The sequence below is a fragment of the Pinus tabuliformis genome, chromosome 4_1, assembly GCF_031772625.1.
Source record: "Pinus tabuliformis cultivar Carrire ecotype Pingquan chromosome 4_1, CPIR1, whole genome shotgun sequence".
NCBI classification, from domain to species: Eukaryota; Viridiplantae; Streptophyta; class Pinopsida; order Pinales; family Pinaceae; genus Pinus; species Pinus tabuliformis.
Genome location: NC_142303.1, coordinates 790,118,940 through 790,191,028, shown reverse-complemented (window position 1 = coordinate 790,191,028; position 72,089 = coordinate 790,118,940). Strand labels below are relative to the sequence as shown.

Here is a 72,089-nt window from a genome sequence, read left to right as displayed (position 1 = left end):
CTAGCTAGGCAAGTTTACTATAATATTGTAGAGTTTTCTATAAAACAATGCAAAGTTATTCTTTTAACATATTTCTCCACAGTAATTAGCATTTGTTATACAATACCATTAATTGCATCAGGAAATTATGTACAACAAAAGGGAAACTATGATTTGGGTAGTCTTCATTTAAATTATTTTGTGGGTGTTTAAGATTTCCATATATTTTGAATTTTTTTTCTCAATTTAGATCAAGAGCATTTAATTTTACCTACAACAAATTCTTCAAGTTTATTTAGATATAAAGGTTAAAGTATACTTTTTTTTCAAGAATTGGTTAGTTTCCCCTTCTTAGACTCTTAGGGCGGTGGAATAAATTCACTGAAGAATTTTCTAGCTCAACCTTCTAGCAGACCAGTTAATCCTTCCAAAATTGATATATCCATGATTGATTAGACATATCAAGTCTTCACTTGGCTCTTTTCATGAATTTTTAGTCAATTCATAATGACCTATACTCCTAGGTATGTTCGATATATTATACACTACTTTATACAAATGAATATGGATTTTAACTAGGAATAGATCTTTTCAAGTGATGTTTCCTACCAATTCGCAATTTTATGTCAATGCAGTTATACTACAGAGCCTATCATACTTGCAAAGATAAAGGTAACATGAACTAGGTATCAGCCAACTAGGAAAGTATAAATACAAGAAAGGCTCATCAAGAATTTGGAAGCATGAATTGAAGATTTATGGTGTAGAAGGAAGTAGCTCTAAGAAAAGACATAGGCAGTCAATTGAGGACACAATGAGAGGTGATGCTCCACTAAGTACTTCAGAGAAGAGGATAAGAAGTTGTGAGAAATTGTCCTGTGTTGCAATTAAGAGATATTGTCAACAAAAAAGGAAAGAAAAAAGATTGTTGCAAGATGAATTTAAGAAGGAAAAACCTCCTAAATTTTATGGAGAGGTGACTCAATGTTGACGAAGTGGAATTATGGTTACTACGAATGAATAAATATTTGAGGGTTCCTAATTACTCTAAAATATGAAGGCAAGGGTAGCCACTTTTGGTTTTAGGAAAGGTTCAAGTTCATATAACTATAGAAATAAAAATGCCAAAAATGTTAAAGAGGAGTTTTCCTAGAGGATATTTGAGATATATGCTTGGAAAAAGTACATATATGAAAGGTACGCTAATAACAAGGGGAATAATTTTATGAGAACAATATTATAACTTAATAATATTAACTTGATAAATTAATACTTAATTTTTTTTATAAATTAATAATATTAACTTGATAATATAATATTTATAATAATATAATCGTAGTCAACCATAATCAACATAGTCAACTATGTTCAACCTTAGTCAACATAGTCAATCATATACATCTATTGCTACATGTTGACAATCATGATCGAACTAGTTGAATGATTGCCAAACTAGCTTTGCAATGGTCAACCATGTTCAAACTAGCTCTTCAATTTTCATACGAGCTCAACAATGTTCAACTATGGTCAACCATATTAATCTATAGGTAATATTGATAATGATCATGGTCAACCATATTCCTCTAGAGTTAAACATTGAAAATCATTGTTAGCCATGTTCACCCATTGTCACCCATGGTTGATCATAGTTAATTGTGGTCATTGAAGCTCAACCATTGTCATGGTCATACAAGCATTGATAATCATGGTAAAAAGTTTCACCCATAATCATCCACATTTGACCATAAACAAACATGTCCAAACAAGGTCAACCATGTTCAAAAAGTAAGTCACAAAGTGCAAACAAAAAGAAATAACAAAAAGCAATAGTACAATTTCATGAGCATATATCAATATCTCAATATATTGAACAAAATTCAACATCGTAATGTGATAAAAAAATCATTATCAAAATGTGATGAATGAAAGTTGACTTGCAATGTGATAAAGAAATAATAATGATAAAATATGGAAAATAAAATTTTACATTACAATGTGGAAATAAAATATCAGTGTTGCAATGTGTTGAATAAAAATTAGCATCACATCTGATGAACTAAAATCAGCAAAACAATGTGATGAACAAAAATCAATTTCATAATGTGTCAAGCAAAAGATGACATCACAATGTGAGAAAAAAAATGGATGTAACATGTGATGAAAAAAATTTCCATCACAATGTCATAAATATATATTGTGACAATTGTTTTGTTATCCCTCTTGTAAATCTTTCTACGGATTGTAATTCATGCAAATAATGTGGAAAAGTAATCATTGACTTGTTGACAGAAGCGAACATTGATTCAAAGGTCTAGGGAGAAGGAGTTGGTTGTAAACCCAAGCCATTGCATTTATTTCACCGCCTGTATTCCTGATAAAGATAGTTACCAATTTAATGAGAACTATATCAAATTCTCTTTTTTTAGAATTCACATCAAATCATGATTTTCATGCTAGTTTTGAAAAGTGTTGATGTAACATCAACATTTTTATGGAGAAACATATTTTTGAAACTTTAAACTTTCTTATGTATTAAGTATGGATATTTTACGGGCCACTCCAAGCGCCTTGTTGGCATCCCTTTGGCACATGTCGAGCGAGAGGTCAATTCTGAGAATTGACAGTCACCTGCCACTCTTGCTGCCCTGCCAGGGACCCTTTGGCATTGACCCCTCCTGCAAAAAGAAATATTTCATATTTTAAATAAATAATAATAATGTTTTCTAAACATATTTTTCATATATTTTTAATGTTATTTAATTTTTTTTATCTTTTTAAATAAATATTTTGTATTTATTTATTTTTTTTTTTTCTAATTTGATTTTTTTTAATTATTTAATTTTTTTAATTACTTCTTTTTTATTTTTATTTGTTATAGCTTTGATTTTTATTTCTTTTATATTTATTTTTTTCTTTTTTACTTTCTATTAAAATATTTTTATTTATTTATTTAGTTATTTTAATTTGTTTAATAATTTGATTTTAGTGAGATAGTTTTTAAAGAAATTGTTTTTTTTTTTTTTTTCATTTATGTTTTCCCCGATGGGGTGGTAATAAATAGTTATTAGGTTTATTGGAGGCTTTTAGTTCCTCCTCCATGCAACATTAGTATGTTGAGACATATCAAGGCTGACTTCACTAGTGATTGGGAGTTGAAAGTTTTACAGAGCTTCGTGAGTATATTTGTGTTTGTTTGACTGCAAGTTCATCTTGTTGGTTTCATGGGATGGGCGGTTAAGGTTTTTGTTATGAAACCAGCTTAAGAAAAGATAGAAAAGATAGATCAACGCCTTAGAATTCAGCCTCTTCGAGGGGGCAACCTCCTTTACATTACATAAATGAACAATTCTTGGATGATTCAAATGACAAAACCTCCTTTCTATATATAGGAGTCTAAGGAGTCACAATATAATCCAGCCGACCTAACAATAATAATATAAAGCCACAAAAATAACAATAGAGGGATTCTATGGGGCACAGTAATAACAATATGGGGGAATAGGGGCACAACAATATTAATAAGGGGTATAACTACAATAGTAATGGGGTAATCACTAGTATTATAGGGACCCAACATGCCCCTCTCCTTCAAAAAAGTGTTGTCCTCAACGCTTGAGTAGTTCTGGATACTTCTGCATAAAATTCTCATCCTCCCATGTGGAATCTTCAGCGGATAAGTTCTTCCACTTGATAAGATACTCTGAAATTGATCGATTTCGTAGCTGTCGAGTTCTTGTTTCTGTGACTGCTTCCGGTTCCAATATAATTTTTCCTTCCTCGTCAAGTTCTGGCAATATTGTTTGAACTGGGAGCTTGTCGCCTATAACCTTCTTTAAACATGAAACATGGAAAACTGGGTGCAATCGAGAAGCTGCAGGAAGCTCCAATTTGTATGCCATAGTACCAATCTTTTGCAACACCTTGTACGGACCATAATACTTTGGTGATAATTTATTATCCTTCTTAGCTTGCTTGAGGGACATTTGCTTATATGGTTGTAGCCGTAGGAATACCCAATCACCTACATCAAAACTTCTTTCACTGCGATGTTGATCTGCCTGTTGTTTCATTCTATTCTGTGCCAACACGAGGTTATCCTTTAAGAGTTGGAGGACTTGTTGTTGATGTTCGATGTGATGTTCCACTGCTGAACCTTAGAATTTTCTCTTAAATATGATGTGATGGATGGTGGTTGATACCCATAAAGTGCCATAAATGGGGTCATTTTTGTTGCTGTATGGAAGGAAGTGTTATACCACCATTCAGCCAGAGGCAACCATTTGACCCATTGTGTCTGTTTATCAGATACAAAGCAACGAAGATATCCTTCCAAACATTTGTTTACTATCTCAGTTTTCCCATCAGATTGAGGATGATAAGATGAGCTATGAGCTAACTGAGTACCAAGACAAGAAAATAATTCTGTCCAAAAATTTCCAGTGAAAATGGGATCTCTGTCACTTACAATAATCTTTGGGTTTCCATGTAGCTTTTGAATTGTTTCCATAAATGCAGTAGAAACTGTACTGGCTTTAAATGGATGTGATAATGCACAAAAGTGTGCATACTTGGTAAGTCTGTCAACTACCACCATGATGACACTCTTTCCCTCAGACTTGGGTAAACTTGTGATAAAATCCATTGAAACCTCCTCCCAACGTTGGCTTGGAATGGATAAAGGTTGTAATAGACCCGGTGTCTTAATTGTTTCAACTTTATTTTTTGGCAAACCAAACATTCCGCCACAAACTTTTGAATGTCTGATTTAAGGCCATCCAAAAAAAATCCTTCTTAACCCTGTGGTAAGTTTTTAAAAATCCTGAGTGCCCTCCTAAGGGAGAAGTGTGCAATTCCATAAGAATCTTTTGTTTTAGCTGGGAATTCTTACAGAGGTATAAGCGATCTTTGTACCATAACGAATCATTTTGCCAGCTAAATGTATCAGACGTACTGGAATCTTGTTGTAGCTTTCGAATAAGTGCCCACACTTCTTCGTCATTCTTCCATTCCTCCCTTGCTTCGTTTATCCAATCTGGTTGGATAATAGAAATGGCGCACAACAATGCTTCCACATCCTCATCCTTTCTTGAGAGTGCATCTGCCACCACATTTTGCTTCCCTTTTTTGTAGATGATTTCAAAGTCATAACCCAACATCTTTGTGACCCACTTTTGTTGCTCTTCAGAGGATAATCTTTGTTCTAAAAAGTATTTAAGGCTATCATGATCCGTTTTTACCTTGAAGTGTCTTCCCATTAGGTAGGGTCGCCATTTCTTAAGTGCATGGAGTATTGCCAACATTTCCTTCTCATAAATAGCTTTGCTTAAAAACTTTCCCTTGATTGGACGACTTTCAAAAGCAATGGGTCTTTCATCTTGCATTAGAACACACCAATTCCATTTCCTGAAGCATCACATTCCACAATAAAGGTTTTTGTGAAGTCCGGTGTAGCTAAGACCGGTGCTTGGCACATTGCCTCTTTAAGATGTTCAAAGGCCTTTGTTGCTTCCGGAGTCCATGAAAATGCATCTTTCTTCAATAATGTTGTTAGAGGTGCTGCTATTCTCCCATAATTCTTAACAAACTTGCGATAATACCCTGTCAACCCGAGAAATCCTCGCAGATGCTTTATGGATGTGGGGATTTTCCATTCCTTAATGGCTTTAATTTTGCTAGGGTCTACCTTAACTCCTTCATGAGATACAATATGACCCAAATATTCCACCTCCTGGACTCCAAAGAAACATTTGGATCTTTTTGCATATAATTGTTTCTCCTCCAATAGTTGTAGCACCCTGTCAACATGTTCAACATGATCCTTCCAAGACTTGCTGTAGATTAGTATATCATCAAAAAATACTAACACAAATTTTCTAAGGAATGGTTTGAAAATTGAATTCATCAAACCTTGAAATGTTGAAGGTGCATTGGTAAGGCCAAAAGGCATGACCAAAAATTCATAATGACCCTCATGAGTTCTAAATTTTGTTTTCGGAATGTCTTCAATCTTCATTCTGATTTGATGATATCCTAAACGAAGATCCAACTTGGTGAAGTAAATTGATCCATGCAATTCATCCAGTAATTCATCAATGACAGGAATGGGGAACTTATCTTTAATAGTGAGCTTGTTGAGCTCCCTATAATTCGGACACATGCGCCATGATCCATCCTTCTTGTGCACCAATACTACTGGAGCAGAGAAAGAACTTTGACTCGGTTGAATTATACCAGCCTCTAGCATTTCTGCAACCATACGTTCAATTTCACTCTTTTGGACATAGGGATATCTGTACGGCCTGATGTTTGGAGGAACACTTCCTGGAATCAGATGAATAGCATGATCATGATCACGCATAGGTGGGAGACCTTTGGGAGTCTCAAATACCTTGGAATGATTGTCCAAGACTTTTTGGAGATCTGGAGAAATAGATGATTCCGATGTGGAAACATCTAGCGAACATAATTGTGCAATTACACCTCTTTGCTCCTTTTTTAGAAGCTTTGTCATACCATTAGAGCTGATTATCTTTCCTGGTTTCCCTGCAATACCCCTTAATTCAACTTCCTTTCCTTCCGTAGAAAATTTCATGAAAAGTTCTTGAAAATTAAAAGCTATTGTACCCAAGGATTGTAGCCATTGGACTCCTAGTACAACATCAGCACCTCCCATTGGAATGGAAAGCATTGGGCTAGTCAATACATATTCTCCCATGGATAGCTTGATATTATGGCACTTTCCAGAGCAATTTATTGTTCCTCCATTTGCAATCATCACTTGACACTCTGGTGCTGGATATAGGAAGCAATTCAATTCTTTTGCTACCCTACAATGAATAAAATTGTGGGTGCTTCCTGAATCAATCAACACTATTACCTTTTTCTTCTTGATTTGTCCTTCTATCTTGATGGTTTGAGGAGTGGTAATTCCCGCCAATGCATTACAAGATATGGTCGGATTTATTTGTTCTTCATCTAGGCTTTGTTCCTGGAGTATATCCTCTTCTTTTGACCTTTCTTGCTCCTTTTCTTCTTCCTCTTCACAATCTATGTAGAATAATTTCTTCTCAGCACACTTATGACCTTTAGTGTATTTGCTATCACAACTGTAACAAAGCCCTTTTGCTCTTTTTTCTTCCAATTGTTGTGGTGTCAACCTTATAGGTTGTGGAAGACTAGGGGCAACAACACTTCCGTCTTTATAGTTGTGAGTGGTATGCTTCCTGGTTGCCATAATTTTGCTTTCCATTTTTCTTGCTAACCTGAATGCCTTCTCTAATGAATCAGGTTCCCAAAGGCGAACATCATGTTGGATATTATCCTTTAAAGACCCTATGAACACATCAATCCTATGCTCCTCTGGAATATCTTTTACCCTTATGTTCAATTTTTGGAACTCCTCAATGTGCTCCATTATTGAACCCTTTTGTTTGAGACTTATCAATTGGCTAAAAAAAGTGTTGCTTTTTGTATCCTCATAATGTGCTATCAATTCTTCCGTAAAAATTGCCCAAGTGATAAATTGTTTACGAGAGAAAAGCCATTGATACCATACAAACTGATTTGGTTCCAAATATAAAGTTTCCATATGTACCTTTTGTGTGTTTTTCACATTATTGAGATCGAAGAATTGCTCCATCTGTAATATCCATGTGGGAGGATCCTTGCCATCAAACTTCCTCATATCGATTTTTGGAATATGGTGAGTCTTTGATCCAAAATTAGCGTCTATGGAATCATGATTAACATTTCTTTTATTTCATCATGAGTTTCCTTTAGTACCCTTTCACCCTTAGTGCCCATTTCTTGTAGCAACTTATTCATATTTATCTTCAATTCTTCCATGTCTGTCTTCAAATCTATCTTCAAATCATCCATCTTAGCTTCCACGTCAATCATCTTAGCTTCTACGCCTTTCTTTAAACAGTCCATCTTAGCTTCTACACCTTTCTTTAAACCATCCATCATAGCTTCTACATCTTTCTTTAAACCATCCATCTTAGATTCTGTTCCTTTTTGTGTAAGGGACAATTGTTGCACTTGGTCTTGTAATTTTGATATATCATGTTGCATTTCTTCCTCTTCTTCATGAGTCATGCTAGAGCTTTCAGGTTCCTTACTAGGTGTTTGCATTTTCTTTCCTCGGGGCATCAGTTACCGATAATAATGCTCTACTATTCCCTTTGAATTCCTTCAAAATAAATTTTCAAACCAAGCTTAAGCAAAAATTTAAGAAAATCTACACACCTTTTTTCATTTTGTAGGAGCTCGATATTGCCTCTAATGTATCTCTGTACTTTCCGATCATCTAGTTTTGAATTTGTGACCTGTAGTATCCCTCTGTTCCTCTTTCCAATGCCACAAGTCTGACCCAAATTTGATTCTCCAAGGAAGAGTTATGCGAAATCTCCCACAGTGACTTGATTATAGACTAGTTCAGTAGAGCGAACTTGTATGACGTGCCACGAGTCACTATTTCGACCTTTGGATCTAAAAAATCCATACAAGAAACTACAGTCCGTCCTATTTCTGTACCTTCTTACGAAATTTCAATCTGATCCCCAGAGAGAAAGTTATGACGATTTTCCCTGGGTCACCTATTTGAAATGTAATTCAGGAGTCTGCAAAAATACCAACTTCTTTAGATCATATCTCCGTAAATATAGCGCGAAAAGCTCTAAATTTGGACCCAAGGTTCAGCGTGATTTATTCTCAAATGGGTTTTTTTTGCGACTTCTGAAACGTCACAGAAAAAAAGTTATAGCGAAAATGCCACGATGACCTGTTTGGAGCAGCGAAACCCTAGAATCCAAAGCTCTGATACCAAATGTTATGAAACCAGCTCAAGAAAAGATAGAAAGATAGATCAACGCCTTAGAATTCAGCCTCTTCGAGGGGAAAACCTCTTTTACATTACATAAATGAACAATTCTTGGATGATTCAAATGACAAAACCTCCTTTCTATATATAGGAGTCTAAGGAGTCACAATATAATCCAGCCGACCTAACAATAATAATATAAAGCCACAAAAATAACAATAGAGGGATTCTATGGGGCACAGTAATAACAATATAGGGGCAATAGGGGCACAACAATATTGATAAGGGGTATAACTACAATAGTAATGGGGTAATCACTAGTATTATAGGGACCCAACAGTTTTTGTGGGTAATTCATCATCAAGTGTGCAGGTGGCTCTCTATCTTGACCATCCTTTTCCTATTTATCAACAAATTCCAAATAATTCATTGATTCCAATGGGTGTGGTGTTTCTTCCTTGTTGGTAGTGGAACTAGGAATAATTGTTTGTCACACGGGTTTAGAGCAACTTCTCTAAGCAAAGTCCAAGCTCCAGGGGTTTGGGTGTGTTGGACTCCAAGCAAGGCGGGTTATGTGCACGTTGGCTCTCATGTTCTCTCATAGCTCCATCTGACGGGTAAAAAATTTCATCCTGGTTGTTTTTGTTGTTCGAAAGCTTTTTTCTTGATGGGCTAGTAGTGTTTTTCTTGAGAAACTTGTTAGCTTCCTGGGGTTATTTGGAGGGGCCTATAGAGGTGGCGATAACCTCTAAGTGGCATGTTGTACTCTTGTCTTTGTCAATTCATCTCAAGTGTCTCAACGGAGAGGCAGCTTTGTGGCCTTAAGAAGGCTCTTTCAGGTGGAGGAGTCAGGGGGTATCCTGTCATTTACAGTCGCCTAGTGGGGGGTGCGTATTTGGCTGTGGGAGTCTAGTGTGGGCCATTGTGATTATTGCACTATATAAAGGTCAAAAAGTGGTCAATTTTGTCTTATTGATGTTTCCTTTGACTCACTTTTCATTCACTATATTGGCATTCTTTCTGGGGAGTTTTCGTGGGCTGCTCCCATTTGTCAGCATTATTGGTGTGTGTCTTTACTGAAATTATGTGGGAAATTTAGCTAGGGGTTGATGCAATGTCAACAAGGACATGCCCATTGGGGAAATATTCCTTGGGGATAGGGCGTGTTCCACTAAGTGGAATTTAGGGATATTAGTGAGGATATAGACCAACAACCCACCAATTCATCAAGGAGAGTTGATTTACCCCCCCATTCGATTTGCTAGAATCTCATATTTGGAAGGTTACACTATTGGTCGAGAAATTAGCTCGAGATATGCACGATGACTACAATGAGGTTTTAGTGTTCATGAATGAGCTTCATCATAACTAGTGGCACATGCTAGACAGGCCAGTATCTCTTCGTTGTGGCCAAAAACAAATCAAGTAAAGGTAGGACCGACTGAAAGGTAGATTGCCTCATATGGAAGCTCATGTTCATGAGGCCTTACATCCTCCTTAGACCCCTAGTGATGGACCATATGCTCCACATCTAGGTAATGTAGTTGCTCAATGATGAAAATGGGTTGTATTTTGATTCTTTGTCTTTTTTTGTTAGTATGGGCTATTTGTATGAGGTCTCTCAGTTTTCTTTTTTTGTTGTCAATGTCTTTTTGCACTATCTTTTGGCCAACAAGTCCAACAGGAATGAGGCTGGAAGTGTTATGAGAGCAATCTCCTCACAATGTAATTTTGAGATGAATTAATAGAAATTATCGACTCAATATATATATATATATATATATATATATATATATATATATTCTCTTTTATTGCTTATTTTTGTCCTTTTTCATGCTTGAATTTCTAGTTTTTGTTTCTTTATAATTTTTGTATATTTGATTTTTTTTGCCATTTTTATTTTTTTTAGATTTTATTTATGTTTTGATATTCTTTTTTTTATTTTTTACCTGTTATTATTTTTTGTAACTTTTATTTTTTTTCTTTTGATTTTAATTTTAATTTTTTTTATTTATTTACTATTTTTTTATTGGAGGGTTGTGTCAATGTTCGACTAAAACCTGATCACACTATGCTTCAATTTAATAGCTGATCTTTAAGTGTTTATTACAATGGATCAAGTTCGCTCTTAGTGTTTTCCAATTTGATGGTTGATTTTTAATTTTTCATTGCAATGTGTCAAGTTGTCTTAGACTAAGATTTTAAATGAGCTATACTTTTAGCATTTAAAAAATAAATACTCTTGCTATAATGACTCTTTGATTTAGGTATTATTTTTTAAGGTTTTTTAGTCATGATATTTGGTCTATATGGTCATGACTAAGATATGTTGGAAATTTAAAGTTTTCTATATTCATGATATTTGGTTTTAATTTCATAGTTGAAAAAATATCGAATTTTTAAAGTTTTTCAGAGTCGTGATATTTTATATTTAACTTCATGGTTGAAAAAGGTCAAAATTTTAAGATTTTTTGAGGTCATGATATTTATCTTTAACACCATGGTTAAAAATTGTTGGATTTTTTGGGTTTTTTGGAGTCATTTTATTTTATCTTTAATGCTATCATAAACAACTATTGGAATTTTAAGGATGTTCGGAGTCATGATATTTTATTTTATGGCATTGCTAAAAAAAGTTGGAATTTTAACATAAACAACAAAAAAAGTCGATGCAACAACAACACTTTTTTATTTTGAGGTGTTTTTACATGTTTATTAAAAAATACAAGTTTTTAATGCTGGTGTTAAAACAAATTGGAATTTTAACACAAAAAAGGCGTTGACACATAAATTCAAGAGCACAAGGAGGCTTCATAGTGGTATCGAGCAAGAGATAACTCACAAACATAAGGCAATAGAACACATAGTATGGCATTAGTAGTGGGCGTCGATCCACCAGGGAGAAATAACTTTTATCTAGAATTTGTTTCATGTTTAGGATAACATTCCTTGTGTTTTTTAAAGGCCAATGTGTGTGCCTATGAATAAATTGTCAAAGGAGAGCTCAATGGAGTTGAAAAGCTCATTGCTAGTCATGGGGTTGATTGGGATGCTAACTAGGGTTGATAAACCACTTAACAAGTTAAGACTTCAAAGTACTAGTTTAAAGGACTGATAAACCACTAAATGTTAGCCTTAGGGTTGATAAACCACTTATGTACTTTCTTAGTGAGCTAATAAGGCACCTAGATAGTGTTACAAATATGTTGGAATTGATGTCAAAGGAAGTGTCATGAAGTGGCATTGATCAAATGGTTGCAGGCAGGTCAATGAACAAGTGAAATTGTTGTCTAAAGAGGCGTATCTTCAAATCATTTTTTTCCTTATATATTCATATCAAAAGATTTTTGAGCCTACTTAGATGGATATAGGTCAAAAAATCCTTTCCAAAAAACATATGGAATTCAAAAATTACCTCACGAATCAAAAGTTATGAGACAAAAACAAGTTTACAGGCTAACGGTGGAATATGGCATTCTTTTTGCAATCTATTTGACTAGAATTCTGGTTAACTGGTATTTTGTTAGACATGAATTCAGTTACATAGGAAGTCAGTTAGAAAGGAAGTGGGTTTGACATGAAGTCGATTAAACTAGAAGTTGCTTACACTAAAATTTGGTTAGACTGAAGTCTATTATACATAAATCTATTAGACTGAAGGCTATTATATAGAAGTTGATTATACTAAAGTCTATTAGACAAAAATTTATTAGACATAAGTATATTAGACTGAAGTCTATTAGATAATGAAGACTATATGAACACATCAAGATGACTTGGAAGAAGTGGAATTTAAGTGAAAAATATGAATTCATGCAACTTAAAAAGTTGAACTTAACTAAAGTTCTCAACTAAAATTATCACCTCTAATTCTTTATAAGCATAATTTAATCAGCAAGAAGGTTGTTGATGTTGAGATTGTTGTTGTTGTTGTTGTAGTTGGTGAATCGATCGGTGGAATTAGAGACCAGAAAAGGATATTATATGGTGATTTTATGAGTAGAGGTTGAATTATTTTTGTTAAAGAGAGTGGTCTTGATGATTTTAGTTTGAAAGTGGAATGAAAGATGGATCAAGGAGGTCAAATAAGTGGCATATTGGATTTTATGGGTTGTATATCCTTCCAGTAGTGATTGGTAAATAATTAGGGGTTGAAGCTCCTTTCAGTAGCAGCTGATAAACTCAGGGGTACTATCTCCTTTCAGTGGTAGTTGTTAAACTAGGGAGTTGTAGGTTCCTTCTAGTTGGATCTATATAACTTCTTAAAATAAAGTTTAAGCTTACCTTTATGAAAGAATCTGTGTTTAATATGTGCTTCTTGTGTTGATTCATGTGATGCTTATATGTAGTGTTGCTAAAGTGTCTATTGGTGTTTTAGTATTCATTACTTTGTATTGTCCTATATTCTAAAAATTCGTATCAGAGCCACAGTCACTTTAGGATTAGTTTAATAGTTGTAAGAAATATTAGGGATATTGGTAAACGAGGAAGGAGGATACACCAACATGGCACCTATGTTTAATGGAATGAACTATGTGTTATGGAAAGTAGGGATGAGTACCTATATTCAATCTCTTGGTGTTAATGTGTGGGATGCAATGGAAGAAGAATATCAAAATCCTCAAGCCCTCATTACTGAAGATCAAAATATGGAATTTACATGCAATGCAAAAGCTATGAATGGTCTACTTGTTTGCTTACCTAAATCAGAACTAGTCAAGGTCATCGATTGCACTGCCACAAAAGCAATATATGACAAGATGGGTAGTTTCTATGAAGGTGATAACAAGGTAAAGCAAAGCAAAGTTCAAGTTTTAAGAATGCATTTTTAGTCCTTCAAGATGCATGATGATGAAGTTACTGCTAAATTCTTTCTTAGAGTTGAACAAATTATGAATAAAATAAGAGGTCTGAATGAAGAGCTAAAACAGCTAGTAGTGGTTCAAAAGGTGCTAAGGTCCCTCCTTGAGAGATTTAATACTAAAGTTTCATCCATTAAGGAGATGATAGATCTCAAATATCTCATTTTGGATCGAATACTCGACACTCTTACTTCCTATGAGATGAGGATTTCTAATGGCAAGTCTAAAACAAAGGAATCAACTTTCAATGTAGATAAGAAGCCCAGGGAAGAACATAATTACTCATGTTGTGAATTAGATGAAGAGGAAGCTAATTTTTTTAGAAAGCTCAAAAGAGGATTAGAAAAGTACAAATGTAAGCTACATTTTAAGTGCTTTAATTGTGCTAAAGTAGGTCATTATGTTTATAAACATCTAGAAAAGAAGAAGAATGAATATGAATGTTTAAAAAAGTGAAAAAGGACAAAACGATGGCTAAAAAGAAAATATTCTACACCCAATATTTCAGCTCCTGTGAGGACGAAGACTATTAATCCTTAGATGAGGATAAAGCCTATGAAATCTCAAAATAATTTATGCTCATGTCCATAGAAAGTTTGGAAATATAAGTTGTTGACCCTGATGAGGAAGAGGTTGAAGTTGAATTAGAAGGTGAGATGATAAGTGATCTTGAGGAAATTCAAAGGTTGAGAAAGAAAAATAAAGCACAAGAGTAATTGTTGGCCAAGGAAAAAGATGAAACTATTGAACCTCTGCTCCTGCAAATTAAAGAAGGTAAAAAAATCTAGGAAACTTTGAATGAGCACCTCAAAGAGAAAAATTAGCTATGTGAAAGACTTGAAGCAAAAAAAATTTCTCTGAGAAAATATCTTGAAAAGGATAAGACCCCGTTGACTTTTAATAAGTGTTAGACTTGGGGCTGATAAACCATTTATGTACTTGCTTATTAAGCTCATAAACCAAATGGATAATGGGCTCTTGACTCCTGCAATGCAAGCTTAGAGAATTCAACTAATAAACCTCCCAAATAGTGTATTCATTCTCCTAGAATTGAGCTGTAACTCGCTGAGCCTTGGATGAACTCCTATGGTTTATTTTCAACTAGGCAAGAGAGTCACGGTCATGTTATTGCTAGAGGAAATTGATAAACCAACTCAAAAGTGGAATTATCTTCTTACCATATGTTTCACTCTTTATTGCTAAGAATATTCTTGAGTAATTAACTCCTTAGACTCTAAATTTAGCTAAGGGGTTTTCAATTGCAAGAAAGGTTACAATGTAATTGGCATATAGTTGGGTGGAGATTTCAATTCCCTCCCTCACTTTCTAGTCATTCACTTAATAAGATAAGTTTCTTACTTGTATTCCCTATGTATACGTATTGCACTTGATTTATAAATAATTTTGTTATATGACAATGAGTAGATGAACAATGTTAATGAGGGAATATGTATTCCTATGTGATTTAAATGAGATGCTTTGTATGATTATTCTCATGGTGTGAGTGACTTGTATATCCATGTACATGTTGACATGTTTATTGAATTGCATAGATATTTACATGTTTATGTATGGTATGTGAAATTCCATGGCTTGTGTGCTAACTGTTAAGGAGTCTCTATTGTTTAAGGATTTATGAAGTTCTTTTGTTAAGGAGTTGTATACAACATGCCAAAACAATTGCATATATTTCTATTGTTGATGACTAATTTTATGTTTTCTTTATTTGTGGACTAATAATGAAAGAATGCATAATACACCAAGGGATTTGATAGTGATGGATAAAACCCATTCTATAGAATAATTTGGTGATGTTATAGTTGAAATCATAGAGAGTTGTTGGCCATGGATTGGTTTATTATAATTCGTGTTAAGAGTTGGATTCACATCTCTGTGACGTTATTATGTCTATGGTTAGCATTTGAGATGGGTCATTCTTGATATAAGGATGTATTCCTGTGAGTGAGGATGTTCTAGGTGAAGCCAGGTTTCCAAGAAAACCTTAGATAACTTCTTAAAACACTAGAAGAATAAAATTAAATAATTTTGGATTAAATAAGGTAGGAATTAGCCATAGCATCCAGGTCAACTTCAATTGGTACATACGTATCTGGGAATCTAGATTTCCGAAAGAAACTATAATGTCAAGTTGTTAGAGTGAACCAAATATGGATGGGCCAAATATATTTGTGAAAGGGATGAGTTAGATATATAGGGTGGGGCCCAATTTTGGTAAACCACGTGAGGTTGGATGAGTAGCCAAGCCAAATATCCAAGGAGGTGGCATATATGGTTTAGCACTGGAGGAACTCGAATGCATTTGCAAAATTTAAGTTAAGGTAATCGAGGGTGCGGAAAAATTGGAGTAAACTTGAAGAGGCTCAGATAAGTGGGCCCAACTCTAGATATCTAGGACGATGTAGATCATGATCATTTTTTGGGTGAAAATTTTTGGGAACACCCACATTTCCTTAAGAAGTAGATTTAATGTAAACAAAGAATAATAAACATAAGCTAGACATGGTGGGGATCATGGGTTTTTCGATGTGGCAAGGGTTACATGGAAATAACCATGTCCATGTTGGCATGAAGGCTAACATCAAACCACCTAGGTGAGGTGGGGTTGCCACATGGGTGCCACGTGGTAACTCCTTACCCATGTGGTAGAAATTAAATGACTAAAATTTAAATGGGAATGACTTCTGATTCAAGCATTGAATTGAATTAAAATTTACATCGCCATAAATATATTGACAAGCTAGATACATTAGTGTTATCTAAGGTTAATTTTTCTAACATTGGGAAATAAAGAAATTTATAGTCCTATATTCATAATGAGGCCATGTAGGTTGGGTTATTTGAAAGTAATACCTCCCAATCAACTTAGAAGACTCCAACAGGGTGGGAGGGAGTATTACATATATTACCATTATAATATAACAAACAAAAAGTAATGGCATAATGTCGTGAATATAAATCAATGTCACAAGGTGTAGCATGTTATGGACAAAATTTAGTGTCACAATTTGATGAATATAAATCAACATTACAATGTGAAAAACAAAATCAACATCAGAATCTAATGAACTGAAATCAACATGGGAATGTTATGAACAAATAACAATGTCACAATGTGACCAACAAATACCGATATCACAATGTGACAAACAAAATATAACATCAAATATGGTGAACATATTTTACTAGGTTTGATCATGGTTGACCATGATGTCTATAGATGAATATGCTTGACAAGAGATGGCCATGGTTGATCATGGTTTACCGTGTAGGCCATGGTTAATCATGGTTTACCAAAATTGATCATGATTGACTAAGTTTGATCCTATATAACTATAATCAACCATAGGTGACCATAGTTAACCATGGTCAACCTTAGTTGACCATAAGAAAGCATGGTTATCTTGTATTGACCATAGTTACCATAGTCAAGTGGTTAGAGTGAACCAAATCTGGATGGGCCAAATATATTTGTGAAATGGATGAGTCAGATATATAGGGTGGGGCCCAATTTGGGTAAACCATGTGAGGCTGGATGAGTAGCCAATCCAAATATCCAAGGAGGTGACATATATGCTTTAGCACTGGAGGAACTCTAATGCATTTGCAAAAGTTAAGTTAAGTTCATTGAGGGTGCGAAAAAATTGGAGTAAAATTTGAGAGGCTTAGATAAGTGGGCCCCACTCTGGATATCTAGGACGATGTAAATCATGATCATTTTTTGGGTGACAAATTTGGGAAAAACCAAATTTCCTTAAGAGCTAGATGTAATGTAAACAAATAATAATAAGCATAAGATAGACATGGTGGGGATCATGGGTTAGTCGATGTGGCAAGGGTTACATGGACGTAGCCATGTCCATGTTAGCATGAAGGCTAACATGGAACCACCTAGGTGAGGTGGGATTTCCAGATGGGTGCCATGTCGTAACTCCTTGCCTATGTGGTGGAAATTAAATGACTAAAATTTAAATGGGCATAACTTTTGATCCAAACATCGAATTGAGTTAAAATTTACATTGACAGAAAGATCTTGACAAGCTAGATGCACTAGTGTTATCAAAGGTTAATTATACTAACTTTGGGAAACAAATAAATTTATAGCCCTGTCTTCATAATGAGGCCATGGAGGTCGGGTTATTTGAAAGTAACACCTCCCATTCAACTTGGAAGAATCCAAGGGGGTGGGAGGGAGTATTATATATATTAACATTATAATATAACAAACAACAATTAATGTCATAATGTCATGAATATAAATCAATGTCACAAGGTGTAGCATGTTATGGAAAAAAGTTAGTGTCACAATGTGTTGAATATAAATCAACATGGAAATGTTATGAACAAATAACAATGTTGCAATGTGACCAACAAATACCAATATCACAATGTGACAAACAAAATATAACATCAAATATGGTGAACATATTTTACTCGGTTTGATCATGGTTGACCATGATCTCTATGTATGAATATGTTTTACCGTGTAGGCCATGGTTAATCATGGTTTACCAAAATTGATCATGATTGACTAAGGTTGACCATGTATAACTATAATCAACCATGGGTGACCATAGTTAACCATTGTCAACCTTAGTTCACCATAAGAGATCATGGTTATCTTGTATTAACCATAATTACCTTAGTCAACCATTGTAGACCATCATCAACCATGGTCAGTCATAGTCAACATGGTCAACCATCGTCAACCATCATCAACCATGGTCAGTCATAGTCAATATGGTTAACTGTGGTTGACCATTATTGAATAAGGTCACCATGGCCAACCATTGTTAACCATGGTTGATCATACTCAACAATTTTCAACCATGGTCAACAATAATCACCATAATTTACCTTATAAAACCATGGCCAACCCATGCTCAACCATGCTCAACATGGTCAACCATAGTTACAAGGGTCAAACATTGTCAACTAAGGCTACCATGGTCAAACATGGTGAACCACGGTCATCCATTATCGATGTTCACAACCATAACCTATCATAGTAAACTATGGCCAACCATGATGAAATTTTTCAAACCATTGCCACCCATAGTTGAAATGGTCAAACCATGTCTGCCTATAGTCAAAACATAGATGACTAAATTTGATCATTGTTGATCATTGTCAGCCATAGTTGACCATGTCAATCTTAGTCAACCATGGGAAACCATGTTCAACCTTAGTTGACCATGGGAAAGCATGGTCATCTTCAATACTATAGTCACCATAATCAACCATGGTCATCCATAGTCAATGCAGTCAACTGTAATTAAATAGGGACAACATGGTTAGTTATGGTTAACTACGATTGGCCACAGTAAATTATGATTGACTATAGTTAATTATGGTCACCATGGTCAACCATTGTTAGCCATATTAAATCATGCCCAACAATAAACCATGATCATCTCTACTTAACCATAGTCACTATCTTCAACCATGGAAAACCATGGCTAACCATCATTCGAATGGTTAAACATGTTCATGGCATCAATTTTCAACCTCGACAACCATAGACTATGATAGAAAACTATGATGAACCATGGTCAAGTTAGTTGAACCATGTTTACCAACAAACATAGTCAACCATGGTTAACATGCCCAACCATAGTCAATTATGGTCAACCATGAGTAAACATGGAAAACCATGGTCAACCATAACCAATCATAATTGTTCATAGTCGAGTATAGTCAGATGCGGACAATCACATTCATTCATAGTCAACTATATGTTAATGATAATAAACCCTCATCAAAGATAACTTGAACATACTTATCCATAGTCAATGTGGTTCATATGCACACTAAATTAGTAAATGCGGTTCATGTAAACCAATCAACATCATTTTTATACACCTATTAATGTATAAAAGGTGGAAAATGGGATCAAATGGTGTATAGAAACCACATTTAGTAATATGATTGTGCCAGTCACTACCATTAACTATCAATGGTCAATCAATGTTCCAATTAAAGAGAGGGTGCATGAACAAAGAGTTAATTCAATGGCTAATTATTTGGCTTAAGTTCCAATATGGTCCAATGATCAAAGGATTATCACACCCTTATTGGAAAGGCACAGTGGGATTCCTCATTTTGAAGGGCATAAGCAATATCATGTAGTTTTTTCCTATGGGTATATGAATGTATTATTAGTCCCTACCGAAGGCTAAGACTATCGCAATTGATTTATTATTGACTTTGAATTAATATTGACTATAAATTTTTGCATTTAGTATTTAGTTCCTTTTTAGATTTTGTTGAGTTTCCCAACTTTTCTAAATTTAATTAAAAATAATTATTTAATTAAAAAATATCAGATATAAAAAAAAAAAAAAAAAAAAAAAAAAAAACAAAAAAAACAAAAAAAAAAAAAAAAAAAAAAAAAAAAAAAAAAAAAACAAAAATGAATATACGTGTTTGATATGATATAATAATAATAAAAAAATGAGTATTCGAGTTTGGTTTCTTTAATTACAAGTATAATATAACATCAATGATCTCACTCTTAATGTCCATAAAATGGAGAAGTGGGAAAAATATCTTACTCTCACTCTCAACCATATATAAATTATTTCTATGTCCATATGAAACAACATAATCCAAAGAAAACAACATGACATATAGATTTTCTTGTTATGTCTTGGTTAATAATGTTGCAGTGTTTCTTTTGACTCCAGGGCCATGGACATGTACCAGGGAAATATTTATGAAAAAAGAAAAAAAAAATAGGGCTAGGAGAACACGAGCTTAATAACACAAGTTGAATCTACTGCAAAATTATGTCAAAAAGGTATCGATATAGAGATAGTTTAAATTTTACAATGACAAATTCATACTTTTATAGTCTAATGTAGATTCTTTCATTTACAATTCTCCCTCAGCCATTGTTACACAAAAATTTTTAAAGGAGAGGAGAAGGGATTAACCATTATTGCGTAAAAATGATTAAAGAAGAGGGCAAGGGAAACCGACTACAGAAATAAAGGTCTCATACTATCTACATGACTAGAATGGAATCTAGGCCAATAGAGTTTTCATTTCAAATTTGAAATTGAAATTTCCCCAGAGTTTTCATTTCAAACCTCACAGGGACTACTGCTGCATGCAGCCTTGTCAATAAATGTAGAGAGAGTCATCAATTTGTTTATGAGCAGAATCCCCTCAAGGTCACTAGAGTGAGGGATGATTGAAAGGACGTGAATGAGTTTGTTAAAAGAGAATAAGGATTTGGGAGACAAACAAAATGGTTTTGGTTATGAAGGTGAGAATGTAGTTATGTCTTTGGTGTCGTATGAAGTGAGATTCTAGTTGTGTTAATTTGGTGTTGTATACAATGTATGTTGTGGGCCTTATTTTTAATAAATTAAGTAACAAAACAAGTGTTCATGAATTGTCTAAATGTAGCATTGTCAATATTCAAGGCTTAGGTAAGACATAAATATTTTTGTTTGTAAATGTTATTGATGAAATCAAATATTCATTATAATTAACAGTGACATGTATGGTTAAAACTAGATAAAAGTTTTAAAAAATAAAATTTATTCCTCTATTAATTATTAGTATTTTCTAATTATAATACAATACAATAAATTTTATATAATTAAATACTAATTTAATTAAAATTTCCATTTTTTATTATAACTATACATTTATACAAATGTAATGTTTTTTTACACACTAAACTTAGAATCACAATAGATCTACCTTAATCAAACTTTTATGATATAATCAACAAAGTAAATAGAAATATAACTTAGATAAGTTGTTCAAAAATAGATACCTTAAATAATGCATTAGAAATAAATGTATCCATAACAACCAGAAAGTCAATTCCATAGCTTTACAAAAGTATCATTTAATGGGAAATATCCCAATGTAATTAAGTAGGTCAATTCCATAATTTTAGAAAAGGATTTTTGTTTGGTCACTCAAATATTTGTTTTTCTTCCTGAGTATTGAAAATAATAGAAAAAAATAAAAAATCACAGTTTGAATAAAAAATAAAAAATTACCTAATTAAATTTTGTTAAATTAAAGAGTAACAGGTGGCCTTAGGAACTGGGTGATGTAGTGGGGCATTGAGCATGAGCAGCCGGGGCATGAGTTGTGGGCATGCTTATTCCTATTATTTGTACGAAGCTGGAGCGAGGTTTCTGCGGCTGAAGGGGGTGGTTGGTATTTGTGTAATTTGGATATGGTCGACGTGATGATTCGTTAGAATAGGCACCGACATTTCTAGAAATAGCTGACGGCTACTGCTGGGTGGGGCCGCCAAATCACCATAAGAAATCACGGTTATCTTGTATTAACCATAATTACCTTAGTCAACCATTGTATACCATCATCAACCATGGTCAGTCATAGTCAACATGGTCATTCATCGTCAACCATCATCAACCATGGTCAATCATAGTCAATATGGTTAACTGTGGTTGACCATTATTGAATAAGGCCACCATGGTCAACCATTGTTAACCATGGTTGACCATACTCAACAATTTTCAACCATGGTCAACAATAATCACCATAATTTACTTTATAAAACCATGGCCAACCCATGCTCAACCATGCTCAACATGGTCAACCATAGTTACAATGGTCAAACATTGTTAACTAAGACTACCATGGTGAACCATGGTCATCCATTATCAATGTTGACAACCATAATCTATCATAGAAAACTATGTCCAACCATGATGAAATTTCTCAAACCATTGCCACCCATAGTTGACATGGTCAAACCATGTCCACCTATAGTCAAATCATAGTTGACTAAAGTTGATCATCGTTGATCATTGTCAGCCATAGTCGACCATGTCAATCTTAGTCAACCATGGGAAACCATATTCAACCATTGCCAACCTTAGTTGATAATGGGAAAGCATGGTCATCTTCAATACTATAGTCACCATAATCAACCATGGTCATCGATAGTCAATGCAGTCAACTGCAATTAAATAGTGACACCATGGTTAGTTATGGTTAACTACGGTTGGTCATAGTAAATTATGATTGACTATAGTTAATTATGGTCACCGTGGTCAACCATTGTTAGCCATAGTAAATCATTCCCAACAATAAACCATGATAAGCTCTACTTAACCATAGTCACTATATTCAACCATGGAAAACCATGCCTAACCATCATTCGAATGGTTAAACATGTTCACAGCATCAATTTTCAACATGGACAACCATACACTATGATAGAAAAATATGATCAACCATGGTCAAGTTAGTTAAACCATGTTCACCAACCAACATGGTCAACCATGGTTAACATGCCCAACCATAGTCAATTATGGTCAACCATGAGTAAACAAGGAAAACCATGGTCAACCATAACCAATCATAATTGTTCATAGTCAGGTATAGTCAGATGCGGACAATAACAATCATTCATAGTCAACTATATGTTAATCATAATAAACCCTCATCAAAGATAACTTGAACATACTTATCCATAGTCAATGTGATTCATATGCACACTAAATTAGTAAATGTGGTTCATGTAAACCAATCAACATCATTTTTATACACCTATTAATGTATAAAAGGTGGAAAATGGGATGAAATGGTGTATAGAAACCACATTTAGTAATATGATTGTGCCAGTAACTACCATTAACTATCAATGGTCAATCAATGTTCCAATTAAAGAGAGGGTGCATGAACAAAGAGTCAATTCAGTGGCTAATTATTTGGCTTAAGTTCCAATATGGTCCAATGATCAATGGATTATCACACCCTTATTGGAAAGGCACAATGGGATTCCTCATTTTGAAGTGCATAAGCAATATCATGTAGTTTTTTCCTATGGGTATATGAATGTATTATTAGTCCCTACCGAAGGCTAAGACTATCGCAATTGATTTATTATTGACTTTGTATTAATATTGACTATAACTTTTTTCATTTAGTATTTAGTTTCTTTTTAGATTTTGTTGAGTTTGCAAACTTTTCTAACTTGAATTAAAAATAATTATTTAATCAAAAAAATATCAGATATAATAAAAACGAAAATGAATATACGTGTTTGATCTGATATAATAAAAAAACAAAAATGAATATTCGTTTTTGGTTTCTTTAATTACAAGTATAATATGACATCAATGATGTCACTCTCAGTGTCCATACAATGGAAAAGTGGTAAAAATATCTTACTCTCACTCTCAACCATATATAAATTATTTCTATGTCCATATGAAACAACATAATCTTATATCAACTTTATATAAAAGTAAAGTAGAGTCAAAAGTTAAAAAAAGAATATATATACATTATATAGAATAATTGAAAAAACATATTTTTTTATAGTTGAAATATTTTTTTCCAAATTTTACATTCTAAAAGAAGTTTTCACTCAAGATATTTGATCCCTCTCAGTTAGTAATTATAATGGACCTATATTAGTTGTATCAAGTGTCCTTTTATAAGACATAACACTTTGTAAATTAAATTAAAATTAACTTTAATTTTCTCTTTTAATTTTAACTTATTTAAAATTTAAAATTAAATTAAATTTTACTTTCTTTTGATTTTAACTTGTGTTGTTGGGAAATACCTCCTACATCTACCCAAAAGAAGTAGGACATTCATGTATTCATCATGTTCCAAACTTTTAATTCCAAGAAAAACTATTTAAGAACACAAGTCCTTTTCTCCTTAGAGATTGGAACCTTATGTAATTCATTTATGATAATTAGAGAAATACAAGAATAATTGAAAGTGGATCAATTATCATTTGTGTCATTAATATATTATATGATGCAGGAGTTATATAAGTAAATGAAAAACAAGTGTAGGATGGAATTTGCTACCTTATGTAACACACATTTGGATTTGAAATCTATTATTAGTCCCTGCCTACGGCAAAGCATGGACTATAGCGATTGCTTGCTCTTTGAATTCATATTAGTTTGCGTTGACTATCCTCTTTACCAAAATTTAATCAAGATTTTGGCCTCACAATTCGTTACACCAAAATTTAACCAAACTTTTCAATTATACCTCTTATTGGAGACTTCATGTGTCTCGAGGCACATTACAAATGAGAAACTTTAATTTACCCAATGTTTTTTTAATCCAAAGAAAACAAAGTTCTGAATTATTGACATATCCAAAGTTTTTTTCTACCCATTTGGAACATTATGTAAACATTTAATTGTAATAGACTAATGCTAACTCTGGCATAACATTAATTTGATAACATTTTTTGTTTAGAAAATTTTCCCCTATTACATTGCATTGCTTAGTATTACATTTATATGTGATAGCCATCTAGCTATTTCATGTCTGTGAACTCTAATTTATCCCTACATGTGTCTGTGAACCCTAATTTTTCCATGCTTCTCGTGGTTGCATAATGACTTGACTTGCCAATGATACACATAACAAATTGTCCCATAACACAAGGCAGAAATTTGTCATGGCATCCAAGCACTTGCGGAGTGATTCCTTTTTAGTACAAGAAGCCATTGCAATGAATACATAGGTTTATATGGAGGTTACCCTGAAACCAACAAAAGGATCAGTGTTAAGTAAAAGAATCTAGAGAAAAAAAAACATTATAATTTTTCTTGTTATTTCCTGGTTTTCTAATGTCTCACGTTCAAATTTTCTTATTATGTATGTTTATATGTTCAAATTTTCTTGTTATGTGTGTTTATATGTTTAGATTTTCTTGTTATTTCCTGGTTACGAATTGCAATGTTTCTTTTGACTCCAAGGCCATGGACATGTACAAGGGAGATATTTATACAAAAGAAAAAATAAATAGTGTTAGGAGAACATGAGCTTAATAACACAAACTAAATCTACTGCAAAATTCTGTCAAAAAGGTATCGATATAGAGATAGTTTAAATTTTACAATGACAAATTCATACTTTTATAGCCTAATTTAGATTCTTTCATTTACAATTATCCCTCAACCATTGTTACACAAAACTTCTTAAAGAAGAGGAGAAGGGATTAACCATTATTGTGTAAAAATGATTAAAGAAGAGGGCGAGGGAAAGCGACTACAGAAATAAAGGTCTCATACTATCTACATGACTAGAATGGAATCTAGGCCAATATTACAATTTATAGCATAAGTAATTCCATGTGTATATACTAAAATCATCTTTAATTTCTCCTAACTCATGCACCAAAAAATGTGATAGATATGGAAAATCGGGCTTTAGAGAATAAGTGACATACTTGTATGAACAGTTACCAAAAGGCCTTACATTGTAGGTGTAATTTTGTGGCATATCTAGAACTTGGCTCAATATCCGACCATTCCATGCACTGCTTTGCCAATAATTGGTCTAATTCTTGTACCCATCTATATCTTTTCATCTACATCCACCCAAAAGTTGAAGTGATCCAAACTCTGATCCCAAGTCATTTTCTAGAAAGTCACGTTCTGGGTCACAGTGATCTTCATCCCAGGCAACAGATGCATTCTCGGCACTCACCACAACCAAGTTACCAGAATCCACAATCACAGCTGAAGAAGGCTTCATATTGTTTTCCTTGGAGAACCAGACGATGGATCCCCCATAAGACAGAAGGAGACTCCCGTCCTCTATGAGATTGAAAACACCAGACGTGTTCTGAAGTGGCTTCTCTCTGTTGGCCATCTAAGCAATTGTCTGCTGTGAAGACATGGCATACAAATACCCACACACCATTGCTTAATATAAATCAACATTACAACCATTGTAGACCATCATCAACCATGGTCAGTCATAGTCAACATGGTCAACCATCGTCAACCATCATCAACCATGGTCAATCATAGTCAATATGGTTAACTGTGGTTGACCATTATTGAATAAGTTCACCATGGGCAACCATTGTTAACCATGGTTGACCATACTCAACAATTTTCAACCATGGTCAACAATAATCACCATAATTTACCTTATAAAACCGTGGCCAACCCTTGCTCAACCATGCTCAACATGGTCAACCATAGTTACAATGGTCAAACATTATCAACTAAGGCTACCATGGTCAAACATGGTGAACCATGGTCATCCATTATCAATGTTCACAACCATAATCTATCATAGAAAACTATGGCCAACCATGATGAAATTGCTCAAACCATTGCCACCCATAGTTGACATGGTCAAACCATGTCCACCTATAGTCAAATCATAGTTGACTAAAGTCGATCATCGTTGATCATTGTCAGCCATAGTCGACCATGTCAATATTAGTCAACCATGGGAAACCATATTCAACCATGGTCAACCTTAGTTGACCATGGGCAAGCATGGTCATCTTCAATACTATAGTCACCATAATCAACCATGGTCATCCATAGTCAATGCAGTCAACCGTAATTAAATAACGACACCATGGTTAGTTATGGTTAACTATGGTTGGCCATAGTAAATTATGATTGACTATAGTTAATTATCGTCACTGTGGTCAAACATCATTAGCCATAGTAAATCATGCCCAACAATAAACTATGATCATCTCCATTTAACCATAGTCACTATATTCAGCCATGGAAAACCATGGCTAACCATCGTTTGAATGGTTAAACATGTTTATGGCATCAATTTTCAACATGGACAACCATAGACTATGATAGAAAACTATGATCAATGATGGTAAAGTTAGTTAAACCATATTCAGCAACCAACATGGTCAACCATGGTTAATATGCCCAACCATAGTCAATTATGGTTAACCATGAGTAAACATGCAAAACCATGGTCAACTATAACCAATCATAATTGTTCATAGTCAACTATAGTCAAATGCGGACAACCACAGTCATTCATAACCAACTATATGTTAATCATAATAAATCCTCATCAAAGATAACTTGATCATACTTATCCATAGTCAATGTGGTTCATATGCACACTAAATTAGTAAATGTGGTTAATGTAAACCAATCAACATCATTTCTATACACCTATTAATGTATAAATGGTGGAAGATGGGATCAAATGGTGTATAACAACCACATTTAGTAATATGATTGTGCCAGTAACTACCATTAACTATCAATGGTCAATCAATGTTCCAACTAAAGAGAGGGTGCATGAACAAAGAGTTAATTCGATGGCTAAATATTTGGCTTAAGTTCCAATATGGTCCAATGATCAATGGATTATCACACCCTTATTGGAAAGGCACAATGGGATTCCTCATTTTGAAGTGCATAAGCAATATCATGTAGTTTTCTCCTATGGGTATATGAATGTATTATTAGTCCCTACCGAAGGCTAAGACTATCACAATTGATTTATTATTGACTTTGTATTAGTATTGACTATAAATTTTTGCATTTAGTATTTAGGTTCTTTTTAGATTTTGTTGAGTTTCCCAACTTTTCCAACTTTAATTAAAAAGAATTATTTAATTAAAAAAATATCAGATATAATAAAAACAAAAATGAATATACGTGTTTGATCTAATATAATAATAAAATAAAATGAGTATTCGAGTTTGGTTTCTTTAATTACAAGTATAATATAACATCAATGATCTCACTCTCAATGTCCATACAATGGAGAAGTGGTAAAAATATCTTACTGTGACTCTCAACCATATATAAATTATTTCTATGTCCATATGAAACAACATAATATTATATCAACTTTGTATAAAAGTAAAGTAGAGTCAAAATTTAAAAAAGGACTATATATACATTATATAAAATAATTGAAAAAACATATTATTTTATAGCTAAAATATTTTTTTCAAATTTTACATTCCAAAAGAAGTTTTCATTCAAGATATTTGATTCCTCTCAGTTAGTAATTATAATGGACCTATATTAGTTGTATCAAGTGTCTTTTTATAGTCATATTATCCTACCTAAAAAGACATAACACTTTGTAAATTAAATTAAAATTAACTTTAATTTTCTATCTTTTAATTTTAACATTTAAAATTAAATTAAATTTCACTTTCTTTTGATTTTAACTTGTGTTGTTGGGAAATACCTCCTACAGCTACCCAAAATCAGCAAGTCATTCATGTATTCATCATGTTCCAAACTTTTAATTCCAAGAAAAACTATTTAAGAACACAAGTCCTTTCCTCCTTCGAGATTGGAACCTTATGTAATTCATTTATGATAACTAGAGAAATACAAGAATAATGGAAAGTGGATCAATTATCATTTGTGTCATTAATATATTATATGATGCAGGAGTTATATAAGTAAACGAAAAACAAGTGTAGGATGTAATTTGCTGCCTTATGTAACACAAATTTGGATTTGAAATCCATTATTAGTCCCTGCCTATGGCAAAGCATGGACTATAGCAATCACTTGCCCTTTGAATTTATATTATTTTGCATTGACTATCCTCTTTACCAAAATTTAATCAAGATTTTGAGCTCGCAATTTCGTTGCACCAAAATTTAACCAAACTTTTCAATTAGACCTCTTATTGGCGAATTCATGTGTCTCGAGGCACATTACAAATGAAAAACTTTAATAGACTAATGCTAACTCTGGCATAGCATTAATCTGATAAAAATTTTTGATTGGAAAATTTCCCCTATTCCATTGCATTGCTTAGTATTACATTTATGTGTGACAACCATCTAGCTATTTCATGTCTGTGAACTCTAATTTATCCCTACATGTGTCTGTGAACCCTAATTTTCCCTGCTTCTAACGCTTGCGTAATGACTTAACTTGACATTCATACACATAACACTGCATAATGACTTGACTTGCCAATGATACACATAACAAATTGTCCCATAACACAAGGCATAACATTAATCTGATAACATTTTTTGATTGGAAAATTTTCCCCTATTACATTGCATTGCTTAGTATTACATTTATGTGTGATAGCCATCTAGCTATTTCATGTCTGTGAACTCTAATTTATCCCTACATGTGTCTGTGAACCCTAATTTTTCCCTGCTTCTAACGCTTGCGTAATGACTTAACTTGACATTCATACACATAACACTGCATAATGACTTGACTTGCCAATGATACACATAAAAAATTGTCCCATAACACAAGGCAGAAATTTGTCATGGCATCCAAGCACTTGCGAAGTGATTTTTTTTTAGTAGAAGAAGCCATTGCAATGAATACAAAGGTTATATGGAGGGTACCCTGAAACCAACAGAAGGATAAGTGTTAAGTAAAAAAATCTAGAGAAAAAAAACAAAAATTATAATTTTTCTTGTTATTTCCTGGTTTTCTAATGTCTCAGGTTCAAATTTTCTTATTATGTATGTTTATATGTTCAAATTTTCTTGTTATGCATGTTTATATGTTTAGATTTTCTTGTTATGTATTGGTTACTAATGTTGCAATGTTTCTTTTGACTCCAGGGCCATGGAGATGTACCCAGGAGATATTTCTACAAAAGAAAAAAGAAATAGGGCTATGAGAACACGAGCTTAATAACTGAATCTACTGCAAAATTATGTCAAAAATCTATCGATATAGAGATAGTTTAAATTTTACAATGACAAATTCATACTTTTATAGTCTAATGCAGATTCTTTCATTTACAATTCTCCCTCAACCATTGTTACACAAAAATTCTTAAAGGAGAGGAGAAGGGATTAACCATTATTGCATAAAAATGATTAAAGAAGAGGGCAAGGGAAATCAACTACAAAAATAAAGGTCTCATACTATCTACATGACTAGAATGGTATCTAGGCCAATATTACAGTTTATAGCAGAAGTAATTCCCTATTTATATACTAAAATCATCTTGAATTTCTCCCAAATCATGCACCAGAAAATACGATAGATATGGAAAATCGGGCTTCAAAGAATAAGTGACATACTTGTATGAACCGTTACTAAAAGGCCTGACATTGTAGGTGTAATTCCGTGGCATGTCCAGAACTTGGTTGAAGATCCGACCATTCCAGGCACCGCTCTGGCAGTAATTGGTATAACTCTTGTACCCATCTATATCCATTCATGTACATCCATCCAAAAGCTGAAGTGATCCAAACTCCGATCCCAAGTCCTTTTCTAGGAAGTCAGGTTGTGGTCGCACTGATCTTCATCCCAGGCAACAGATGCATTCTCGACACTCATCACAACCAAGTTACAAGAATCCACAATCACAGCTGAAGGAGGCTTCATATTGTTTTCGTTGGAGAACCAAACGATGGATCCCCCATAAGATAGAAGGAGACTCTCGTCCTCTATGAGATTGAAAACACTAGACGTGTTCTACAATGGCTTCTCTCTATTGGCCATCTAAGCCGTTGTCTGTTGTGATGACATGGCATACAAATACCCACATACCATTCCATAATGTTTTTTCTGGTTTGGTTAACTATGAGAGAGGAGCCTAACAAGATGTTGTTGGAAGATGCATCTACCGCAACGCCCAGTTTTACCTGAAGCAACAACAAGAGGAAAAAACAAGGCAAGATCTGTGAGAGTTTCCATCTTGTGCAATTTCCACTCTCCATTCTAAAATATATGAACTGCTCTACTGCCACACCATACTTTGTATCTCTTTATAGCGTGTTTATGAGCGTTGTTCAGACTTTGAATGTTATTCATCCGCTCTCATACCAAAAAATCTATTTTTGCATGTCGCAGATCACCTTCTGGCTCAGATATCTCACCCGGAAGATGATTCTGCAATGAGGAACTGTCACAGCTATCATACTTTTTTCCTCTAGCTTCCATCCATTTTTCTGACTCGAGAGTCAACACTTCTTCAACCACATTTCCATCATGCATTGTGATTCTTTGTATTTAGCCACATCTCCGAACTGTTGCAGTTGTCATATATTTTTCCTTAATCTACCATACATTTTTTCTTACTCGAGAATCAACACTTCTTCAACCACTTTTCCGTCATGCACAATGATTCTTTGTCTTTAGCCACATCTCCCTACAATATTGCAATTATTTAAAAGATTATTATATTTTACACAAGTTTATGAGATTTGACTTCCTAATGTAATGTTTAGAATCTAAGTTGGAAATCAATGTGGTTAACTGAGTTGGAAATCGCCTAATCTTTGCTAATATCTATACTGATTGATTCTACCTCCACCTTTCCAACCCTATTAGAGCCAGAACACCAAGAACAACATACCTGCAAATGGTTATGCTTTCTAAAAAAGCATTCAGTTTCATCTCTATTTCGTGGGTTAACTCACCTTTTACGGAAAGACGTGTATGACTCATCAATTCTAGCTATAGTTCCAAGGATTCAATCAAGGGATTTTTGCAATATCGTTGTCAATGTTGAAATTTCCCTAGAGTTTTCATTTCAAACCCGACAGGGACTACTGCTGCATGCAGCCTTGTCAATAAACGTAGAGAGAGTCATCAATTCGTTTATGAGTAGAATCCCCTCAAGGCCACTACAGTGAGGGATGATTGTAAGGATGACAACGAGTTTGTTAAAAGAAAATAAGGATTTGGGAGGTAAACGATAAGGTTTTGGTTATGAAAGTGAGATTGTAGTTATGTCTTTGGTGTCGTATGAAAGTGAGATTGTAGTTGTGTGTTAATTTGGTGTTGTATACAATGTATGTTGCAGACTTTATTTTTAATAAATTAAGTATCAAAACAAGTGTTCATAAATTGTCTAAATTTAACATTGTCAATATTCAAGGCTTAGGTAAGACATAAATATCTTTGTTTGTAAATTTTATTGATGAAATCAAATATTTATTATAATTTAACAGTGATATGTAAAAAATATAATTTATTTCTATATTAATTATTAATATTTTCTAATTATAATATAATATAATAAATTTTATATAATTAAATATTAATTTAATTAAAATTTTATTTTTTATTATAACTATACACTTATACAAATGTAATGTTCTTTTACACACCAGACTTAGAATCACAATAGATCTACCTTAATCAAACTTTTATGATTTAATAAACAAAATAAATAGAAATCTAACTTAGATAAGTTATTCAAAAATGGATACCTTAAATGATGCATTAGAAATAAATGTATCCATAACAACGACAAAGTCAATTCCATAGCTTTACAAAAGTATCTTTGAATGGGAAATATCCCAAGGTAATTAAGTATGTCAATTCCATAATTTCACAAAAAGATTTTTGTTTGGTCACTCAAATTTCCTTTTCCCGACTATGTGAAATAATAGGAAAAATAAAAAATCACAGTTGGAATAAAAATTAAAAAATTACCTAATTAAATTTTGTTAATTTAAAGAGTAACAGACGGCCTCAGGAACTGGGTGATGTAGTGGGGCGTTGAGCATGAGCAGCCGGGGCATGAGTTGTGGGCGTGCTTATTCCTATTGTTCGTACGAAGCTGCAGCGAGGTTTCTGCGGCAGCTGAAGGGGGCGGTTGGTATTTGTATAATTTGGATATGGTGGACGTGATGATCTGTTAGAATAGGAACCCACATTTCTGGAAATAGGTGACCGCTGCTGGGTGGGGCCGCCAAACCCTCCGCCACTGTTATTTTTATTATTAGGGTTACGCGTAATTGGGAGCTTCTTTTTGCGAGAGACGGTGATGTCACGGGACCGGATGGTAGAACCATTCAGCTGGAGGGCTTTGTCGGTGCTGCCCAAATCTGAGGACTCTACGAACGCATATCCCTGTGGGTTCCCGAACTCGTTTATAGGGATGTTTATGCGGTTCACTGTCCCGCAGGACTCAAAATGTGTCAGCAAGTGCTGTGCAGTGCACCAATAGTCCACATTATCTACATAAACCGAGTACCTGTCGAATTCCTCTCCTCCTCCTCCTTGTTCAATCGGTATCACCTCCTCTTGGATTCTGTTGTCGCTATTTTCATGATTAGCAGTGGCGCTGTTAGTGGTTACTCCTGTTGCCCGAACGTAGCTGAAACCCGAATTGGAAGAAGACGGCGGAGTTTGCTGGCGGTTGTTCGTGTTTGCATATGATAGTCTCGACGATCTGTTAGGATTGGCACTCACGCTTCTCCAATCCTTTGGCGGCCGCTGTTCCAATGGGAGGCGGAACCCTCGGCTGGTGTTGGGGTTGTTCCAATTTCGGGGGTTACTTTTGGCGCGAGACACGGTGATCTCTCTGGACCGGAGGATGGAGCCATTCAGTTCCGCCAGGGCTTTCTCCACGCTGTCTACATCTGAAAACTCCACGAAAACATACCCTCGTGAGTTCCCATACTCGTTTTTAGGAATAGTAAGGCCCTTCACTCTCCCGCACCTCTCGAAATGTGTCTTTAACTCCTCCGCTGTGCACCCGTAATCAACATTAGCTACATAAACAGAATATGCTTCCAATTCTCCCGCTGCTACTTGTTTATTAGATATCGCCTCCTCATTGAACTGCACGTTCTTTACCGATTTCCCAGAATTCGCTGCCATGACAAAGTCCTTCTACTTCACTATTATTCATCTCCTGTAAGACCAATCAAGCTAATCGCACTGAAAAAACAAACATTCTAACTACTCGCTGCTGTCTTTCTCATGTGATTGGATCATCTAAATCCAATATATAAATAAAGATGTTGAAACCATCCCATCCTTCGTATCTGGCCGACCACTTTGGCATATCGAGGAAGGATCAAGGTTGAGGTTATTTTGTTGGGCACACAAGAAGCCGTCGATATGTGAATCTTTTTGTTTACTTAATAATTTTGTTAAAAATAATTAAATTTCTTTGTGGCCGGGGAATAAGGAATATTATCTTAGGACAAGAGTTATTAGTCCCTGCCTCGGACTAATAGCGATAGATTCGGCGTTGACCGGGTATTAATCCTGTGTTTGACCAAGAATATTGATGTGCATCACGATTTTAACCAAAGTTTTCATATTAAAAAATAATATAAATGTTATTATCTAATTTCTGATTGGGCAACAAAGTTGAGGGTCTTATTGCGGACTTCGCAGGTTTCGAGACATTCCGAGCTCAACATAAGTTAGTTTGTCCTAATTTTTTGGTACCTGTTCTGAGTGTCTTGCATGCAGACAGATGTTTGCATATGGTTCAACTGGGCCAGATGTTTGGATATAGATATGGTTGAAGTATGCAGGGGCGTGAGGCTGGTCTGGAAATGGTTTCTCTGAGTAAGTTCGAGGAGTGTCGAGCAGTAGCAGGAGGATCTGTGAAGAGGGGCTTCAAATTTACAGTTTTTTTACAGGCATTATCATCCGCCATAAACGTTCTTATTCCCTTAGTTATGTTCTCCGTTTGCAAACTAGGTCATTGTCTAAGGCGGGTTACATTGTAAGGTATTCTCAACCGAAAACCTCGGAAAATAAAATATGTACAGAATTCATATTTTGTGTTTCCACCATTATTAAGTTCACATATATATTTTTTAAAGATTAAAAGAATATTGGAATTTCTATACTCTGTGTTTGAATTGTTTACTCATTTGGTCAAATCTAATTTTCTGAAATCCACATGATCAGCGGAGGCCGAAGGCAGTTTGCACAGCAGCTTTAGATTCTATACTTACTGTAGAAGTTTCATACCAAGCCATCTCAATGTTGGAAGAAGCTTGTTATTAACGAGGATTTTAAATTTATTTTCGCGGAAAATTTCAAAGGTAAAGCCTGAGAATTGCTTTAAATGTTTCTGTGTTGATTGATGCAGTTGTTCTTGGCGTCTATCTCTCTGCTTATTTATGTTATGTACATATCAAGCTTGCATCACCGAGATCTGTAGGGTTTAGGGATTGGGTTGAAATATGCAGCATCCATTTATTTATTACTTAATTGTTGCTAGGTTTTTTTTTTTCATGACGCCCTCTTAAACGTTCCAAGGGCACTGGGGTTTCATTCGTAACCTTTTGTCAGCAATAACAAAATTACAGTGGGGTTTTCGTTCATTTAACCTTTTGTAGCAGTAACAAAAGTAGACTTACGCAGAAATATGTGTGTTTTTTTTCAATTTATTTAATTATTTTTGTGTGAGGAAATTTGGACATTTGATTTGAGTTTATGCTATTTTTATCACTGCAGATTATACAAGAACAATGGAGCAATCTCACAAGGCCCATAGAGCCCGTCAGTCTGGAATGTCCTCGAGGAAAAAAGAGAAAACAGACAAGAAGAAGCGTGGACTATCCAGTGACGGGCATAATTCCAAGGTTGGCTCAGTTGTTATACTTTGCCACCTTATCTATATTTTTAAAGTAGACTATAGTTCAATTCGTTGTTTTGTTGAATATCTGTTTTTAGCATAAGCGTTTGAGGGTTTTCACATCATCTTAGGAAGGTGTAGGCATTGCATCATAGGCCATCAAGGCTGGAAGTTTGTTCGGTCTAATTGTCGAATTAGCAGTTTTCAAACACTGATCAGTAGGTTAATTACCATGTAGTTGTTCAATATGTGCGCACTGGATTTTCTGGTCGTCCTTACAGGTTTTTTCATGCCAGTGGCAAGTTCATCAATAATTTTTTGGCAAATTAAATAATAGTATCAGCCTGCAAGTACTTTACAAACATCATCAGGTCTCTCAAAGAAGAACGAAAAATCTATGACAGAATGTTGCGAAAATTTGCACTAAGATCAATAAAATATAAAATATTTTCTTCTTGATCTGCCCATTGGAAAATGACAAGAATTGGGGGTGGTCCAGTCTCGATGAAGGCCCACATTTGCAGTTGTGGTTTGATATGAACGTTCTCCACAAATGTTAATAAGTATCCCTTTTGGATTTTTGTAGACCCAGCCAAGGTTTGATACTTCACAACAATGGCGTCGGCTGCGGCTGCAGCAGAGGGAAGCCTGGGAACTCGGCCGAGTCAAGATCTTGTACAAGAGTCGAGGAAGGTCGTATGGCGCATTGATTCGGAATTGGATTGGAAGATCAAAGCCATCGCAGCGCTCCCCAATCCCCCCGACATGGATATCTCGCTCTGCAAGGCTGCCAAGGTCGGGTTACATCAGACTCAATTCTTTCTTTTGTGAATTCTAATTTTACCTATCTGCAGCATAAATAAATTGCATGGATTAATTAATGCAGGCTGCAATGGAGGCCGAGGTGAAAAGATTTGCAGAAGAAGAAAAGGCTCCACACAGATCCGTTATACAACTTGAGGAATTCTATCAAATGTACGGCAGCATTATAAAGAAGTCCGAAAGTTCAGCAATATCAACATCCGAAGCTGGTATTAAGGGAAATAAGATGCTAGATCTTCAACAGCTTCTCCACGAACTTATACTTTTTAACTTGCCAGACTCAGCAAAGAAGCTGTCGACAATCGCTAAACTTGACCTTTCTAATAACAATATGAAGGTAGTAAATACAGCAATATTGCGTAATTGTATAGGTTTTCTTGATGCCTTATCTCTGATTTTGCTTGCAATATTAATTTCTTGCTGCAGTGTCTGCCCGAATCCGCGACGAGTCTGGTGAATTTGAGAACTCTCGACGTCCATTCGAACCAGCTCACATCGCTGCCGCAATCCATGGGACGACTGCAGAAGCTTAAGATCCTCAACATTTCCGGAAACTTCTTCGCCGAATTGCCGGAGAGCATTCTAAATTGCCGGTAAAAACTGTATTTGAACCCTCAGCATTTTCAAGAATATTTAATTCGAGCTACTCAATGTTTTTACGAACTTGTTTGCCGAATTTTTCAAGATTGCCGGTAAAAATCGTATCCGAACCCTAGGTTTGAAGATTTAATTCTCTGCAACTTAATGGATTATATGATTTTGCGGTTAATATATTACAAATTAACTCTATCAGTTCGCTGGAAGAGCTGATTGGCGATTTCAACAACCTCCAGCGGCTGCCTGAGACGCTGGGAATCAAACTGTTTAACCAGCAGAGGCTCTCTGTCAATTCCAATAAACTTTCTTATCTCCCTTCCTCCTTCTCATGCTTGATGTCCCTGCGTGTTTTGGATGTCCATATGAACAAGCTCAGATGTCTGCCTGAAGACATTGACAACCTGGTTAGCCTTCAAATTCTTAATGTGAGTTGCAATTTTGGCTACTTGAACGCGTGGCCAGATTCGATCTGTGGGCTGTGTTCGCTCGTTGAATTAGACGCGAGTTATAATCAGATCAAAAACCTGCCTGATTTCTTTGGAGCGCTAATGAAGCTGAAGCGGCTAAATCTGGAGGGGAACCCGTTAATTCGACCACCGCCAGAGATAGCTAGAGATGGTGTGGAAGCAATCATCAAATACATGAGCAATCGAGCCAGCAAGAGTCTCACGCCACGTACCCTCTCAGGTCTGGGAGGTAAATTGGCACGTAAGTACCCTCTCAGGTCTGGGAGGTAAATTCGCACGTAAGTGGTTATCCTGCACCTAATGTGAAGTTTGTCGGAAAATGATGACGTAGCATGAATATAGGTAAAGAACATGAATTTTCATCCGACAGAATTTTTGCCACGTGGAGCCAACTGCCACCCTATGGCAATGACATGAGCAGTCTCTGTTGGATTGAAAAAACACAATATTATTTTTACTATTTCCTCATAATTAAGCTCTGTTTTGTGTATACACCAGCGTATGCCTCTAATGAAGCTTACAAAGCCTTAATCAGATCATCTAACAATGAAATAAGCTGACTTAATACACTAATTTGATTATAACATACTAGTTAGGCACAGTGACCCTGATTTATTGACAACATGGTGGCAAACTAAATATATTGACAGAACGTATGATTATGTAATCCAAGACTTCAAATCCTCAAAGATTCAAGGGGCGTGACAGTTTTTTGCAAATTTGGTTCTACCATAATATTAGTTAGGACTGATGGTTTTTGGATGAACTATCAAGCAGTCGTCATGATCACTGATTTGGAAATTTTCCAAATTGGTTCACTTGCACAGATTACAAAAGCCCCAGTGCTATGTTCCAACATGGTAGTTGGGACTTACCATCTTGGAGAGCTCCAGCTTACTCTGACTTTGATTTTGCATTAACAAGCATTTGCTTTTAAGTCTTCGCTGAAGGCAAAGCGTCTACAATCTATTGCATCAGAGAAGGATCAACGCCGACTTCATCTGCCTGTAGTTGACCGTTCTACTGGAGAACCAGCCTATAATCTCTGATGGAGTTTCCATGGTAATCACAACACCTATGCTTGTTAATGGATTGATTTATCCACATATATATAAACAAATTTTTTGAATACATATTTTTACACGATTATTTTTAATTTATGTCACAGGCAAGTCAACTTCTATGTTTTGAAAGCGATATGGTGACCTTGCCTTCAAAACATACAGTTATAGGTAAGGATTTCAAATTGGAAACCCTAGTCTTATGCCACTTTTAACTTGCATTGTGTTGAGTTTCATTTTGTCAACTGGTTATGGAGGAGAATCACTTTGAGGGTTTCTATGTTACAAGGTCTTTTCATGCTCTCATTCAAAGCATTTAATTCAATTTCAGGTCATTACTTTAAATTTTCTGTATGTTATCAGCGTGGTAAGTGAACCATGGTAAATTTAAAGCATTTAATTCAATTTCAGGTCATTACTTTAAATTTTCTGTATGTTATCAGCGTGGTAAGTGAACCATGGTAAATTTAATGAGGGTTCTTGTTAATTCTCTTGGTGACTGAGAGGTTTAAACCTTACTTCATGCCTATAATCTCTGATGGAGTTTCCATGGTAATCACAACACCTATGATTGTTAATACATTTATTGACAAGTTTGCTGCTCTCTTGCAGTTGCATATCAGGTTAATAATATGACTTCTTTTGCTTTATATGTGGCCTGAACCTTCCCAGTGAGTTCTTCTTCTTGATTATGTATATCTTCAATTAGTGTTTGATTCCATATCCCCCCTGATTTTGACTAATCATTGCAGAGCATAAGTAGGTAAACGGAGTTTGTATGAGCCGCACAAAATGATATGTTGGAGAATGATTGAGCTGAAGATTTTGACTGCTTGCTTCTAACCGTGCATCAAAATTATGACCGTGCTAGAAAGCACAAATGTGGAATGATTGATAGGAATTGTTGTTGCTCATGCCACTGATGCAGCAAGAAGTGCAGTCAAGACACTCGCCCCATACCTATTTTGTTACTATGTAATATTGACTTATATGAATTACTAATTTTTCAGTGAAGATTGAATAGAATGTTTATTAAGGCTGAATTCAATCACTTTCTATCTCCAAGCCCTCTTCCTAAATGATTTTGTGCATTTCTGTTAAGTTCACAATCGTTTTTATCATACCATGTAATATTTGCATCCACTGTTCCAAATTTTGTAATTCCCTGCAGACCAAATTTTGTAATTCCATGCAGACCCCGGGGGACTACCGCCACGGCAGTGGCTCCTTGTTCCAACTTGTTGAAGAACAAATAGAAGAAAGATTTATTCATTAGAAAGGTGCATTTGTTTATACTATGGTAGCTGGAGAGTTTTTTTTAGTTGAGTGAGCGATTAGTAGTCATGGAAATAAAATAAAAAATAATAATACATTTATTTGGAGGGATGATTGTAGTATTTTTCAAATAAATTTAGATATTACTTAAAAAATTGAATTATAAAAAATTGATTTATTAAGAAAATTTTTGAATGATTATGTGGGAAATGAATTTATGTTATTTTTTATATAAAATATAATGTTTAAAATGATGTATGTGTGTAAGTGTTTATTATTTAAATAAAAGAATTTCTTTTAAAAAAATTTATTAATGAGAGAAAATATATTGTTTTTTATATTAGTATTAAATTTGTATATTTTCTAAAAAGTATATATCTAATTTTAAGTACGAAAAAAAAACATTATCTTTTTTTCAAATAAAATAAATGATTCTAGCTATCAGTTTCCCTTTAGAACTAGAAATGTGATTTCCTTGGAGCACTTAGGCCTTGCCTAGTAAATCATACATTGAATCATGTGTCTATAGATTCACATTTATTGATTACCCAAACACTTCCAAACCTCAACCCACACTTTTTGAACGTAGGTGCTTTTCTCACTACACCTACAAAATAAACAAATACTTGGACCTACTCTGTTCCTTTTTTAGAGGGCTTCCCATTTTAAAAAAAAATTATTCAATATGAGCCACAAAAACAACTTACACTAGGGTGGGGCCTTAACACTCTGCATCTTTTACCACCACCATTTTTCATCTCTTAATCCTTGTTAAAAAAGAACTAAGTATCCAAGACTAAGGTTATAATGTATCCATGCTCCATTCAGATCCTATATTAGCTCATTTAGGGAATTGTTCAATATGATATGTACCTTCTTAAGTTTTGCTAAAAATAATCCCACTTTTTGTCACTCTATAATTTCCTTTGGTTGTAGGAAGGAAACTCAGAGGTAACCACAAACCACTTGCGGAATTGGAAACTAACCCTTCCAACCCCAAAGAGGGCTCTACCTTTCAACTCAGTCACTAAAGATTGGTTCAAATGAAAAAAAATGGCTACATCTTTAGCAAATACAAAGTTTATAGGTGTGGTGGTTGTTGGTGTTGAAGTATGAATCATGCAATTCACCCAATCCACATTTAATTGTCAACTCAGGGTTCTACCAGTCGTTTCAGGGCTATCATGCACTGTATGTGCAGGCCACAATTTCCCTACCCAGCATTGAACATTAATTATAAATTCATCAATGTATAACAACAAACAATATTGTAACAGCAAATAAGAGTAACAAGAAGTAATAATTGTAACAACAATAAAAGTAACAACAATAAGGACTCACAACAATGCACTGATACACATTCACAACAATAATTAACCCGCAGAAATAAACCTAACACACATCTAATCCAAAAACACCCGGTAAGGAGAGTGGGCCCAACTCCCTGATTAGGGTTGTGGCGAGATCAACGAATCACAATATGATCAGAAGACCAACTTGTCATTAATAAAAAAAATATTACAAGTGCATTGTTACAGACTCAAAGTTAGAGTATTTCTCCTGTAACCTTAACGACTCTTAATAGTGATGGCTTTCACACCCCCACAACTCTACTTTATACAATTTGTCAATAATATAGCTCCTAGAATTACAACATTGTCTCTCCTTAATTACATGGTGGTTTTCAAAATGAAACAGAATGTTAAAATATAGTAGTGTGTTAATCAAAAGGTTGATTCATCGTTGCAACCAGTATTCAAGGATAGCGCTGCCAGCTTTAATATCATCATTTAGTGAATAACAGTCATGGTCATTTTCCCTTTAAATCTGCAGAAATAACTGAATTTGCAAGCCACTTAGGTAATAATCCCCTACAACTATGCTTCATTGACCAATAATCCATAAAGACATGACGAGAGGTATACCTATGCATTTTAAGATATTTATTAACCACTATTGGCATGAAATGGATAAAAATAACAGAGTTAAAGGGTGAGAAAAAGTATGAAAATCTAGCCACCAACATCTCCCCCCAACTAGCCTTACTACATGTCCTCATGCAGTTTGTTGCGTGCACAAGGCTGGGTTAGAGTTGTGATGAGCAGTGTGAAGCTCTGCAAGATCATATTTTGAGGACATCTCTATTCCTAGAGGCTTATGCCCATCCTTTTGGATGAATTCTTTCCACCAATCCTCGCTTACCTCATAAGCTGGGGTGTAGTGATAAGCTAACAACCAAATGATGGGAAATTGAAACCTCAAACCCATCCAATAGACCCCATGAAGCCATATGCACACAATATATTGGGGTACCCTGTTTAGAGCCTGAGAAAAATTAGGGGCCCCAAAAGGCTCACGTATCCTGACAGCTGATGACGAGAGCATCCACCATTTCTCGCAGCTGTCCCAAGCCTCTTCCTGACAAGTGAAGATCTGTTTTGTGCATATATCAACACACCATTGCTGAGTTTCCAACATCTATTCTTTCTGTTCCTAGATCCCCAAGAGGGTTTTGTGTCTGTTGTAAACATTCACAGACTGACAATTCTCCATCTGGATGACAAGTGGCCTATTTTCCTGATTTTCTTCAAATGTATCAAAAACCTTTTTCCATTTAACCTGGTTAATTGTGTAGGAGGTAAATTCTCTCAGTTGAATGTCTCCTACATATGGCACTGGGTTAAATGATTGATCATTGCCTAGGAAGTATTCATGCATGTACAACTCGCACATCAAATGCTAATCCAAAATATTGCGACATCTCATGATGTGCAGAAACTATATTGAATCTTCCATGTCATGACTGAGCTCCTGGCAGACACTTTCTAAACAAAATAATAGATATTGTTCATGGAGGAACAAGGCGTAGCTATGAGCAAGGGGGCAGCAAGCCATTGCCTGTTGTGCCAAGGTAAACATCTCTTCCTTATCGGCCTTTAGTAGCTTTACATGTTCTTCCAGTCCCTCAATTTGTTTCTATTATTTCTCCTAATTCTGCATTTCCTTTTCTATCTATTTTTTGTAACTGAAGAATGTTTTCATAGCTTGCTCATGAGTTTGGCTTATTCCTTCCCAGTGTGCCTCTAAAAGAATGGTTCCTCGTTGAAAGTGAGCTGTTGTATCTTGCCACTTCTGAATTTATGCAAACATGACAAACTCTCGCGCCTCGATCATATGCAAAAATTACTATGTCTGTGTAGCTGTTGAATTTGTTGGCTTGTCATTAGTCTGTGTTACCACTGAAATAGTTTTAGGCTTGGGCTCTGTAGCTTTTTTCTTGTGCCTTCTCACTTTTCTTCGTAAGCACCGCAACCATTTTCTCAATTTCATGATTTCTATTTTCAACTGCATATTCTCTTTGAATTGTGCCTGATATATTTCCTTAAGAGGGGGTCTCCTTCTCACACATTTCTCGATAAAATCTTCTTTCACAACTACTTCTTGCACAAGCCTCATAATTGGTCCAGGGCCTAGCGTGTTGATGTTGACAAAATCGTCAACCGGTTCTTGTTTTACTCTGATTTCTTCCATTTTTTCCTTGACTCAGGGAACAATCCTGCCATCTCCTTCTTCAGGTCTCAGGACCTTTACATCTTCCCTTTGTGCTTTCGGATTCACTGCAGGGTCCTTTCGGGTAGTGTCTTTGACACCCTCCTCTTGTATTTTCTCTGTTGCCTGACCATCCCCTTCCACCTGTACAGGAATGGTTCCTAACCCTTTCAGGTTATTTTTGTCAGCAACATCCTAATCCATTTTCTCAAGAATGGTTCCTAACCATTGCGGATTAGTTTTGTCAGCGATATCCTCTTCCATTTTCTCAAGAATGGTTTCTAACCCTTGTAGGTTAGTCTGATCAGCAATGTCCTCTCCCATTTTCTTAGGAATGGTTCCTAACCCTTGTGGGCTAGCCTTATATGCAACATTCTCCTCCATCTACTTAGGAGTAGTTTCTAACACTTGCGGGTTTGTCTGATAAGCAACATCTTCCTCCATCTGCTCAGGAATAGTTTCTAGCCCTTGCGAGTTAGTTCGATTAGCTACATCTTCCTCCATCTTCTAAGGAATAGTTTCTATAGAAGTAACACCATCCAAAGCCTCTTCATTTTTTCCTTCAGTTGGCAATGGTTCTTGTGTGATAGTGTCGACCTCCAACCCTTCAATTTGCTCAATTATTTCACCAATTGACACTGGTTTTTGAATAACCGTGTTGATAATGGTGCCGTTAGCTTTCTCCATGCGTCTAGAGGAACGTTTTTTACTTTCCCCTCTTAGAAAAGATGAAAGAAAAGGACAACGAATAATAATTTCTTTAATTTTCATTCTCTCAATACCCGCTGATGCAGACCCTCCTTCCTCTTCTTCTACATCCATCGGTTGTTCTATGCTCCCTTATTCTCTTCCTTCATGTGCTTCTTGCGATTTGTCCTTCTTCCCAGCCACCGACACTGTCTCTTGTGGAGTGGTGTCGATTGCAACCCCTGTTTCCCCCAAAGGTTCCACATTTATTTGAACAGGTGGTGTTGGTTCTTGTGTGACAACACCACCTACATTTTGAATCATAGGTTGTTCAACTATTTGAATGGGTGGTGTTGGTTTTTATGTGTCAGCACCACCTACATTTCTAACTAGAAGTTATTCAATTTCTTCGATAGGTGGTGTTGGTTCTTTTGTAATAGAACCACCTACATTATCAACCAAAAATTCTTCAATTGTTCAGATAGGTGATGTTGGTTCTTATGTGTTGGGACCACCTGTAATCGCATCCATTGGTGGTGATTCTCGTCTTAAATCGACAGTCGAAGTTGGTTCTTTTGGAGTAGCATCGACTGCACTCTCTTCTATCTCCATTGCATATATCTTTGTTGGGCCAACAGGCGATGTTGGAACAACGTTGTCTGTGGCCTCTTCTTCCAATGCTATGTCTTCTTCCTCTTCACCTACCGGTAGCATATCCGCAAGTTCTTCCTCTGCCAACTCGGTGAATTGCGGCGAAGCCACAGAGGTTTGAGATAGAGCATTCACCACCAATAATCTAACCAACCCATGATTTTTTAAAACCGCTAATTTTTGTCAAGACTGTCGAGCAGATTACACCATTAAGTGCAGGCTTCTCCATAGGAAGTATGGCATATCTAAAGCATGAACCTACGCATGCTGAAGCTGAAGGCATGCAAGGAGTTTGAAATGATACTTAAATAATGTAGAGAAATGACCTTCACAGGTAACATATCTCATAATAAAATACACCTCCTCACCCCATGGACATGGTAGATATTTATGGAGTAAACTTTCTTTAAACCATCCATCTTAGATTCTATTCCTTTTTTGTGTAAGGGACAATTGTTGCACTTGGTCTTGTAATTTTGATATATCATGTTGCATTTCTTCCTCTTCTTCATGAGTCATGCTAGAGCTTTCAGGTTCCTTACTGAGTGTTTGCATTTTCTTTCCTCGGGGCATCAATTACCGATAATAATGCTCTACTATGCCCTTTGAATTCCTTCAAAACAAATTTTCAAACCAAGATTAAGCAAAAATTTAAGAAAATCTACACACCTTTTTTCACTTTGTAGGAGCTCGATATTGTCTCTGATGTATCTCTATACTTTCCGATCATCTAGTTTTGAATTTGTGACCTGTAGTAGCCCTCTATGTCCTCTTTGCAATTCCACAAGTCTGACCCAAATTTGATTCTCTAAGGAAGAGTTATGTGAAATCTCCCACAGTGACTTGATTATAGACTAGTTCAGTAGAGCAAACTTGTACGACATGCCATGAGTCACTGTTTCGACCTTTGGATCTGAAAAATGCATACAAGAAACTAAAGTCTGTCCTCTTTCTATACCTTCATACGAAATTTCAATCTGATCCCCAGAGAGAAAGTTATGACGATTTCCCTTGAGTCACCTGTTTGGAATGTAATTCAGGAGTCTGCAAAAAGACCAACTTCCTCAAATCATATCTCCGCAAATATAGCGCGAAAAGCTCTGAAATTCGCACCCAAGGTTCAGTGCGATTTCTTCTCAAATGTTTTTTTTTGCGACTTCTGATATGTCACAGAAAAAAAGTTATAGCGAAAATTCCACAATGACCTATTTGGAGCAGCGAAACCCTAGAATCCAAAGCTCTGATACCAAATGCTATGAAACCAGCTCAAGAAAAGATAGAAAAGATAGATTAGCGCCTTAGAATTTAGCCTCTTCGAGGGGGCAACCTCCTTTACATTACATAAATGAACAATTCTTGGATGATTCAAATGACAAAACCTCCTTTCTATATATAGGAGTCTAAGGAGTCACAATATAATCCAGCCGACCTAACAATAATAATATAAAGCCACAAGAATTATTGTAGATCGATCGCGCGCCCGTGAGCCTGCGCCTGTTTCCCTGACCTAGCCTGCCGCCCCTGCCTCCCTCTGCGCGCCTGCGCCTGGCAGCCTGGCTGCTGGGCCGCCTCCCCCTCTGCTCGCTCCCCTTACCACCCTGGGGTCTCCTGCCCGCGTATCAGGGGCCTGCGGCCCTCTCCCTCTTCCCCAGCTGGAGAACTGCGGTCCAGCAGTTCTCAGACGCGATGGATCCGCCAATCAATGAGAAGGGAGATCTGGAATCTATGTTTGCATCTTTAACCAAAGAGTCCTCTTCAGAAAAAATTCGCCCTACAGCCTCAAAGTTCATCAAGAAGCTTGCTGAAATACCTGAAGTCCCGCTCCCTCCCGGCCTTCCGAGGAGAGCTGCAGTAGCCTTAGCAGATCGAGGCTTGGTGGGTCAGTTCACCGGGCTATGGCCGTCACCTCGCACTGTCCAACGCTGGGTGGAAAGAAACTGGAACTCAATGGTCCAAGGGAAGATAGCAATAAGGTTTTGCGGAAGGGGCTTCTTCACCTTCCTCTTCGAAACTGTGGAAGATCGTAACCTTATATTCAGAAATGGCCCATATTTCATGGACACAAGAGGACTATATCTGAACAGGTGGACCCCTGACTTCGATCCGGAATTGGATGTTCCAAGCGCTGTCCCAGTCTGGGTCCGTCTCCCCCACCTGCCTCTTCATTGCTGGGGAGATGAATCGGTCAGAGCTATAGGAAACGCTGTGGGGAAATATATTGATAGATCAGAGCCAAAGGAGAACATGCATGCATGCGCTCGGATATGTGTAGAAGTGGATCTTGGGAAAGGACTACCGGAAGCAATCAAGCTCAGAGTGGATCAGTGGACGCACATCCAGCAAGTGGACTACGAACAGCTGCCGTTTAAATGTAAGGTATGTCATGAATACGGCCATTTTGCTAATAGATGCAGTAAAAATAAACCAATAGAATCTGAAAATGCTGAAACAACGGAAGAACCATGGGAACAAGTCAAGAGAAAGAAGCCAACCCCAACCCCGGGAAACCCCTCCAACCCCCCCCTTGAAACCCCTGCCTCTCCTCCCCATCCCTCAGGAACGGGTCCAACCATTCCCACCTCCTCTAACCCTTTCGAATCCCTCTCAGCCGAGGACCCCCCATCCCCCCCCTCTCCGCCAAATGGTCCTTCAATCCCCCCTCCCTCCCCTCCCCCATCCTCCCCTCCCCCAACGGTTGAAAGAATTCTAACCAGGAACAAGACAAAGGAATCTATCCCGTCCACCGATCCACCCAGGAAAGTAGGAAGAAAGTCAAACAAAGAGATAAGAGATGAGAACGCAGCAAAAGAAATGGCTACAGGGACCCAACAGCCAATGGATACCTTTCTAGATAAGACCAAAGGAAGCGGGGAGAAGATGAAGGAGAAAAGTGGACCACACAACAAACACTGCAAATGATGAAGCTGGTCTCTTGGAATTGTAGGGGGATGGGCTCCTCCCTAAAAATCAATGCAGTCCGAGATCTAATCAAATCGGAACACCCAGATTTCCTACTTCTTCAGGAGACCAAAATTAGTGAACAGGACTTCCAAAACATTGTAAAGAGAAACAGAAACTTAGAAGGCAAAGGCCTGAGTGCGGTAGGTGCCTCAGGGGGTCTAGGAACCATATGGGACAAAAATCAATGGAAGCTTAAGGACACTAAGCAAAATAAATGGTGGATAAGGACAGACATGCAACACATTCTCAATAAAGAAGAATTCACAATTTACAATATCTATGCTCCTCCCCATTACAGAGACAAAGCCTCTTGCTGGGATTCAATCACCATGGACCTAATGAGTGCACAAGAAAGAAACATCTTCCTGGGTGGAGACTTGAATTTAATAAGAAACATAGATGAGAAGATGGGGGGAAATTTTTACGCAGATCCCTCTAGGGAAGCTTTGGAGAATATTATCCAAACACACAGCATGGTTGATGTTCCTCCACAGAATGGGCGATTTACATGGTCGAACAAAAGAGCAGGCAGAAACAACATTAAAGAAAGGTTGGACCGCATACTGGTTCAAGAGAGCATCGCTGCCAACTTCTCAAGGATCCAGAGCACGATAATTCAGGGTTATTTCTCAGATCATAAACCTGTTGCTTTGCACCTAGTTAAAGGAGAAACCATGGGACCATTACCTTTCAAATACAACAGAGAATGGGAAAAAAATGAAGATTTCATGAAACTGGTCAAAGAGAATTGGGCAACAGAAATTATCGGTTCCCCGCACTACATTTGGGAAACGAAAATCAAAGTTCTTCGGGCAGCTATTAAACAATGGGTAAGAAACTATGCAACAGAAAGGGAGAAAAGGAAAATAGAGCTTCAAGAGAAGCTGACAGACTGGAACAAAGAAAAAGAGAAGAGTCAAGATACAGCTGATGACTTAAAGGCGGAAACCAAATTATACATGGAGTTGTATAATCAGAACCGCGCAGAGGAGGAAGAGCTGAGACAAAAATCGCGTTGCCTTTGGCTCAACTCAGGAGACAAGAATACTTCATTCTTCCACAACAGCATCAAGCTTCGGAGAGCAGGAAACAACATTGGTAAGATCACTAAGGAAGGCAGAGTCTTAACAGAACAATGGGAAATTAAAAACGCAGCTACCAGTCATTTTCAAAGTCTCCTTTCTGCAGACCCCCAGTACACAGAAAATCCGGACTTCCTAAATATAATAGAGAGTAAAATCACAGAAGAACAGAATGGAGATCTAGACAAGGAGGTCACGCAGGAAGAAATAGAAAGCACAATCCTAAGTATGCCCTTGGATAAGGCGCCTGGGCCTGATGGGCTCACTGTGGCCTTCTACAAAGCACATTGGGAAACTATAAGGAAGGATTACATAAGAATGGTCAAAAACTTCTTCAAAAAATGCAAGATGGGCAGCAGTGTAAAGGCCTCACACCTAGCACTCATCCCTAAGGAATCGAATCCCCAATCCTTTGATCGATTCCGCCCAATCTCCTTATGTAATGTATCTTACAAAATAATCACAAAAATCCTGGCGGAGAGGTTAAAAAAGGTTCTTCCCTCTCTCATATCGGAAAATCAAGGGGGTTTTGTCCCCAACCGACACATAACGGACAATGTTATCCTCATTCAAGAAGCAATTCACAGCAGTATGACTAGGCAGGAGAGGGGTATGATCATCAAGTTGGACATGGCGAATGCCTTTGACAGGGTAAATCACTCCTTTATCAGGGCAGTGCTCATAAAATTTGGCATCTCAGATTTCTTCACAAGTAGGGTGATGGAATGCATTTCTCAAAACTGGACAGCTCCTCTCATCAATGGCAGGCCCTGCTCAGCCTTCAAGAGCTCAAGAGGATTGAGGCAGGGCTGCCCCCTTTCGCCCTTCCTTTACATCATAGTGGCTGAAACCCTCAGCTTGCATCTTGAGAACAAGCGCAAATTAAAAGAAATTATAGGGGTGGAAATTACCAGAGGGACCAAAGGAATAAACCATTCCCTTTTTGCTGATGACACTCTTCTAATAGGGGGAGCCTCTAGCCTTATGGCACGAAGATTCAAAAGAATCCTGGACCTTTTCCTTCAAGCTTCAGGAGGAAAGTTAAACAACAGAAAGTGTATGATATACACCTGGAATGTGCCAAGGAATATAATTCAAAGAATATCCACCATAATGGACATCCCTGCTCAGGGAAATTGGTCCCACTTCACATACTTAGGGCTCCCCTTAGCCAAAGAAACAGTAAAAGCTGAGATTTGGGCAAAAATTATTGAGAAGATGAGAGGGAAACTCCAGAATTGGGGAGTGCACTGGCTAAATTTGGCTGGTAGAACCATCCTAGTCAAAGCCATCCTCTCAGCCCTCCCAATCTATCAATTTGCCTCCACCCTAGCCCCGGCAAGCACCCACAAACATATGGAGCAGATCATTAGAAATTTCCTATGGCAAGGTGGCAAGCAAGAAACAAAAAAGTTCAGTCTGGTGAGCTGGGACAAGGTCACCCTCCCTTTAGAAAAAGGAGGGCTTGGAATCAAAATACCAAGGATTGCAAATATGGCTCTGGGGGGCAAGCTGGTCTGGAGAATCCTCAACGAGAAAGGAACTTGGTGGACAGAGGTAATAAGGAAAAAATATGTTAGTGGAAGCAAAAACAATATCCTGGCAGGAAATATCATAGAAAGACAATGCACCCCTGTCTGGAAGTTGATCAAAAAGACACTCCCCTTCTTCACTTCAAGCATCTCAAAAGCCCCGGGGAATGGTAAGGATACCAACATATGGGAGGATAAGATAATGGGCTCGGAACCAAGGGCAGCACACTCAGACTTCAGACCTCTTCAACGATGGATGACAGAGGCAAAAATCAAAACACTGTATGACATCTCTCTCTGGGATCAAGACCTTTGGTCTGGTTGGAGACCTCTCCCCCTCCCGGATAACCTGAAGCCCCTCTGGGACGAACTCAAGATGTCTTTGGCTGGCTCAGCCCCCACTAACAGGATGGACGAAGATAACTTTGTATGGAACCCTAGTGGTAGCAAATATACAGTAAGAGAAGGATATAAAACTCTACAAAACGCATCAACAATTAATGACTGGCCTCTCCATAGGGCAGTCTGGAAAACCGAGTGTATTCCAAAGGTCAGGTATTTTAATTGGACCCTTCTTCATTATAAAATTCTCACAGCTGAAAACCTTAGGAAGAAAGGCATCCAAGGCCCTTCAATGTGCTACATGTGTAAGAATGCAGAAGAGAGCATAAATCACCTCTTCATTGAGTGTCCCTTTGCTAAGGCTTGCTGGAAAACTTGCACAGAACCTTTGAGCACCACTGCCCTTCCCAATCAGATCACTATTCTTCAGAAGCAATGGGGAAACAATCTCCCGGGCCCTGGCAATTACAAAGGTCTAATTAAAAGGATATGGAGAAGCATCCCAGCCAACCTCTGCTGGCAAATCTGGCTGGCCAGAAACAAATATATCTTCAAGGGCAAACAACCAAGCATATCCAATGTTCTTGCCAAAACAATAGCTCTAATCACCGAGACCATTGAGGCAAATGGTTATAACAGGGATGAAGGAAAACAATTGGATGTAAACGCCAAAGAATGGATCAGCAAGTTCAAACTGAGGGAAGGACACCAGAAGAGGAGAAACACAGTGAGGGAAAGCATGGACTGGAAATTAAGGGGAACCAAGGAAGAAGTCAGAAGCTGGATTCATTGTCAAAATCGACCCACTCTACATTTCGATGGGGCCTCCAAGAACAACCCTGGTCAAGCGGGAGCAGGGGGAGTACTTAAAGACTGTCAGGGGAGGACCTTAGTCACCTTCGAGTGGGGGTTGGGCAACATGACAAATAACAGGGCGGAAGCTTATGGCCTTCTTCTTGGGACCTCCATAGCCAAGAACTATGGTTTGAGAAATCTTCTAATTCTAGGAGACTCGGCAATTATCATTGCAGCCCTGACCACAGGGAAGGATTTCAAGCAAACAGCGTTAAACAACATTAAAGCAAGGATCATGGGAAATATCAGGTCCCTGGGCAATGTCACATTCAAGCACGTTCTCAGAATAAACAATAAGGAAGCAGACAACCATGCAAATAAGGCTTCAAACAGGCAAAATCGCGAAGTCAAGGAGAATGATAGAATATATAAAAAGGATATTCCTTGAGCAGGTCTCCCCCGCCCCCCCATCCATCAATCAAAGCCACCTCAGGCATACTCCCACCCGATCCAGGCCCATCATCCCCTCCAGTACCATCAGCTGCTCTCGAAATCCAATATGTCCTCATAATCCGAATTCCATCACTGTTCCTTATCCCCTCGGGATTTCCCATCTGAATAGCGCAGTCAATTTCAGGAGCGGGAAGCGTGACTCACCTCTCCACACAAGCCAACCCTGCAGCCACATCAAATCGGTTGACTGCCCTCCTCCCAACAACAGAGCCCATTGGCGCGGTTTCAAGCATACGAGGCTCCTTCAGTTCGCTATATATGACAGTAGAGCCACAAGCAAATTCGCAGATCAGTTTACTTGTTCGCAGCTCGATCTCAGCAAAAGAAGGCGTATCGTGGGAATTTTCATCCCTCTCCAGGAGGAAGCGACTCATAAGGCGTCCGTGGTAAACTCAGTTGCTCACTCATCTGGCTTTCTCTCGCTAATTTCTCTGTTTTTGCAGTGCTGCAGGGACTCTGTGGAAATTTTGAAGAACTCCCGTGGCCCTCCAAGACTTCCGCTCCCTTCCACTCACTCTCAGCTGTCCATCGTTCTCCCCCTCATCTCATCTAAATCCTGCGCACTCTACAGCAATTTCCCCTGTGCCCTCTTCTCATCCCCGTTCACAAGCCCTCTCTGTCCCGTCCCTCTGTGTAGTGAAATGGCAGATCAACACCGCCCTGCTGAGACAGGCCAACCCAGCAAACTCTTGGACAATCTCTTCAACAAAGAATGCACAATGTGTAAAGCTCATACTATAATGATCAACAGCCTGACCAGACAGCTGAAAGAGCTCCAGGATGATTATCATTCTGATAGAAATTCTAAGAGGAAGAAACTGGACAAAAGAAAGAACGAGATTGAAGCATTGCAGGACCGTTGCAGTCATCTGGAGGCAGCTATGGAACACATACGCTCTCTCACACAAAGCTACCAAGCGGAAACATCAACCAAAGCAAGTGCTCGGAATCCGGAGGACTCAGCCACCCAGCACTTCCCTTAAGGAATGCACTGCAAATACTGCTGGATAGGAGGCTCGTTTGTTAGACAATATAGTCGTATCTGTTTTAGTTTTTGCTTAAATCAAAGAAGTAGGGAGGAATTCGGGTCTGCGTACCCACTTTTGATCCTCACCCTTCAGATAAACTCTCCGGATGTATTGGAACTCTGTAATGCTGTCTTTTTATAATATAAAAGTATCCGATTTGGTTAAAAAAAAAAAAATATAAAGCCACAAAAATAACAATAGAGGGATTCTATGGGGCGTAGTAATAACAATATGGGGGCAATAGGGGCACAACAATATTAATAAGGGGTATAACTACAATAGTAATGGGGTAATCACTAGCATTATAGGGACCCGACAGTTTTTGTGGGTAATTCATCATCAAGTGTGCAGGTGGCTCTCTATCTTGACCATCCCTTTCCTATTTCTCAACAAATTCCAAATAATTCATTGATTCCAATGGGAGTGGTGTTTCTTCCCTGTTGGTAGTGGAACTAGGAATAATTGTTTGTCACACGGGTTTAGAGCAACTTCTCTATACTTTTAGCATTTAAAAAAAAATACTCTTGCTATAATGACTCTTTGATTTAGGTATTATTTTTTAAGGTTTTTTAGTCATGATATTTGGTCTATATGGTCATGACTAAGATATGTTGGAAATTTAAAGTTTTCTATATTCATGATATTTGGTTTTAATATCATAGTTGAAAAAATATCGAATTTTTAAAGTTTTTCAGAGTCGTAATATTTTATATTTAACTTCATGGTTGAAAAAGGTCAAAATTTTAAGATTTTTTGAGGTCATGATATTTATCTTTAACACCATGGTTGAAAATTGTTGGATTTTTTGGGTTTTTTGGTGTCATTTTATTTTATCTTTAATGCTATCATAAACAACTATTGGAATTTTAAGGATGTTCAGAGTCATGATATTTTATTTTATGGCATTGCTAAAAATAGTTGGAATTTTAACATAAACAACAAAAAAAGTCGATGCAACAACAACACTTTTTTATTTTGAGGTGTTTTTACATGTTTATTAAAAAATAGAAGTTTTTAATGCTGGTGTTAAAACAAATTGGAATTTTAACACAAAAAAGGCGTTGACACATAAATTCAAGAGCACAAGGAGGCTTCATAGTGGTATCGAGAAAGAGATAACTCACAAACATAAGGCGATAGAACACATAGTATGGCATTAGTAGTGGGCATCGATCCACTAGGGAGAAATAACTTTTATCTAGAATTTGTTTCATGTTTAGGATAACATTCCTTGTGTTTTCTAAAGGCAAATGTGTGTGCCTATGAATAAATTGTCAAAGGAGAGCTCAATGGAGTTGAAAAGCTCATTTCTAGTCATGGGGTTGATTGGGATGCTAACTAGGGTTGATAAACCACTTAACAAGTTGAGACTTCAAAGTACTAGTTTAAAGGACTGATAAACCACTAAATCTTAGCCTTAGGGTTGATAAACCACTTATGTACTTTCTTAGTGAGCTAATAAGGCACCTAGATAGCGTTACAAATATGTTGGAATTGATGTCAAAGGAAGTGTCATGATGTGGCATTGATCAAATGGTTGCAGGGAGGTCAATGAACAAGTGAAATTGTTGTCTAAAGAGGCGTATCTTCAAATCATTTTTTCCTTATATATTTATATCAAAAGAATTTTGAGCCTACTTAGATGGATATAGGTCAAAAAATCCTTTCCAAGAAACATATGGAATTCAAAAATTACCTCACGAATCAAAAGTTATGAGACAAAAAAAAGTTTACAGGCTAATGGTGGAATATGGCATTCTTTTTGCAATCTATTTGACTAGAATTATGGTTAACTGGTATTTTGTTAGACATGAATTCAGTTACATAGGAAGTCAGTTAGAAAGGAAGTGGGTTTGACATGAAGTCGATTAAACTAGAAGTTGCTTACACTAAAATTTGGTTAGACTGAAGTCTATTATACATAAATCTATTAGACTGAAGGCTATTATATAGAAGTTGATTATACTAAAGTCTATTAGACAAAACTTTATTAGACATAAGTATATTAGACTGAAGTCTGTTAGATAATGAAGACTATATGAACACATCAAGATGACTTGGAAGAAGTGGAATTTAAGTGAAAAATATGAATTCATGCAACTTAAAAAGTTGAACTTAACTAAAGTTCTCAACTAAAATTATCACCTCTAATTCTTTATAAGAATAATTTAATCAACAAGAAGGTTCTTGACGTTGAGATTGTTGTTGTTGTTGTAGTAGTTGGTGAATCAATCGGTGGAATTAGAGACCAGAAAAGGATATTATATGGTGATTTTATGAGTAGAGGTTGAATTATTTTTTTGTTAAAGAGAGTGGTCTTGATGATTTTAGTTTGAAAGTGGAATGAAAGATGGATCAAGGAGGTCAAATAAGTGGCATATTGGATTTTATGGGTTGTATGTCCTTCCAGTAGTGATTGGTAAATAATTAGGGGTTGAAGCTCCTTTCAGTAGCAGCTGATAAACTCAGGGGTACTATCTCCTTTTAGTGGTAATTGTTAAACTAGGGAGTTTTAGGTTCCTTCTAGTTGGATCTATATAACTTCTTAAAATAAAGTTTAAGCTTACGTTTATGAAAGAATCTATGTTTAATATGTGCTTCTTGTGTTGATTCATGTGATGCTTATATGTAGTGTTGCTAAAGTGTCTATTGGTGTTTTAGTATTCATTACTTTGTGATTTATTTTTTTAATTCTCAAATTATTGATTCACCCCCCCACTCTTTGTATTGTCCTATATTCTAAAAATTGGTATCAAAGCCACAGTCACTTTAGGATCAGTTTAATAGTTGTAAGAAATATTAGGGATATTGGTAAACGAGGAAGGAGGATACACCAACATGGCACCTATGTTTAATGGAATGAACTATGTGTTATGGAAGGTAGGGATGAGTACCTATATTCAATCTCTTGGTGTTAATGTGTGGGATGCAATGGAAGAAGAATATCAAAATCCTCAAGCCCTCATTACTAAAGATCAAAATATGGAATTTACATGCAATGCAAAAGCTATGAATGCTCTACTTGTTTGCTTACCTAAATCAGAACTAGTCAAGGTCATCGATTGCACTGCCACAAAAGCAATATATGACAAGATGGGTAGTTTCTATGAAGGCGATAACAAGGTAAAGCAAACCAAAGTTCAAGTTTTAAGAATGCATTTTTAGTCCTTCAAGATGCATGATGATGAAGTTACTGCTAAATTATTTCTTAGAGTTGAACAAATTATGAATAAAATAAGAGGTCTGAATTAAGAGCTAAAACAGCTAGTAGTGGTTCAAAAGGTGCTAAGGTCCCTCCTTGAGAGATTTAATACTAAAGTTTCATCCATTAAGGAGATGATAGATCTCAAATATCTCATTTTGGATCGAATACTCGGCACTCTTACTTCCTATGAGATGAGGATTTCTAATGGCAAGTCTAAAACAAAGGAATCAACTTTCAATGTAGATAAGAAGCCCAGGGAAGAACATAATTACTCATGTTGTGAATTAGATGAAGAGGAAGCTAATTTTTTTAGAAAGATCAAAAGAGGATTAGAAAAGTACAAATGTAAGCTACATTTTAAGTGCTTTAATTGTGCTAAAGTAGGTCATTATGTTTATAAACATCTAGAAAAGAAGAAGAATGAATATGAATGTTTAAGAAAGAGAAAAAGGACAAAACGATGGCTAAAAAGAAAATATTCTACACCCAATATTTCAACTCCTATTAGGACGAAGACTATTAATCCTTAGATGAGGATAAAGCCTATGAAATCTCAAAATAATTTATGCTCATGTCCATAGAAAGTTTGGAAATATAAGTTGTTGACCCTGATGAGGAAGAGGTTGAAGTTGAATTAGAAGGTGAGATGATAAGTGATCTTGAGGAAATTCAAAGGTTGAGAAAGAAAAATAAAGCACAAGAGTAATTGTTGGCCAAGGAAAAAGATGAAACTATTGAACCTCTACTCCTGCAAATTAAAGAAGGTAAAAAAATCTAGGAAACTTTGAATGAGCACCTCAAAGAGAAAAATTAGCTATGTGAAAGATTTGAAGCAAAAATTGTTTCTCTGAGAAAAAGGATAAGACCCCGTTGACTTTTAATAAGTGTTAGACTTGGGGCTGATAAACCATTTATGTACTTGCTTATTAAGCTCATAAACCAAATGGATAATGGGCTCTTGACTCCTGCAATGAAAGCTTAGAGAATTCAACTAATAAACCTCCCAAATAGTGTATTCATTCTCCTGGAATTGAGTTGTAACTCGCTAAGCCTTGGATGAACTCCTATGGCTTATTTTCAACTAGACAAGAGAGTCACGGTCATGTTATTGCTAGAGGAAATTGTTAAACCAACTCAAAAGTGGAATTATCTTCTTACTTATGTTTCACTCTTTATTTCTAAGAATATTCTTGAGTAATTAACTCCTTAGACTCTAAATTTAGCTAAGGGGTTCAATTGCAATAAAGGTTACAATGTAATTGGCATATAGTTGGGTGGAGATTTCAATTCCCACCCTCACTTTCTAGTCATTCACTTAATAAGATAAGTTTCTTACTTGTATTCCCTATGTATACGTATTGCACTTGATTTATAAATAATTTTGTTATATGACAATGAGTAGATGAACAATGTTAATGAGGGAATATGTATTCCTATGTGATTTAAATGAGATGCTTTGTATGATTATTCTCATGGTGTGAGTGACTTGAATATCAATGTACATGTTGATATGTTTATTGAATTGCATAGATATTTACATGTTTATGTATGGTGTGTGAAATTCCATGGCTTGTGTGCTAACTGTTAAGGAGTCTCTATTGTTTAAGGATTTATGAAGTTCTGTTGTTAAGGAGTTGTATACAACATGCCAAAACAATTGCATATATTTCTATTGTTGATGACTAACTTTATATTTTCTTTAATTGTGGACTAATAATGAAATAATGCATAATACACCAAGGGATTTGATAGTGATGGATAAAACCCATTCTATAGAAGAATTTGGTGATGTTCTAGTTGAAATCATAGAGAGTTGTTGGCCATGGATTGGTTTATTATAATTCATGTTAAGAGTTGGATTCACATCTCTGTGACATTATTATGTCTATGGTTAGCATTTGAGATGGGTCATTCTTGATATAAGGATGTATTCCTATGAGTGAGGATGTTCTAGGTGAAGCCAGGTTTCCAAGAAAACCTTAGATAACTTCTTAAAACACTAGAAGAATAAAATTAAATAATTTTGGATTAAATAAGGTAGGAATTAGCCATAGCATCCAGCTCAACTTCAATTGGTACATACGTATCTCGGAATCTAGATTTCTGAAAGAAACTATAATGTCAAGTTGTTAGAGTGAACCAAATATGGATGGGCCAAATATATTTGTGAAAGGGATGAGTTAGATATATAGGGTGGGGCCCAATTTTGGTAAACCACGTGAGGTTGGATGAGTAGCCAAGCCAAATATCCAAGGAGGTGGCATATATGGTTTAGCACTGGAGGAACTGGAATGCATTTGCAAAATTTAAGTTAAGGTAATCGAGGGTGTGGAAAAATTGGAGTAAACTTGAAGAGGCTCAGATAAGTGGACCCAAATCTAGATATCTAGGACGATGTAGATCATGATCATTTTTTGGGTGAAATTTTTTGGGAACACCCACATTTCCTTAAGAAGTAGATTTAATGTAAACAAAGAATAATAAACATAAGCTAGACATGGTGGGGATCATAGGTTTTTCGATGTGGCAAGGGTTACATGGAAATAACCATGTCCATGTTGGCATGAAGGCTAACATCAAACCACCTAGGTGAGGTGGGGTTGCCACATGGGTGCCACGTGGTAACTCCTTACCCATGTGGTAGAAATTAAATGACTAAAATTTAAATGGGAATGACTTCTGATTCAAGCATTGAATTGAATTGAAATTTACATCGCCATAAATATATTGACAAGCTAGATACATTAGTGTTATCTAAGGTTAATTTTTCTAACATTGGGAATTAAAGAAATTTATAGTCCTATATTCATAATGAGGCCATGTAGGTTGGGTTATTTGAAAGTAATACCTCCCAATCAACTTAGAAGACTCCAACGGGGTGGGAGGGAGTATTACATATATTACCATTATAATATAACAAACAAAAAGTAATGGCGTAATGTCGTGAATATAAATCAATGTCACAAGGTGTAGCATGTTATGGACAAAATTTAGTGTCACAACACTATCAATGTTGGAATGGTGACAGTGGTTGTTAGGATTCTTGCACACATATGCAGTGGTGGCAAGTCTTCTTGCCTTTGATGAATATAAATCAACATTACAATGTGAAAAACAAAATCAACATCAGAATCTAATGAACTGAAATCAACATGGGAATATTATGAACAAATAACAATGTCACAATGTGACCAACAAATACCGATATCACAATGTGACAAACAAAATATAACATCAAATATGGTGAACATATTTTACTAGGTTTGATCATGGTTGACCATGATGTCTATAGATGAATATGCTTGACAAGAGATGGCCATGGTTAATCATGGTTTACCAAAATTGATCATGATTGACTAAGTTTGGTCCTATATAACTATAATCAACCATAGGTGACCATAGTTAACCATGGTCAACCTTAGTTGACCATAAGAAAGCATGGTTATCTTGTATTGACCATAGTTACCATAGTCAACTGGTTAGAGTGAACCAAATCTTGATGGGCCAAATATATTTGTGAAATGGATGAGTCAGATATATAGGGCGGGGCCCAATTTGGGTAAACCATGTGAGGCTAGATGAGTAGCCAATCCAAATATCCAAGGAGGTGACATATATGCTTTAGCACTGGAGGAACTCTAATGCATTTGCAAAAGTTAAGTTAAGTTCATTGAGGGTGCGAAAAAATTGGAGTAAAATTTGAGAGGCTTAGATAAGTGGGCCCCACTCTGGATATCTAGGACGATGTAAATCATGATCATTTTTTGGGTTACAAATTTGGGAAAAACCAAATTTCCTTAAGGGCTAGATGTAATGTAAACAAATAATAATAAGCATAAGATAGACAAGGTGGGGATCATGGGTTAGTCGATGTGGCAAGGGTTACATGGACGTAGCCATGTCCATGTTAGCATGAAGGCTAACATGGAACCACCTAGGTGAGGTGGGATTTCTAGATGGGTGCCATGTCGTAACTCCTTGCCTATGTGGTGGAAATTAAATGACTAAAATTTAAATGGGCATAACTTTTGATCCAAACATCGAATTGAGTTAAAATTTACATTGACAGAAAGATCTTGAAAAGCTAGATGCACTAGTGTTATCAAAGGTTAATTATACTAACTTTGGGAAACAAATAAATTTATAGCCCTTTCTTCATAATGAGGCCATGGAGGTCAGGTTATTTGAAAGTAACACCTCCCATTCAACTTGGAAGAATCCAAGGGGGTGGGAGGGAGTATTATATATATTAACATTATAATATAACAAACAACAATTAATGTCAAAATGTCATGAATATAAATCAACGTCACAAGGTGTAGCATGTTATGGAAAAATGTTAGTGTCACAATGTGTTGAATATAAATCAACATGGAAATGTTATGAACAAATAACAATGTTGCAATGTGACCAACAAATACCAATATCACAATGTGACAAACAAAATATAACATCAAATATGGTGAACATATTTTACTCGGTTTGATCATGGTTGACCATGATCTCTATGTATGAATATGTTTTACCGTGTAGGCCATGGTTAATCATGGTTTACCAAAATTGATCATGATTGACTAAGGTTGACCATGTATAACTATAATCAACCATGGGTGACCATAGTTAACCATTGTCAACCTTAGTTCACCATAAGAGATCATGGTTATCTTGTATTAACCATAATTACCTTAGTCAACCATTGTAGACCATCATCAACCATGGTCAGTCATAGTCAATATGGTTAATTGTGGTTGACCATTATTGAATAAGGTCACCATGGCCAACCATTGTTAACCATGGTTGATCATACTCAACAATTTTCAACCATGGTCAACAATAATCACCATAATTTACCTTATAAAACCATGGCCAACCCATGCTCAACCATGCTCAACATGGTCAACCATAGTTACAAGGGTCAAACATTGTCAACTAAGGCTACCATGGTCAAACATGGTGAACCACGGTCATCCATTATCAATGTTGACAACCATAATCTATCATAGTAAACTATGGCCAACCATGATGAAATTTCTCAAACCATTGCCACCCATAGTTGAAATGGTCAAACCATGTCCGCCTATAGTCAAATCATAGATGACTAAATTTGATCATTGTTGATCATTGTTAGCCATAGTCGACCATGTCAATCTTAGTCAACCATGGGAAACCATGTTCAACCTTAGTTGACCATGGGAAAGCATGGTCATCTTCAATATTATAGTCACCATAATCAACCATGGTCATCCATAGTTAATGCAGTCAACTGTAATTGAATAGGGACACCATGGTAGTTATGGTTAACTACGATTGGCCACTGTAAATTATGATTGACTATACTTAATTATGGTCACCATGGTCAACCATTGTTAGCCATATTAAATCATGCCCAACAATAAAGCATGATCATCTCTACTTAACCATAGTCAATATCTTCAACCATGGAAAACCATGGCTAACCATCATTCGAATGGTTAAACATGTTCATGGCATCAATTTTCAACCTGGACAACCATAGACTATGATAGAAAACTATGATCAACCATGGTCAAGTTAGTTGAACCATGTTCACCAACAAACATAGTCAACCATGGTTAACATGCCCAACCATAGTCAATTATGGTCAACGATGAGTAAACATGGAAAACCATGGTCAACCATAACTAATGATAATTGTTCATAGTCGAGTATAGTCAGATGTGGAAAATCACATTCATTCATAATCAACTATATGTTAATCATAATAAACCCTCATCAAAGATAACTTGAACATGCTTATCCATAGTCAATGTGGTTCATATGCACACTAAATTAGTAAATGTGGTTCATGTAAACCAATCAACATCATTTTTATACACCTATTAATGTATAAAAGGTGGAAAATGGGATCAAATGGTGTATAGAAACCACATTTAGTAATATGATTGTGCGAGTCACTACCATTAACTATCAATGGTCAATAAATGTTCCAATTAAAGAGAGGGTGCATGAACAAAGAGTTAATTCAATTGCTAATTATTTGGCTTGAGTTCCAATATGGCCCAATGATCAAAGGATTATCACACCCTTATTGGAAAGGCATAGTGGGATTCCTCATTTTGAAGGGCATAAGCAATATCATGTAGTTTTTTTCCTATGGGTATATGAATGTATTATTAGTCACTACCGAAGGCGAAGACTATCGAAATTGATTTATTATTGACTTTGAATTAATATTGACTATAAATTTTTGCATTTAGTATTTAGTTTCTTTTTAGATTTTGTTGAGTTTCCCAACTTTTCTAAATTTAATTAAAAATAATTATTTAATTAAAAAAATATCAGATATAAAAAAAACAAAAATGAATATACGTGTTTGATCTGATATAATAATAATAAAAAAATGAGTATTCGAGTTTGGTTTCTTTAATTACAAGTATAATATAACATCAATGATCTCACTCTTAATGCCCATAAAATGTATAAGTGGTAAAAATATCTTACTCTCACTCTCAACCATATATAAATTATTTCTATGTCCATATGAAACAACATAATCCAAAGAAAACAACATGACATATAGATTTGTTATGTCTTGGTTACTAATGTTGCAGTGTTTCCTTTGACTCCAGGGCCATGGACATGTACCAGGGAGATATTTATGAAAAAAGAAAAAAAATAGGGCTAGGAGAACACAAGCTTAATAACACAAGCTGAATCTACTACAAAATTATGTCAAAAAGGTATCGATATAGAGATAGTTTAAATTTTACAATGACAAATTCATACTTTTATAGTCTAATGTAGATTCTTTCATTTACAATTCTCCCTCAACCATTGTTACACAAAATTTCTTAAAGGAGAGGAGAAGGGATTAACCATTATCGCATAAAAATGATTAAAGAAGAGGGCAAGGGAAACCGACTACATAAATAAAGGTCTCATACTATCTACATGACTAGAATGGAATCTAGGCCAATAGAGTTTTCATTTCAAATTTGAAATTGAAATTGCCCCACAGTTTTCATTTCAAACCTCACAGGGACTACTGCTGCATGTAGCCTTGTCAATAAACGTAGAGAGAGTCATCAATTTGTTTATGAGGAGAATCCCCTCAAGGTCACTAGAGTGAGGGATGATTGTAAGGACGGGAATGAGTTTGTTAAAAGAGAATAAGGATTTGGGAGGCAAATGAAATGGTTTTGGTTATGAAGGTGAGATTGTAGTTATGTCTTTGGTGTCGTATGAAGTGAGATTCTAGTTGTGTTAATTTGGTGTTGTATACAATGTATGTTGCGGGCCTTATTTTTAATAAATTAAGTAGCAAAACAAGTGTTCATGAATTGTCCAAATTGAGCATTGTCAACATTCAAGGCTTAGGTAAGACATAAATATTTTTGTTTGTAAATGTTATTGATGAAATCAAATATTCATTATAATTAACAGTGACATGTATGGTTAAAACTAGATAAAAGTTTTAAAAAATAAAATTTATTCCTCTATTAATTATTAGTATTTTCTAATTATAATACAATATAATAAATTTTATATAATTAAATATTAATTTAATTAAAATTTCCCTTTTTTATTATAACTATACATTTATACAAATGTAATGTTCTTTTACACACTAAACCTAGAATCACAATAGATCTACCTTAATCAAACTTTTATGATTTAATCAACAAAGTAAATAGAAATATAACTTAGATAATTTGTTCAAAAATAGATAACTTAAATAATGCATTAGAAATAAATGTATCCATAACAACGAGAAAGTCAATTCCATAGCTTTACAAAAGTATCATTGAATGGGAAATATCCCAATGTAATTAAGTAGGTCAATTCCATAATTTTAGAAAAGGATTTTTGTTTGGACACTCAAATATTTGTTTTTTTCCTGAGTATTGAAGATAATAGAAAAAAATAAAAAATCACAGTTTGAATAAAAAATAAAAAATTACCTAATTAAATTTTGTTAAATTAAAGAGTAACAAGCAGCCTTAGGAACTGGGTGATGTAGTGGGGCATTGAGCATGAGCAGCCGGGGCATGAGTTGTAGGCGTGCTTATTCCTATTGTTCGTACGAAGCTGGAGCGAGGTTTCTGAGGCTGAAGGGGGTGGTTGGTATTTGTGTAATTTGGATATGGTGGACGTGATGATCTGTTAGAATAGGCACCCACATTTCTAGAAATAGCTGACGGCTACTACTAGGTGGGGCCGCCAAATCACCATAAGAAATCATGGTTATGTTGTATTAACCATAATTACCTTAGTCAACCATTGTATACCATCATAAACCATGGTCAGTCATAGTCAACATGTTCATTCATCGTCAGCCATCATCAACCATGGTCAGTGTAGAGCCTCTAACTTACACTTGATTATCCATCATTACCTACAGCTTTTCTTCACTTATCCCTCTCTTTTGCTCTATTTTCCGCCCAGATCATTACATTTGATTTCTCTAAGCATAATTAGTTGACTTTGCTTATGTTTTACTGTTGGTTTAGATTTTTGACATATAAACAGAGTTTTCGCAGCTGTTCAGCAGTTCCGTAGCTGTTCAGCAATTTCACAGCTGTTCAGAGATTCCACAGCCTTTTTTTTGTTTGATATGCTCCACGTGTCCTCTCAAGGAACAAGCCACATGGGCATGTTGGGTTGGATGTACACATGGATTGTATGCTATTGGTTGAGCCAAACCAGTCACGAATGCCCTTGGTCAACGCAGGTATTCCCTCGGTCAAACGGTCAAGTTCTGAACGGTGGCACAGGAGCCGTGAGCAGTTGGGACACGGAACTGTAGCTGGCACCTCTTCCATGCCACGAGGACAGCTAAAGACAGGATCCAAGCATAGATTTGTCTCCCATGATGACCGTTTCCCTCAAAAGTGCACGGGGTTACCTACGTGTTTGCTGCACAAGTTAATTAGCTATGACTGCGTGTTGCTGCGTAGTTAATAGGTTAAGCTGTAGTTGCTTAGTTCACGCAGAGAGTAGTTGCCTCTGTGCTTATAAATAAGCGTCTGCCAACGCTTGTAGATTAGCTTTTGGAATATTGTAATTGCTGCGCTGATTTTGTATAAAAACTCTGTTTTAAGAAGGCTGTTCCTACAGCACTTTTCATTGTATTTTTGACATGCTGTTTTTATAAAAGAAGACTGTTCTGTTCACCTTTTAGTAGCTGATCTTTCAAGTTGGCTGCGTGGATGGAGGGCCCCCATCTGTGACAGCCCGTGTACATAGTGTTTGGTTTCATTTTCATGCTTTCAGCAATCTTTATTTCTTTTATCATGTATAATAGCATACCATTTGATTTCATGTCATTTCATTTCCAGCCTTTATTTTAAACTGATCAGTATTGTTCTTTTGCAGGTTTTTAACCCGGGATTGTTTTTGTCTTTGTGTATTTGCTTTATATCTGATGGTATTTTCAGTTGACAGATTCAAAGTTGCTGCCTTTACTTTATTTTCATAGCTGATTTCTAGTTTAGTTTCTCAAAGTTGTCTGCTAACATATTGATGGTCTCTTTATCATAAATTGTTCATCTTTTAGAGATCAGAATACTAATAAATTACAGCTGGCTTTGAGTACTTTTTAGACTAATCTTTAACTACTTTCTAATCGTGCTTTACATAGTACCATATGTTGGAAGCATGGAGTTAGGAAGAGCTGAAAATTATAACTAGTCTTTAAAGTAGATTTTTCTCATTTTTGATCACTTTTTAAACTCATCTCTAACTACTTCCTAATCGTGTTTTACATAGTACCATATGTTGGAAGCAGAGAGTTAGGAAGAGATAAACATTATCATTGGTTTTTAAAGTGATTTTCTTACCTTTTATTTGCAGCAGCATGAATGGTGTCTAGTGCCATTAGAAAGTGGTTCTTTGTTTTCAGTTCATTTCAATTTATTTATTTCATTCAAGCTTTTTCTTTGCAGTTTAGAAGGTAGCTAGAAATAACCTTACACACACACTCACTCATCTGTTTATAAAAACTCCATTCCATCTTAGGAAGATAAATTGACCACAAACAACACCCCCAAACGACAAAAAGATCTAAGAGGTTGCTTAAGTACATATAGTACACCTTCACTTCATCAGCTTACAAGCCTCGGGTTGACAATTAATGACATCAATTTAGAAACACTAAATTGACTAAACATTTTGGCGCCGTTGCCGGGGAAGTGAAATTAAGTAGCCATACTCTTAGAAAAAAAAACATAAAAATTTCAAGGAAAGAAGTTGATAACCTATCAAAGTATGCTCTCCTCTTGCACTGCAAGGTGATCTGGAGGATGAGAAAAGAGAAAGTTATTGATTTGGTAGTTTCTTGAGTATGCTCTCTTCTTGCACCTAGAGTGAACTGGAAGATCAGAAAAAGAACTACTAACTTGACTTGAAGAAAAATAATAAAAAATGACATGCATAGAGCTAGAGATTCTAGGGGAAGGTTTTTAGATAGAGCTCGAAGTTCAATTTTTACAAGTCCATCTGCTTCAAGGGATAGACAAGAGACACCTCCCTTATCTCCAACCGACACTCCTAGTCCTAGAATTCCTGGAATTCAAGAGGCAAGAGTTGACTCTCCTACACCTTCTATTGAATTTGAACCAGGAAGAGACTCTTCTCTTTCTCCTACAGAAAGACCAATTGTAATTGACGAAGTGGAATAATCTGAAGAAGAAGGAGAAATCTCTTGTCATTCACCTTTTGTAGAGGAACCAGAAGATTTTGAAATCCCTAGGAGAACCATCATGGCAGAGGAAGAAGGAGGTGGTAGAGGTAGAGGTAGAGGTAGAGGAGGAGGAGGAAACAACAACAATAATGGAGGTAGAGGTCCCCTTGGAGGAGGAAATAGAGATGGGGTTAATTCATTTGGGTTTCCCATTGTTAATGAGGATTCCCGAGCCACTATGAAAAACATATCACCATCTGTCCTCCCTAACTTCCATGGGTTAAGAACTGAGGACCCTGAAACATTTTTATTTGAGTTTGAAGTGGTGTGTCGAACTTATGACTACCTGGATGATTCTCAGAAACTCAAATTGTTCCCTTCAACACTGAAGGATCAAGCCTTGAAATGATTCATGGGGTTACCCACTCAATCCATTAGGTCTTGGGATGAAATGAAATAGACATTTTTGGATAGGTATTTGGACTATTGTATGCCTACTAATCACAAGGACGAGGTTTTTAAAATGATACAAAGAGAAGATGAGAGCTTAGAAGATTTACTTGAAAGATTTCAATATAACTTGAAAAGAGCAAAAATGAGTAGCTTGGATGAAGAGACCTTAACAGCCCTCTTATTAAAAGCCATTAGGGATGAATGGATAGATATCCTAAACTTGATGGGGAAAGGGGATATTTCTCAACTTTCACTCAATGATATAGCAGAACTTTGTATCCATCTCTCAAGAGGCAAATCAAAAACTCAAAAAGGGCCTAGAGATCCTTCTCCCCTTAGAGCAAATAAATCTGCAACAGGATCAGTGAGTAGGGCTGAAATCGGCAATATGCTTGATGAATTCAAAACTGACATCTTAGGGAGTCTTAGTGAACAACTAGATACCCTTAAGATTCACAATAAACAAAAAGCAGAAGCTGAGGCTTTGGCCATTTTTTGCCCGAAATGTAGAAAGAAACATGCTTTAAGGGAATGTCCCTTGGACACAAACATTGTAGAAACATGTGTAATTTGCTCAGAAACTCATGAGACTAAGAATTGTCCTTCAATACCTGGCCTCAAAGCAGTCTTTCAAGAGGATCCAGATACACTTGAATCTCTCTGTTTTATTGCAAGGAGACCTTGGCAAGGACAACAGAATCAAGGGTTTAACAACTCTATGAATTCTCAATCCCAACCAAATTGGAATCCTTGGCAACAACCTTGGCCTCAACCTCAAAATGCTTTTCAAGCATGGATGCAAAGCATGCAAAATCCTTATGGGAGATTTGCTCAATTCTATCAATATACTCCATCATTTCAGAATCAGCAGGCTCCACAACTTCCAAATAAAGGTCAACAACTATCATTGCCATACCCTCAACAACAACAGCCTCCTCCACAAAATCAAAATTCTCAACTATCGCTTCAATCCCAGCAGAAATCAAATCAACTTCCCTCTCAGCCATTACCAAATCCAAATAATAGGAACCCTCAAAATGCTTACATGATGGAAGGTCAACCATTCCCTACCTATATGGTTGTTCCTCTTAATGAAGTACAACTCAGATCAGGTAGAATCTTAGATCAACCTTCTACAAGTGTTCAACAACCAAGCATTTCTGAGGAAGAATCTCTCAAAGTCAATAAGGGTTCTGAAGTATCACTTCAAAACCAAAATATCCAAAAGGAAAAAGAAAAAGAATCAACCTCTACAACTCCCATAGTTGAGCAACCTACACCTTTAGCTACACCTCCTTTTCCTGAAAGATTACAAATTGACAAGGGAGTGGAAAAGCAAATATGGGTGCCTAACTATAGTTTTCTAGATGAATTGAAGAATGTCTGTATCAAGATCCCCTTGTTACAAGCCATTAAGGAAATTCCCATTCTAGCAAAGACAATAAAGGAGTTGAGTTTGAAGAAAACAGGAAAGAGAACCAGAGATACTAAAAGGATACATCTAGTTGGAAAAATTGCAGGCATAATGATGGGTAAGATTACCATGCAAAAGTATGTGGATCTCGGTAGCCCTATTGTCAAGACTCATATTAATGGGGTTGAAATCCCAAATACTTTGATTGACTTAGGAGCCGCGATCAACATCATGAGTAGACAGACCATGGATCAGTTAAAGCTTCCTAACCTTCTCTTTACACCTACTTTACTGCAGCTTGCAGATAGATCAATCATTAAACCTCATGGTGTATTGGAAGACATTCCAGTCTCCTTAGACTCCTGGGAATATCCAGTTGATTTTATGATTTTAACTCCCAAGAACAATCTAGGAGGACATCCTCTTATCTTAGGAAGACCTTGGTTAGCAACAGCTGATGCTTTTATCAGTTGTAGGTCTGGGGACATGTATATATCAGATGGCAATTCCACCAAGAAATTCAACTTGTATCCTCCAGCAAAGGCAATAACAGAAATAGGAGAAGATGAGTGGGTTGATGATGAGGATACTATTCAACCTGTTCTAACCATCTATGAGATCAGTGAGGATAGTCAAATTCTAAATACATTAGAAAATTTTGAAATACCTTTAGAATATGACTCTACACAGTTTCAGTTAGATGCAGACATTGAATATCTCTCCTCTAGACAGATGTCTCTCTTCTCAATGGAAGAGTTTGGTAGTTCTACAGTTGAAATCCTTCCGGGAAAAACATTGAACATTAACAAAAACTTGGAAAGACCACAACAAGAAGAATTAACTAAACTTTTGCAAAAACATTCCACTGCATTTGCATGGGAATACACTGACATGAAAGGAATCGATCCTAAGACTTGTATTCATCACATCTATATTGAAGAAAACAGCAGACCTATTAGGCAACCACAAAGAAGGATGAATCCAAACCTTAGGGAAATCGTGAAAGAAGAACTCCAAAAATTGCTCAAGGTAAACTTCATTTACCCCATTTCAGATAGCCAATGGGTTTCTCCCTTGGTTATAGTGCCCAAAAAGAATGGTAAATGGAGAGTTTGCATTGATTATCGAGAATTGAACAAGGCAACCTTAAAGGATCATTTCCCTCTACCTTTTATTGATTAGGTACTAGACACTTTAGCAGGTAAAAAGTATTTCTCATTTTTGGATGGTTTTAGTGGGTATAATCAAATTCAGGTAGCACCTGAAGATCAAGACAAAACCACATTTACTTGTCCTTGGGGAACTTTTGCCTAACAAGTACTCCCTTTTGGATTGTGCAATGCACCCGCTACATTTCAAAGGGCTGTACTAGGAATCTTTTCAGATCTGATTCATGATTGTGTAGAGGTATACATGGACGATTTCACAGTTTATGGTAATACATTTGAAGAAACTTTGGAAAATTTGGAAAAAGTACTGATAAGATGTAAGGAAACAATTTTTTCTTTAAGTCATGAAAAGTGTTTTATGATGTTTACTAAAGGGATTGTTTTAGGACATCATATTTCAGGAGATGGGATTAAGGTTGATAGATCCAAAGTTGAAGTCATCTCTAAGTTAGCTGTTCCAAATTGCCAGAAATATGTTAGAAGTTTTCTTGGGTTTACTGGATATTACAGAAGATTTATTGAAAACTTCACTAAGATAGCATCACCTCTTTTCAAATTACTTACCAAAGACTGTGAGTTCAAATGGGATCCTGAATGTCAATCTGCCTTTGAAGCTTTAAAAACTAGAATATCTGAAGCACCCATATTAAGGGGGCCAAATTGGAAACTCCCTTTCCACATTTCTACTGATGCTTCAGATACAGCTCTAGGAGCTGTTTTGGGACAAAATGATTTGATCCCTTATGCCATTTATTACACAAGTAAGAATTTGACTCCCACTGAGTTAAATTATACTGTTACAGAAAAAGAGTTCTTAGCTGTGGTACATGCGATCAATAAGTTTAGACACTACATAACCGGCTATGAAACCTTTGTCCATACTGATCACTCTGCCATAAGATATTTAATGAACAAACCTGTTACTAATGGTAGAGTTACAAGATGGCTCTTACTCTTACAAGAATTCAACATTACTGTGTTAGATAGACCTGGAAAACAAAACACAGTAGCCGATTTCTTGTCTAGAATCCAAAACACTAATGAAGATTCTCCAGTAGAAGATAAGTTTCCAGATGAATACTTGTTTGCAGTAACTACCAAGACTCCTTGGTATGCAGATATGGCTAATTATCTAGTTACAGGGAAGCTTCCTCTACACTTATTTCCTAATGAGAAAAGGAAAATCATTCAGGAGAGTTCACATTATTCTTGGATTTCTAATGAATTGTTCAAAACAGGGCCAGATTGTATAATCAGAAGGTGTGTTCGGGAAGATGAAATGCCTGACATCCTTAAGGCATGTCATGATGAACCATGCGACGGGCACTTTGCTGACAAGAGGACAACCTATAAAATCCTTTCTCTAGGATATTATTGGCCTTCTCTCTTTAAAGATGCAAAGCAGTATGTTAGAAGGTGTGACAGCTGCCAAAGAGTTGGGAGACCAACTCCTTCAAATGAAATGCCACTACAACCTCAGGTATGCATCGAACCCTTTGAGAAATGGGCTCTAGATTTCGTTGGACCAATTAATCCACCATCGAAGCAAAAGAAGTATATACTGGTTTGTACTGATTATGTTACTAAGTGGGTAGAAGCCAAGGCATTGCCTTCTGCCACTAAAAATTCAGTTGTTCAATTTCTTTTTGAGGATATTTTCACTCGTTTTGGTGTCCCAAGGGAAATTATAACAGATTAGGGCAGCCAATTTACATCTAAATTGATGGAGAAGCTGATGGAGGAATATAAGATCAAGCACAGAACATCTACTCCCTACCATCCGCAATCCAATGGCCAAGTGGAATATACCAATAAAGTTCTTGAAGGCATTATCACCAAGACTGTTCATCTTCATAGAAGAGATTGGGCAGAAAGGCTTCCTGAAGCCTTATGGGCCTATAGAACTACATGGAGGAACAAAACAGGACATTCTCCCTATGAACTTGTTTATGGGAAGGAAGTCCTGCTCCCCATTGAGTTCCAAATCAAGACCTTCAAGATGGTAGTCCAATTGGGAATGAGCCTCTCAGAAGCCCAAAAACATAGAATGGACCAGCTAAATGAGCTAGATGAAATAAGACAAG

At 36.2% G+C, this 72,089-nt stretch overlaps 1 protein-coding gene and 1 long non-coding RNA gene across 2 annotated transcripts; both read left to right on the top strand.

Annotated features, from left to right (window-relative positions):
* The first annotated feature begins 34,781 nt into the window (after positions 1 to 34,781).
* On the top strand, positions 34,782 to 35,750 carry LOC149178564 (uncharacterized). Its single transcript, XR_016258859.1, has 3 exons — positions 34,782 to 34,886; positions 35,070 to 35,206; positions 35,622 to 35,750. It is a non-coding gene; the product is annotated as an uncharacterized LOC149178564 (long non-coding RNA).
* Positions 35,751 to 36,357: 607 nt separating this feature from the next.
* Positions 36,358 to 46,557, top strand: LOC149178563 (uncharacterized). Its single transcript, XM_089422146.1, has 6 exons — positions 36,358 to 36,537; positions 36,629 to 36,901; positions 36,991 to 37,157; positions 37,358 to 37,869; positions 44,839 to 44,966; positions 46,363 to 46,557. Exons 1-6 carry the CDS (start codon positions 36,358 to 36,360, stop codon positions 46,555 to 46,557), a joined length of 1,455 nt encoding a protein of 484 aa, XP_089278272.1.
* The last annotated feature ends 25,532 nt before the right edge of the window (positions 46,558 to 72,089 follow it).

Excerpts from the sequence above, each read along its gene's own strand:
- LOC149178563 (XM_089422146.1), top strand. The coding sequence starts at position 36,358 with ATGGCGTCGGCTGCGGCTGCAGCAGAGGGAAGCCTGGGAACTCGGCCG. Across the intron at positions 36,902-36,990 it reads TTTCTAATAACAATATGAAG|TGTCTGCCCGAATCCGCGAC; the intron begins GTAGTAAATACA and ends TTCTTGCTGCAG. Across the intron at positions 37,158-37,357 it reads GAGAGCATTCTAAATTGCCG|TTCGCTGGAAGAGCTGATTG; the intron begins GTAAAAACTGTA and ends TAACTCTATCAG.